Raw genomic sequence first — 72,089 nt, 5'->3', positions numbered from 1 at the left:
TTTTAACTTTTTATGTCTCAATTTAATCCCTTTAAACTTTCTAAAGAAATGAAATTATTTTTCTCTCTTTTTAGTAAAAATATGCATTTATTTCAAAATAAATAAATATGTTAAACTTTGACTAAAAGACAAATAAGAAAGCTCTTCATCCGAAATTATCGTTTATATTCTTTTAGAAGGAATCGTTTTTAACTGAAAACATTCCTAACAAAATGATAATAAAACACAATTGTCAGGGATCGAACCCAGGTCACCCGCATGACAAGCGGAAACACTCACCGCTATACTATAACGAATATTTCCTCATCCGCTGACTGTATGCGTTAAATAATAATATTTCTAAGAAAATTAAAACGAAAAAGCAAATCCAGGTCAGATGCACCCAGTCTTTCGTTTGGAATCAGACGGTTGTGATCACGGACGGCACAGATTTATTCATGGCTATGATACAAAAATTTTGCACCAGCCGGGAATCGAACCCGGGTCTGTACCGTGGCAGGGTACTATTCTACCACTAGACCACTGGTGCTCTTCGCTTAAAGCTTTTGTTTTATTTTATAATGTTAACTAATTTATGTCGTTATTAACTCCCAATGTTTTTTCTTCCTTCTTTTAATTTTATTTCAATCCTGAGCTTTCTCCTATTTTCTATTTTAAAGTTTTTCAACCTCTTAAAAACCACAATTATATATATATATATATATAATTGAGTTAATTAACTACCTCAATTATTTTTTACCTTCCTTACAAATTTAATGCATTTTTAGAAGAAACTAGTTAGATTCACGTACTATAATGTATGTGGATTAAAATTTTTAAATATAATTTTTTACAGTAAATTTTAAATATATTTTTTTATTAACGCTTAAATATTAAATATTTGACGTGAATTTAAAAAATGATGGAAGATAAATAAATGATACAAGGAGAGAGAGATAATTGATAAATATCATAATAGATTATTAAAATATAAGTACATACAGTTGTTAACTAAAATTGTTACTTGATGGTTAATTGTTTTGATATTGTTCCAAGACTTTGATTCTTGAGAAAATTAAAAAATTAAGCAAATATATTTCATCAACCATCTTTTTTTTTTTTAAGAAAATTGTCCATTTTCATAGTTAATACTAAAATTTGGATTAACATTCATTAAAAAAAAAGAGTGATATACTGCATGATTTGCAGAAAATTTAAAATTTAAGAAAAAGAAAAATGTGAATGATGTGAATCATGAAATAGCTATTAAATCTAAGGAAACAGATGTAGGTTTTTTTAATGGCAATAAAAACACTCATGATAAAGAAACTATTGGTCAAAACTAACCACGTTAGTTTGAAAACGTATGGTTATATATAGAGAGAGAGTTCAAAAGTAGTTAAAAGATCAAATAGAAATCAAGAGGGAGACATTCTTTTAAATGTCTACGTATTTTTTTTATCATCTTCTGACTTTTTTAATATCATTATATCTCTAGAAACATTGAGAAAGAAATAGAATATGGTTTATATCCCCTATCTAACACTAAATCATATATATTAATCAAAGAGCTTCATTAAATACTGGATCTTGTCTTATTTTTAGCAATCAAAAGCACTCACAAAATGACCACTGTACAAAAAGTCTTGATCAAAACTATTTATATTTGATAGAGAGACATATTAAGCTAGATACGAACATTATATATAATTTTATACTCTACCTTTTCATCGATTATGTTTGGGGATGAAAATCGTACTGCCACGTGGAGAGTAGAGAGAGGTCCATCTTCGAAGATCTTCCTTGATGGCTGACCTGAGGTCTTCCCTGGTGATCGACCTAAAGGTCTGCCCTAAAGGACGACGTGAAGATCTTCCATTAGGACTGACCTTATCAAGGTCTTGCTTGAAGACCAACCTAAAGGCTGACCTTCCTTGGTGGTCGACCTGAAGATCTTCCCTAAACATGGACATTTTATAATTTACGAAAATTTTCGTGGTGTATGACATTTAATAATTGTTAAGAAAAATAAAAAAATTGAAGTATTTCATGACAATTACCTAGACCATCTTGAGAATCTATGACATACAAAAAGTGTCACAAATGATTTTGAGCGTGTTTCATTTCTGTAGGAAAAACTGCAGCTTTGTGGATGATATTAATTATTTCGGGATTCTCCAATCGCATCGGGTATAGATTTATGATTAATAGTTTCCCTAAATACTTCATGAAACGAGTAGAAAATGGTATTTGGTACAGTGGTTTACTTACCGTGCGTAATTGCACTCTTCCTCTCTTCGATCCCGAGTTTGAGCCCAATGGATTTCAATTATTTTTTCAACCCTCTATTATCATATTTTTACAAAAAAAAAAAAAAAAACTTTTTACAATAATTTAATTATATTTTCTATTTAAAATAAATAATATATATTTATTTAGTATCCACATTTCCTTGCATAAATTTAATTGATCGTGAAAATAAAAATATGATGATAAACATAAAATAATATAAGTTAATTTTAGTTTCACCAAGCATTCCGTAAATAAAATATTTATATTTACATTATAATTAAATTTGTTTTTATTGGAATGAATGGTAGTCAACTTAATCGATTGTTTAGAAATTAACTTGGATTTAAATTGGAACTAGTTAGGTTTGTTGGAGACTATTTATCGACTGTCATGTGTCGACAAAAGAAAGTTATTGTTATTTAATAATATCTTTGATCATGATAATGTGTGCAAGTTTGTTTAGGTCAGAATGTTTTGCCGAGCTAAACTGTTCATTATGCTTTATCGACCGACCTAAAAGGTTAGAGTCGACCTACGTGAAAATGTCTGCAAGAGTGTTGAATAACACATTAATCAAACAACACGCCCTTTTTATGGGCGGTTGGGTGACTGTTAAGCCATTGTCGGGAGTCGTATTCAAGATCATCTCTATAAATAGGGATGACTGCCTCTTGCCTCTTATTACTGTAAAAACATACTTTCTTTTACTATTTTTTTATAACATTTAATTCTCTCAAAATATTGCTGCTCTCAAATATTGAATAATCTTAAAAACATCTCAAAATCATGTCGGTGGCATATTCATCAAGTTATAGAGAATACCTATACCGAATCTAGATCTTGAATCCAAGGTAATTTGTGATGTTATGGTTCCATAATTTATGAGGCTACATAATACTGATTGACAAGCATCAACATATTTTAGATTAGTGTATAGCTAGTTTCATTTTTTTTTTGGTTACTATTGTTTTTTATTGTTCTTATATAATTAGTGTTTTATGTATTTAGAACGTTTTTTTTTAATAATAATAATGTACTGATCCATTACAAGCTCATGCAGATTTTGTTGAAAAAAAATTGTGCCAGGACACCAAACGGTTTTTAATTAATTGTAAATAGTAAATTAATAAATTAATTATGAACAATAATTTGTATGAAATCTAAAAGGTTGGAATATATAACTCTTTGTCTCTCCCTTTCTCATAATATAATTTAAAGATCTTTTTAATAGTTTTAATAACTTTAATAATAATATGAAGTTAAATGAGTATAAACTATGAAGCGTCATTTGTTCAAGTTGATTTTACTTGTTTGATTTTTGAATTAAAGTTTGTTAAAAGTTGAATGATGCTACATAGCTCTTGAGTTAGTGAAGATTAAGATCCTTCACCTGTTGAGTTTGAATTTTTCATCAACGTAATGTATTGTTAGTGATTTGTTCTTTAGTTTGTGATCTTCGCTTGTTGAGTTGGGATACGTACCATGATTCCTAAAAATAATGCTGATTATAGTGCGATTTTTTTGTAATGTTTATTTTTTTTTTGTTGAATGAGTGACTTGTGGGATGATTTTTTTGGTAAGTTGGTTCTATTTTTTTATTTTATTTTATTCTTGCTTGTAGTAGTGATATATGTTAATCTGCTAAAAGTTCTAATAAGAAATGATTTTGTTCCTAGAACTACCAATTTTGTGTAATTGGAAATTTGAGTTTGTTCTGCAACCTGCTTTTGTTATGTTTTCTATAAATTTACCATTAATCATTTATATGCACAGATCAATATTAACTATGGTTGTGGCAATATTAATCTTGTGTCTATTATATTCATATAGGAATGGAGAAAGACTGTTATGGACACTTTTGGCATACCATAAACAGATACCATAAACAGATATGTAGTAACAACTGATACTCCATAGAATGATATGGTAGCTACATACTATACTTTGACCCTTTCACAATTACCATGATAATATGGATAAATGTTTCTTATTAGTTTCATTGTTTAGGTATTGCCAGATGCTCCATGGAGAACCGTCATTCAAGAAGATTGTGATTGTGGCCATTCTTTGGTTGGGTTAGCATGCACTAGGTTATTGATGTACAGTTGAATAGTTTGTTTAAATTGTGTATTAATACTTCGAACTTTCAATATGTGATCTTACTAAATATGAATAATTTATTTATATACTCGGTTCATCTACATTTGAATATAGCTTAATGATACACGAGATTGATGTAAGACTATATACGATTTGTATGTGAAATATGTCATAATGGACAGGTACTAGCAATAGTTGTGGAAAATAACTTTAAAAAACGTGTCATCATCGGTTTTATTGAGTTATATGAAAATTGTCATCAATTTCATAGTTATGACAGTTAAAAAAAGTGTCATAAATGTCGACAAAAAAGATTTAAATTGTCATTGTTAAACTTTTTTTGACAATATCCAAAATTAACTATTGTCATGGTTAAAGGTTTTATGACAGTTGTAAAGGTCAACAAAAAAGATTTAAATTGTCACAAAATAATTTTTTGTGATCTTAAAACATGTCGTCATTACATATACTATGATAGTTATTAGTTATCATTATACAAGTTTTCATGACAATGAATAGAATGTCGTTATTAAATATTTCATGACATTTGTTAAATTGTCATTATATGATTTGTCGTGACACTTAAAAAATGTCGTTAAATTTCTTGACAATTAAAAACTGTCGTGAAAACGTCTGATTCGACTGAGATATGTTTTTTGCTCTATTTCATGACAAATATAAATTGTCGTCAAATATGTTATTTGTGACAGTTTTTAACCGTGATGAATAATTCATTTATGACAAACTATAATAGTCGTTGTAAGTATATTTATGACAAATTTTCAAACTGTCATTTTTCTAGTATATAGTTTTGTCGAACAGTCACTACCTTCGATGCAGTCTTTTATCCTGCGAAATGAGCTCCATATAGAGATGTATTACAAGCTTCCAAGATTACTTTATGCTCTTCTTCCGCCACACACCATTCCATCAGAACGAAGTTTAAATAAGTAAGACTCATCCCACCTAATATCTAACATTATGAAGAAACTTCTTTACCTACTACCAGCTGAATTCATGAGGAATAATACGAATTTTAAAGTTTCAGAAGCTGTCATGCACGCATCACCAAACACAAATGGTCTACCAAGCTCTAAATGTTGACAAAGGTGCTTCAAAACTTTTGCAAAATCTTTTATAAAACGTCTATAAAAACCGCAGTGGCTTAGAAAGCTTCTAATTCCTTTAATATTTGTGAGAGGTGGTAATTTTGAAATAATATCAATTTTAGCACGATCCACCCCAATCCCACTTTTCAAAATCTTGTGATCTAAGACTATTCCCTCTCGTACCATAAAATGACACTTCTCTCGAACAAGATTTGTTTATTCGCATATTTTTAAAATGTTTTCTAAATTCAATAAACATTCATAAAAATATTCTCTAAATATTCGAGAAAATGGCCGTCACGCACCTCTAAAACATCGTTGGTGCATTGCACAGACCGGAGGCATACACTTAAAGGCAAATATCCCACATGGACAAGTGAACATTGTCTTCTCAGAGTCCTCTGGAGCAATAATAATTTGGTCGTATCCCGATATTCGACTAGGAAGATGTAAAAACTCCTTACCTGCAAGATGATCCAACACAGTAAAAGGGTCCTTTAAAATAACTACAAATATTAGCTAGACTTAAAACTAAACAAGCTACCCAAGGCCATACGACTACATCACTTCATCTTCGGGTTTAAGCGTCTCTGATTCTCAATGGAGTTGGTTGCACCTTATTTCGACAAAATCTTGTGCATACAGAACGCGGGGCTTATCCCTCGGATGTCAGCAATAGGGTACGCAATCGCCCTTTAATATCTCGCAAGGATCTTTAATAACGAAATTTCATTTTCAGTAGATAAACAAGAAGAGATAATAACAGGTAAACTTTCATTATTTTCAAGATATACGTATTTTAAGTGAGAAGCTAAAGATGTTTGTCCAAAGAGCCTTTCCATGATGGATGGTTTTAATGTTTTGCATTCTTCTGCCTTTATATCCTCCATCGGTGGATGCAACTTTTCTGCTACTTCTGGACATTCATCTAATAGACAGTTGAGCTCGATCTAGCTCATCCTGAGGAGTTGAAACTTCTTTACTACTCAACCGAGCTTGAGGTTGACCAGTCTCTAACAGACAGTTGACTCGTTCCAGAGAGGAAAGAGCTAAATCCAGCTCATCCTGAGGAGCGTAATTACGATGAAGGTGATTAATTTCATTGGCAATCCTACCAGAGGATACCACCAAGCAGGTAAAAACCATAAGAACATAGCACAAGTTAAAATGTGTGGGATTCCAAGGAGGAAAGAAATAACGACATAGCTGACCCGATGAAGGTCACTAAGGAAGGTGTCAATACTCTGTTGTGGATCAGAATATCCAGAATCCGGCCCAATGGGCAATCCGCCGAGTCCCTACCAGAGACTGAATGCTATCTCCAGGTAAGCTAGCTCATTCGTCAGCAGAGTAAGGCTCGAGAAAAGGAAAGACCGAGACTTGAGATGAAGACCTTGGATGACCATGAAAGGAAGGAGTGGACACCCCCTGAAGATGAGTCGAACATCAAGGAGCGACTGGGGGCATCGAAGATCATGTGGTGGGATGGACGATCATCGTTAGTCAAGTCGGTCACGTCCATATCTGAAGCTCGACTCGGTCCAGCTCCGGAGCTCCAATTATTACGTCGTTGTTCTCTTTTGAACAAAGAGGTAGCACGCATTGACATCCTTACAAAGCACGAAAAAGGAAGAGTAGGGGTCCGGAATAGCCGTCCTCGACTCTCAAAATCAAATTAAACAGTCAACGATCACCTGAAGGTCGACAATGAGATGTCAAACCGAAATCCACCAAGTTTTGCTCCATCACTAAGTTAGGTCCCCACCGATCTGCCGGTAAATGGGAAACATCATTGTAGAAGGCTAAAGCCGCAAGTGTGAGCTCATAATGACGGAAAGCTGGCAATGAAAGAGAAAGCGATGTTAGAAAGCAAAAATTGTAGTCCCGATAGAGCTAGGGAAACTACTCACCTAACTCCCTTCACTCTATCGGGATCGGAAAATGCAGCCTATTGTCATCCCAGACAAGCCAATCACCACTGACGAAGAACCCCTCGTCCTTCCAATTCTTTACAGAGGAAGGACCAAAGATCAAAGGCTGGTTCCGAGAACTAACATAAAAATGGAGATTATTTTCAAGGCTATGCTTCAAATAGTAAAGAGATATGAAGGTAGCCACAGTTAATGAGTGATCGTCGCCCAAGTAAGAGTACAAGATATAGCAACTTATCAAGATAGACCAACCGTTCGGTACAATTTGCGAAGGAGCTAATTGGTTGAAAGCCAGAAAATTTTGTAGAAAAAGAGGGAGAGGTAGGCAAACACAAAACTTAAACATCGCAGCATAAAATACAACCTCTCCAAGTATGGATCCATCGATACTCTCGCCAGGACGTGGAAATCCAAGCTAATAGACTCGGGAATATGATATTTTGCATGAAGGCGATGGAGATCGTTCTCGGTGAAAGTAGAATTGTCAAGCCATGTACGCCGATACAATCCCTACTCAGAAGATGGGGTTGAAGAAAATTCATCACCCGAAGTAGTCCACTCAATATTCAAGCTACTATCCAACGCCATAGAGGTGAGAAGGAAAGGAAAAAGATATAGCATAATTACCTCTGAGTGTAAGGAGCCTGGACATCCACAAAAGATGGAATGAAGGCCTCAACCGCACATGCAAACCGAGCACTGTTCAGTCGCTAGTCTGACCGAGGCTCTTCACAAATCAGGTCAAGGTTAATCGATGACCTGCTCGATCACGAGTATGATCGAGCGCAGCTCGGTCACAAGTCTGATTGAGGTGTGTTTGGTCAAGTGTAAAACCTAAACCTTAACCTATTCGACTATAGGTATGACCGAGCCCTACTCGATTAGTCATGGGTCTGACGGTACCCATCTTTTCAGGTCCGGTTATTTTCCCAGTGGTCTATTGGCTAACGGATCAATCAATCAATCCGTTGAAACCAAAATTGAAACTGTTGGGTGTGTTACCCTAAACACGTAGTTTGTAATTATGTAAAAATAAATTTATATTCAATAAAGTTTTATTCAATAAATTTGTTGTTGAATTCATAGCAATGATGATGGGATGTGAATCCCGGAGCGGAAACGGATCATCATTCATGAATTTTTTAGAAACATAATCAAACAAGTGCAAAAAGGAAAACACAGGGAAAAGAACATTTCTTTACCTTTGAAGAACCATTCTTCAAGTTAATCACCACCCGAACACCACTAAAAGATTCTTCCGTGCTATCCTCTTGCATCTCGAGATCCTGCTTATGGCAGCGTTCGGTTTTGGAACTTGAGGGAGAATCGAGGGAGATTGAGACAGAGAGAAATACTTGGGAGTTCTGTGTTTTTCACACCCTGTTTTGCAAAACTGCAAAACCAAATAACAAAAAGAGTAACGTACCCCACGTCACTTAACTCCCTACTCCCCTGCAATTTTGTAGGGGAGTTAAATATTAATTATATATTTAATTTATATATAAATATTATTAATTAATATATATATATTTATATTTTTAATTAATCATATTAATTAATAAATAATAAATAATTATTAATCTAATTAATAATTAATTAATATATATATACATATATATAAATCAAATAAATAATTAACACTTAATTATTTATTACAAAAATAGAATCATATTCTATAGCATTTTTCTCGTATAACCTATAGTTATAATGTACATCTTAAGCATATTATTTTTAACATATAGTTTTAACATGAATCATATTCATATTAATTTTAATTTATTTGAATCTCATTCAAATAATTTCTCTCATAATATATAGTTTCAATTAGAATTAACTATATATTATAATGTATCACTATACATATAATCCCTTGAGCAATTTGAATATTTCAAAATTTTCTAGAAACTTGATTCTCATTTTACCCGTTATGAGCTAGCAAAGGGACCTAATGGACCTACAGATCAGAAGCTCCAACAATACGAGATTAATCGATCAAACTAATCGATCGAGTTAATCAACATTCGTTAACTACGGGTCACTCCACTAAAGACCCGTAGTTGCACTCTTCTCATTGCATAATGTTTTCATGTCCATGGATATACGACCATTAATGACAAGTCAATCCTTCACGAGTGTTCGCAACCACAGATGAGTCAAATAATCGTTTTACCCCTGTGTTACATCTTGCTCCTTAAATACCACTGCTCCTCTAATGAACAACCCAGTTATGGTCCGACCAATAACCGGAAGTCCCTCTCAGGCCAGTGAAAGGGTGGGGCCTCTGTGACTAACTCAACCAACCCAATTATGGTCCGACCAACCCTGTGTTCATAACGCCCCGCGTTCTCTGACTCGTTTATTTTAAGAGATTTTTTTTAATTAAATCTTATTCCAGAAATTTGGAGATTTAATTTCTCTGTTGGATTTTATTATTGGGTTCTAACCCTAAGTTAACTTATTAGTTTATTTTCCCAAATCCTTTTGAAGTGAGTTTTATTTAAAAAAAAAAGATTAATCCCTAATCTTTTATATGGGCTTAGCCCAGCCTTCTTTGTTTTGATTTAGTTGGGTCCATCTCTCTTTGATAAAAAGAAAATAATAATAATAATTAAATAAAAGTTGTAAAAATAAAACAAAAAGAAAACCCTAAGTTCTATTCTCATCCTTCCCTTCTCCCCCCCCCCCATCTTCTTCTTCAGCTACTTGGCATTTCTGGCGACGTTGAGCAATAGTGCGGCTCCCCCTGCAGCAACTCGCAACGTCCTCGAACAGCAACCGTCAGAGCGGCACGCGTTTTCCCCAGCGGCACGATCTCCACGGCGACCCGAGCTTCAGCCTGGTGTAGAGGCGGTGGTTTGTGACGCCAGCCAGCAGCCTGAGCCTAGTTGCAAACGGCGGTGCAGATTCGGCGCAGCAACAACTCCGACAATTTCCCTTTCATTGTAGGGCGACGCGTTTTGGTTCCAGCGACAGCAACCCACCGCACCACCACCTTTGTTCCCTCCCGTGTCTCCTTGCGACGGTAAGACAGATTGGACCTCAGCCAGCATCGTGGCGGCATAGATCTGTAGCAGATCCACAATGTTTTCCTTGTTTTTGTGGCATTCAGTGTTCACCCACCCTTGTTCAAGGTTGGTTTCGAGTTACCCACACTCAAACGAAGGTTGATTTGAGTTATCCATTCCTTTTTGGCGTAGAACCAGCAAACCCGAGGCTTTTTGAACTCAGTTTTGAAGTGCCGAACTCATTCGACATCGACCCACTCCTAACCCAAGATATTTTAGTGTGAGTTAGTAGGTAACGAATCACTCAAGCTTGGCTTCAATTAATTTAAGGGTTTCTAATGGATTTCTAATGGAAATGTAATCTCGTTTATTTAAGGGAATCCTTCGGCGAGCATAGTAGTGTTATGGTCATTGTTGTAAGAAATCCTTACTCGAGGAGATTGTTTGATGTTTGATTGTGGATCTATGAGTGTCTTTTGAATGATTGTTGCGATTGAGGATACCTTATAAATGTTGTTTATGATATAATTGTTGAGTAAGTAGTCCTTACTTCGGCGAGCATGTTGAATGTTAAGAGAAATGTATTTTTGTGATGCTTGATGACCATGCCTGAATGATAGTTGCATATGTTCGTGTATAAAGCATGCTACATTGTTGTGAGATAATTTAAGCATGGGTCATGGCTTAGAAGCATGTAGGATTCTGATAAGAGTTCCGGGATGTAATGAAGTGAATGGAAGACTAACAAGGTCAGAGGGCTGGCACGTCACTAGTTTGGGTATCTAGGCTCCAAGTGCAAAGGTCGGAGATCGATACCCCAACTTGGTAGAGATGAATGTCGAGGCTCTGGGTACAAAGGTCGGGGGTCGGCAAGTGATTCTAATCGTTGAATTAGTATTGGGTCTTGATGTGGTAGCGGTCAATGACCAATACGTTGAGTAGTCGTCGATACCTTGGGGATAAATGTCAAGGGTCGATGCACAGTTCAAAGCCTTGGGGATAAATGGCAAGGTCAAACGCCAAGCTTCTGTAGATAAGTGTCGAACTTTGGGGATAAATGGCAAGGGCCGATACGATTCGAGGAGTTAGACTTGGAGGACTAACATAATGTGATTGGTTAGCACCGTAGAGAAGTGTCGATGCCTTGACTACACAAGGTCAGGGGTCGGTACGACTCGAAGGAGTAAGTCTTGGAGGAATCAAGAAAGAGAACTAGTGAGTTAAGTTGTGATGATGAGTTTGACATGCATGGTACATTTTTAGTTAAACTTATGCATAAAATGTTTCTTGTAATATGTTTCTTTCATTTAAGGTTCGAGATTAATGATAAGCATGATGTGTTGATTGTTTGATAAGCATGACACATTGTTTCCTTGATAAGCATGATGTTTGTGCGTGACCCTTCGGATAAGGGCTGCTTACTGGGTACCGTGGTTGTACTCATCCCTTTTTTTTTCCCTCACCAGTTTTGCAGGTATCGAGCTAACTCTTAGAATGGTGATGGCGAGGAGGAGACTTGATCGAAAAGACCATTAGCTGCGTTGTTCGCATTTATTTTCTTTTAATTAGGATAGTTGCAATGATTACATCTTGTAGTTGAGTTGTTAGTAGTTGGTCCTGCTTAGTTTTCTAGTTAAAAGGTTGCTTTAAGATTGTCAGTTCATTACTTTTTGAGGTCAATAGTTTTGTTTAGCTTTTCGAACTGCGGGGTTGTAATCTATTAAGAATGATTATTGCCATTCAAGATGTTAATATTTGTATAGTTGATGGTTTATGGATAGTATAGGTTTCTTTGAGAAGTGTGGTTAATGTGAAGTTGGTATTAAATGGATTATCTGTAGATAATTTGGGTTTTTGGTTGACTTTTAAGTGTTGTTTTATTTGTTCAAGCACTCATGAGTGTTGAAATCAGAGTAGGATAGAGAAAGCATGATGGTTTTATCGTTTAGTCTTGTTTGTTGAAGTTAATTCCCTTGCTTAAGTGGACTTTTTAGATAGTTTTAGTAACGGTTCCCATTCGGAAATGTTAAAAATCCTAGGGCGTTACGTTATGTGTATATTTGATATATAGTATGTATGTATGATCCTGCATCATAGTATAAATGTTATAATGTATGGATGCTTGTTTTATTTTCATGATTAATTAATATAAGTATTGTATTAATTAGAAGAAAATAAAGTTGCATTGAGCATGCCATTACTTTAGTTAATATAATTGTTACATTAATGAATACTTGCAATGCATGTTTATAGGTTTAATTTCTTGAATTTTATAAGAGTTATAAAATTTTGGTAGGTAGAAATTAAAATCTATAATAAAGAGTTGCATGCAAATATAGGGTCTGAGTTAATTAATTTTAAAGGGGTTTAAAATTAATTAGACCTTAGGTTATATCTTCTAATATGATTAGGGGGTAGTCTTTTATTTTGTTTTAACTAGGTTTAAAATGAAATAATAAAATACTAAATATAAAATATTGTCTATAAAGGAATTCTATCTAAGGAAGGTTCTGTCTAGGTTGAGGTATTTAACTTGACCGTAAGGGAACACTTCTACCTGGAAACCGACCTAGGGGTTCAATTAGGTCAATATTTTATATGCATGCAATAATGTCATTAGTTTATTAAAACGAACTAAAATATTAATGTACAACTACCAATATAAATAGTTATATTGGGTCGACTAAAAATTCACTTAGTTAATTTCACTTAGCCATAATTTACCTAAGTAAATAACCTAGTCTTAGAATACTAAGTGGGAGCAAAAGAGAATATGTAATATACTACGTATATTTTTGATATACAAGATATATATAACATATTTTTTCCTCTCATGTTAATACTTAATGTTCACAATGTGAGTTCCATACTCGGTCTCGTGTCGCCTTGGGCGTGGCCTCCCTACGGAAGATGTTTGTATTGTTCAATATCGAGGTGAATGAAGATAGTATTCATAATAAGTGAGAGATGGACGTGTGACAACACATCCTACAGTCTCCACCATTAGTTTGCACCATGAGATTTCATACATGACTTGCGTGTCATCTTGGAGCGACCATCCCTACGGAGGGTCCATTGTATGGAATCGAAATCAAGGCAAACTCCATAAATAGATAACGGTTTCATTGGTTTTGCTCCAATATTTTTCTTCCCTATGGCGGGATTATTGGGCAGACCTTGAGGTCTGAAAATGGTGGGTCACACTTACAAGGAGTTGTTAAGCAAGTTGGCAATTTCCTAACCAAATAAACGATAGACTAAAGATTATAGGAATAAGAGTTATTCTAATGTAAAACTTAGTTAAGAACGTCTCAATTAAGTGAAGGAGTAGTTGTCAGCCCTACGATGGCTGTTGCTTTAAATCATTGAAGCGTCATTGCAAAACAATTTTGTTAGGTTACTTAATTACTTTTGTTAAAATTTGATTGGGTTTAAGGACAATGCATGAAACTAATATAGGTTTTCCTTTTTTTATTTTTAGCATGTCTACTTCTATAATTGCACTCTTAGTCGCGGAAAAACTTAACGATGAAAATTACAATGAAAATCGAACCTAAACATTATACTTGTAATAGATGATCTTAGGTTCATCTTGCAAGAGGATTGTCCTCAAGCTCATTCGCCTAATGCCACTGTGGCGGTGCGCAACGTCTATGACCGGTGGATTAAGGCCAATGACAAGGTCAAGGTCTTCATCTTAGCAAGCATATCTGATGTGCTTGCTAAGAAGCACGAGGACGTGGTCAACGCTAAAGAGATCATGGACTCGCTGTAGAGCATGTTTGGACAACTGTCCTTACAGGCTCGACATGAAGCCTTAAGTTCATTTACAACTCCCGCATGAAGGAGGACTCCTTAGTGCGAGAACATGTCCTCAACCTGATGGTCCACTTCAACATGGCAGAGTCGAACGAGGCCGTCATAGATGAGCAGAGTCAGGTCAGCTTCATTCCGGAATCTCTTCCGAAGAGTTTTCTGCCATTCCGCAGCAATGCGGTTATGAATAAGTTGGAGTACACTCTTACCATGCTGTTAAACGAGCTGCAGACCTACTAGTCTCTTATGAAAAATAAGGGACAGGAAGGAGAGGCGACGTTGCCAGCTCAAAAAGGTTCCACCGAGGTTCGATCTCTGGAACCAAGAAAGGCGAGGCCAAGATTGCAGACAATGGAAAATGTTTCCACTGCAACGTAGACGGGCATTGGAAGCGCAATTGCCCGAAATACCTGGCCGAGAAGAAGAAAGCCAACGAAAGAGGGTATGAATACTTCATCTCTTTTATAGATGATTATTCAAGATATGGTTATCTATACCTAATGCAACACAAGCCCGAAGCCCTTGAAAAGTTCAAGGAGTACAAGACCGAAGTTGAAAATCAATTAGGTAAAACCATTAAAACACCTAGATCTGATCGGGGTGGAGGATTCCAGAAATATATGATAAAAGATGGAATCACGTCTCAACTCTCAGCCCCTGGTACACAACAACAGAACGGTGTATTAGAAAGGAGAAACAGAACCCTATTAGACATGGTTCGATCAATGATGAGCTATGCTCAATTGCCTAACTCGTTTTGTGATTACGCAGTGGAAACTGCAGTTTACATTTTGAATGTAGTTCCATTGAAGAGTGTTTCTAAAACACCATTTGAACTTTGGAAGGGTTGTAAAGCTAGTTTACGTCACTTCCGTATTTGGGGAAGTCCGGCACACGTGCTCGTGACTAATAAATAGAAACTAAAGCCTCGTTCAGAAATATGCCTATTCGTAGGTCGATGTTAAAGAGACGAGAGGTGGTCTTTACTTTGATCCTCAAGAAAATAGAGTGTTTGTATCGACAAACGCCACCTTCTTGGAAGAAGACCATGTTGAGATCATAAACCACGAAGTAAGGTAGTGAAAACGAAATTTCTGAAGAGGCTACAAACACGCAACAAAAGTTGTTGATCAAGCTGGCACTTCAACAAAAGTTGTTGATGAAGCCATCACATCACGTCAATCACATCGACCTCAAGAATTGAAGGTGCCTCGATGTTGTGGGATGATTATATCACAACCCGACCGCTACGTGGGTTAAATTGAAACCCAAGTTGTCATACTCGATGACGGCGTCGATAATCCATTAACCTACAAATAGACAATGGAAGATGTGGACAAGGACAAATGCATCAAAGCCATGGACCTGGAAATGAAGTCTATGTACTTCAATCCTGTTTCGGAACTTGTAGACCAATCCGACGAGGTAACATTGAAGGAAATGTACAGACCTACAAGGCAAGGCTTGTGGCGAAAGGCTACACATAAAGGGAAAGGGTGAACTATGAAGAAACCTTCTCCCATGTAGATATGCTCAAGTCCATAAGAATAGTTTTATCCATAGCCACATATTATGACTATGAGATTTGGCAAATGGACATCAAGACTACCTTTCTGAATGGCAATCATGAAGAAAGTATTTATATGTCTCAACCCAAAGGGCTCACAACACAAGGTCAAGGGCAAAAGGTTTGCAAGCTTAAACGGTCCATATGTGGATTGAAACAAGCATCTAGATCTTGGAACATAAGATTTGATACTGCGATCAAATCTTATGGTTTTGACCAAAACATTGATGAGCCTTGTGTATACAAGAAGATTGTCAATAGCCTTCTTAGTATTGTATGTGGATGATATCTTACTCATTGAGAATGATGTAGGATACCTCACTGACATAAAGAAGTGGCTAGCTACTGAGTTCCAAATGAGGATTTGGGAGAAACTCAGTATGTTATTGACATCAAAATTCTAAGGGATAGCAAAAACAAAATGCTAGCCCTATCTCAAGCAACTTATATCAACAAGATGCTAGTTCGATATTCGATGCTGAATTCTAAGAAGGGTTTACTGCCTTTAAGGCATGGAATTCATATGTCTATGGAACAATGTCCTAAGACACCTAAAAAAGTTGAGGATATGAGATGCATACCCTATGCTTCAACAGTGGGCAGCCTGATGTACACTATGCTGTGCACTAGGCTTGACAGTTGCTACGTAGTAGGGATGGTTAGTAGGTATCCATCCAACCCAGGATATGATCACTAGACTATTGTTAAGGGAAGCCTCAAGTATTTTAGGAGAACGAGGGACTACGAGCTCGTGTATGACTCTAAGGATTTGATCTTTACAAGCTACAATGACTCTGACTTCCAAATAGACAAGGATTTAAGGAAATCCATGTCGAGGTCAGTGTTCACTCTTATCGGAGGAGCGGTAGTTTGGCGAAGCATCAAACAATGATGCATTGCAAACTCCACCATGGAGGCTGAGTACGTTGCAGCTTGTGAAGCAGCAAAAGAAACGATTTAGCTTAGGAAGTTCTTGATCAATTTGGAAGTCGTTCCAAACATAAACTTATCCATTACACTTTATTGTGATAACAGTGGTGGTGTGGCAAATTCTAAAGAACCTCGAAGCCAAAATAGAGGCAAACACATAGAAAAGAAGTACCACCTAATACGAGAGATAGTGCAACGAAGGGATGTGATCGTCACAAAGATCACTTCGGAGCACAACATTTCTGATCCTTTTACAAAGGTACTCACGACTAAAGTGTTTGAGGGCCCTCTAGAGAGTCTATGCCCTAGTTTATTGTATTTTCTATTTGCTTTATGATTATGTACAACCCCACTCGAATTTAGTTCAAGTGGGAGTTTGTTGAGTGTGTTGCCCTAAGCTAGTAGTTTGTAATTATGTAAAAACAAATTTATATTTAATAAAGTTTTATTCAATCAATTTGTTGTTGAATTCATAGCAATGCATTGTCCAAATCCAATAAACTAAACATCCAAGGTTATTATCATGTAACCGGGACAGTAGATATACGAGGTATATATTTGATATATCCTTGATATACAAGTGGATAGTGTCGCGAGAATAACCTAAAGGGTTTATAGTATATGGATAAGACTGGGTACCTTATCTTGGCAACACTATGGATACACTTTTTAAATGTTACAGACGACCCGATCCGAGTTGTTCATGTGGAGACATACGAGTGAGAGTATCCTATACAATGACTTTGTATAAGACCAGACTGTGAAATAGCCAATCTTTAGATGTAACGCCATTGACTAATAGATTGCTATTTCATAGGATGACCAGGCAACTCATTCTCAATCTTGAGTGAGTTATGGACTCATGCCCGTGAGGGCTCATCCTTTGATCTGTATGGGTGAGAGTGGCCCAAGTCGCCGACTCAAGATTCCTACCGTTTTTGGGACGAGACCGAGTAGGGAGCTGGAAACATAACTTCACAAGATGAAATTCACTCATCCACGACTTTCGGGGAGTAGATGAGTGTTCTCTTAAATGCTGACTCCGAGACTTGAACAAGGGGCTCCATGATAACTCTCCAAAAGAGAGTTATTTTAGTAAATAATCGGGTTAATTCATGAATTAATGTGAGGATCTTTATTTAAGAAGCATGCTAAAGTGAGGAATTGAGTGTAAAAGTTAATTATCATATGTTAAATCCTCAAGTTGTTGAATTTATGCAAATTCCGGCTTGTTTCCCCTATTTTTGATTTATTTGTGCAGAATATAGAGAAGTTGCTGAGGAGCAGTGGAATCCCAAAATTAGAGGACAAATGTCGGAGCATTGTTGTGTTAGAGCATGTCAATGCGAGCATCACTTGCTGTAGAAATTCCTGAGCAGCGTAGAAACACGTAGGATTTTCACTTATGTCCGTACAACGCGCGTTTTTCTGAGTTTTGCCCTAATTTTCGAGGGTGCTACAACAGCAACAAGATAAGGGTTGTCTCATTATCATTCCTCAAGGGGGAATCGATCCCAAGAGAGAAAATACTCCAAATACAGTGCTGAAGTTGAGGAGAGCCGACCCATTTCAAAGAAGAGCAAACCACGGGAAGGAGCTGCTGCTGGACCTTGCGTGCTGGTGGTCTCCATCTGCGCTTTTCTCTCTTTCTCTAGAATGATTTGTATCTTTTCTTTACCCATTTCGTTTTCCCTTTCCTCCATGAACTAAACCCCATTTTGGGGGAGATTTATATGTTGTAACTATTAAACAACCAATACTCTAGCTGTTTTCTTCCTGCTAGTTAATGGAGTTATGTGTATTTTCCTTCATCTTACTGAACATTTTTGGTCACCTTGTTTAGTATGCTAGCTTCTGTATGACCCGGAAGGGCTTATGGTTAGTTGACTTGCTCTATTTTAGCTTTTTTTTTCTAGTAGGTTCGTGGATACTCAGGAATAGGGTCCCTTAATCATGCTTAAAACTTGTGTTTATTGCTTGGGTATCTAGCAATGTGAGTTGTAGGTATTCATGTTTGGGTGTCTCGGAAGGGAACCATGTTGAGTTGAGCAATAGCATTTGATTACATGCTAAAGTAGAGGTTGGGATTTAGTGAAAGCATAAGGAATCTCCCTCGTTTCCCCATATCTGTTAACCTCTCATTCGCATTCTATGCTAAAGCATTTCTTGACCCCAGCATCTGTTATTACAGTATTTATCTCTTGGATTTCACTTCTTCATTTTTATAGCATTTTACTTGTTATACAACCAGTTATTATCTTTTATTTGCATTTTTGGTATTCTTTAACGCATGCTTAAAGTAACATCCTTAGTCTCTGTAGATTCGACCTCGTTCGTACTACAATCCACGAGTATAATGTACACTTGCACTTGCATTCATCACAGTTGTAGGAATGCAACAAGTTTTTTGGCACCGTTGTCAGAGACTAAGCTATTACTTTAAGCTTTTGTGATTAAGCATACGGTGCTTACAATGCTTTTTCTCTCTTGTGTGATTGATTCTATGAGTCAGCTACCCCTTCCCCCCCCCCCCCCCCCCCGGAAAAATGAAATGAGAAAAAGAATTGGTTCGCAAGTCTTGTGTCCCCTTTATCTGTCTTACCGTTCACTTTGTGAGTAGTCTTAAAGCTGGAGCCTGCATAGCTAAGTCATTAACGTCGATGATGGAGCATTTAAATGTCTGTAGACTTTGTTTTGTTCAACCTTTGGATTAGACTTGACTTTCCATGCCCTAGCATCTCTCTCGTAGTACTAGCCCCAAGTAGCGGTGACCTTATGGAGGATTTTCAATGGCAGTCTATCCAAAGCCCACTTTATCTTTGTAAAGCTAGCCTGGACCTCTTTTAGATCTCCTTCGATTTAATCAATTGTCATCTGTATTCATGTATTTATCCTCTTAGCGAGCACTCTTGTATTTCTTATCATAGTTTCGCTTAAAGTTTGGGGGCGTGCTGAAACATTATATTCTAGTTGTCCTTAGCCACATTGAGGACAATGCAGTCTTCCAAGTTTGGGGGAGTGAGCATTTATTTCTTAAAGCATTTGGTATCTAATTTGTATACAACCATGAATCTTTCTAATCCTGTAATATAGTCCTCATAAAAAAAAAAAACCAAACGTCAAAGGACGGGCTAGTAGTCCGCATCCAGAGTATAAAGAGACTGCAGGATTAGGAAGGGCTAGTAGCCCATGGTTGAAGAAGCCCAAGTTGGTTGTGCAAATCTTAAATGTCTAAGCTAGTGTAAGGAGACTTGAGAAATGAATCGTTAAGGGATGCTAAGCTTGTGAATGGGAAGTAGAAAGAAGTTAGAGTTGGGTGGAAAAGTGTAATACCCCCGAATTTTGATAACTTACACGAAGAACATTACTAAACTTATCTGCTCCATACTTTCTCCCAAGGCATGAAAGGCCTCTAGACGAACCTAAATAATTTAGCTTTTTATTTGCTAATTCAGCCTTTTATTTGCTCTATTTAGACCTGTGAACATCACTTAACAAATGAATGAAGCAACGTGTCCTCCATGGACAAGCGACACGTAACTCTCCTATTTAAGTCTAAACAAAGCTAAATCGAGTAAACGACGATAGACCAACAACCTACTCGATAGAAACATAACCCTGCAAGATGATAACAAATCAACTAAGCAAATAAATCCACCACGCTACCACTGCGCCACTCTGATAATAACACCAAAACAAAATAGTTAATCCATGCTTCAAACTTTTTAAGCTAGCAAATCCAATAGCGTTAAACATACTCCCTAAGCTTCTCAACAGAACCAAAGGCCCTGATTACGCTTGTTTACATCGTAAAAAGAAGGTTTTAGATGCTGTTTTTACTATGTTTTAACTTTGTTTCGGACTTTTTCTCGGTCGTTTGAGTTCCAATTCATGCAAAATTCATATATGATGGTTTGTGGTTGACTTATATTGTATTTATGACATTTTAAGACCATTTGGGAGTGCAAATTAATCAAAAGAAACAAAAAGATGGAAAAACCTTCATTGGAGGTGCCAGGTGCTTGGTAGGCTGCAGAAATCCTGGTTTTCTTCCAACTTTTCCCTTAATGAAACGCGTCTTCCAATGCGTTTTGGTGGTTCCAACCGATGCATGCGTGTAGAAGAAGTGTTCCACTATCAGTTTGAGCATGATTTGGTCAGTCCAAGGAGTTGGAAACGGGTGATCCACCAGCGTTTTAGGACCTACCTAACCAATTCTGCACAGCTATAAATTCCAACAGCTTCTCCACCAAATTCATCAAGCCTTGCTTCCTTCTCTTGATCATTCTTAGTGTTTCTTTGTTGCTTTCTAAGTACTTTTGAGTTGCTTTCATTAGTTGCTTTTAGTTTTTAAATCCCGAGCACTTTACATTCTTTTATTGAGCTTTGTTTTGTTTCCGTTGTTACTTAGTTATTTTCTACCTATTCAAATTTATAAAAATCCAGCACTTAGCTTATCTTTCATTTGCCTTTACTTTATTTTTAGTTAAGAGAATTGTGTTTTTGGAGGAAAGAGCACGTGACACTCCCCCTTGCTTGAAAGAGAAGGGCGAAGCTCTCAATCCCGAGCAAAACTCTCCGTTAGTTAACTTTTGTTTTTCACACATGCATTTCAATTTCAACCATTTTACTTGTTGTATTTTCTTCAATATGTCTTTCTAAATTCCCGTCTCTAGCCCGATTATGGATAGTTAGCCTTTTATTTCTAAAAAGGGTTGCTAAGAAGTAGTGTTTTTTGCTTTCCACTCATTGCTCAACATGTTTTCCCAAAAAGTTAGGATTTAGAGAAGGCCACTGTAAGTCTTAACAAGTCAATACTGAAAAGGTTGCTTATTTGCATTGTTGAGTGGTTAAACCGAGGAGAGGAGCACCTTAGACATAAGGGTTCCGGTTAAGTAGCCTAGACATAGGACCTTAACCCAAGGTTGCGACTATTTCCATCCTAAAACTAAGATATCTCTCATAATAGACATATTAGGGAATGTCTTAGGACTTTGAACTTGCTTAGACATAAGTCAAGTGAAAAGCGTAGTCGTTGGTTCCTAAAGTAAAATGCATATCGTCCTTAGCGTATCCTTGATTCTTTGTTGGCTAACTTGAAGTAATTCGGGCTAGGTTTTACCATTATAAGACCAAATCCCAAATCCAAAACCATTATTTGTGACCACTTCCCATTTTACAAGAATCACTGTAACGTCCCACGTTCTCGGGTATGTTTATTTTAAGATATCATTAGGGCCTTTGAATTTGTTTTGCCCGAAACTGATAATTTTAATTCTTGGATTTTATAATTTTGGAGTTCTAAGTTGGGTAAATTCGAATTTAGTTTATTTCTGTTGGATTAGGACAAATTAAGTTCTCGATCAGTGCAGAAGATTTTTATTTAGGTCTTAATCCATGGTTTGGGACTCTTAATTTTCTATTTATTGGATTATTATTCTTGGCTTTTAGAGTTTAAGTTAATTGTTTTATTTCGGATTATTGTGGGTTTATTTGATTCCCGAAATGAAATTTTGGGCTTATTGTTTTGGGACTTTGTGTTGCTCGTTGGGCCTCATTTGAGATTTGGGAATTGGGCTATAGGTTTCAAAAAAAAAGAAAAAAAAAAGAAAAAAAAAAGAAAACCCTAGACCTATTTTGTTTTCTTTTTGCTTCTTTTTCTTTTTCTTTTCTTTTCTTCTTCTTCCTTCCCCTCCCTTCGTTTTTCTCCAGCTGCCAGCCCCAAATTTCTTCTTCTTTTGCGGTAAACCAGCCGCCCCAGCCTCCTTGCGCAACGTCCCTCCGGCGAGCACGGCACCGGCGACCCTGACAGCAGCGGCGAACGGTGGACCCACGAACGTAGCAACTCACCGGCGATTTCACCCTTCTTGCTTCAGATCCGGCGACCCAATCCGTTGTTCTCCTCGACGGCGGCGCGTTTGGTTAGGCGGAAACCCGTCCCTCGACGACTCCGACGACGACGGCACAGTGTGTTAAGCGGCGGCGTCTTCGCGTTTCCCGGCGTCCCACGGCGGAGTAGCAAGGTGGATGGCAGCGGCGATTTGGGCGATCTCCGGCAACTTCTCAGCAGCCGCGGCCAGCACACGAATCGAAGCCCCGGCGACCCGTTCTTGCAATCCCAATGCCAACAGCGAAGGTTTCCTTGTTCCGGTGACACTTGGTGTTGACTCGTTCTTGTTCAGAGTTGGTTTCGAGTAACCCATACCCAAACGGGACTATATTTGAGTTACCCACTCTGATTCGAACCCAAATCGGCATTACCCATTGATTTCCAGCGTCGAACCAGCAAGCACAAGGCCACTGCAGGTTGTTTTTGGGCGCCTGAACATCTTCGGCGTCGACCCATTTCTAACCCAAGAGGTTTTACTGTGAGTTGGTAGGTAACGACTCACCTAAACTTGGTTTCAATTATGTTTAAATGTTCCTAATTGGCTTCTAACCTCGAGATCGTACTCTTTTCTTTTAGGAAGTGTTCAACAAGCTTAGGAGCTTTAGGACAATTGTTTGTAAGTAGCACGGGGGTGGGTGTGTGTGTTGGTGTTTATTATTTAGTTGTCAATGTACTACTTATGATGTTTGAAAATGGTTCTGATACAATGTTGTGCAGTGTAACTCTTGTTTATGTTGGTTTGTATGTCTGGGTAGTGTTGAATGTCTGTTGGTGATAATAGTAGAAATTTTGTATTGTTGAGCTGCTGAGATCTGTCATGGAATGATGTGTGTTTGCAGAGAATATTCGTTAAAATGAATTTATGGTGGGGATGTTTGCTGTCTGAAATCTGTATGAAGTGTTTGGCATGCCTTATAGTTTTATTATATCTAGCAATGTTTTTTTTTATTACAGATGTTGGATAATGAGTGCTTGGGTAAATTGTGTTGAGTTCCAATTGTGTAAAAAAAAAATTGTTGACTATGTTCTATTTTGACCGGACTCACTATGGCGCTGTTGTTGAGAATTGATATGTTGTGGAGGCATGTTTGGTTTATTGTTTTGCTATTAGAATGATGTTTATGTTGTGGAAGCATGCTGAATTGTGTTGGTGAGTTGAGAGATGCATTGGAATCATACTAGTGGTAGTGTTGTTGATGAGCGTTGAGGGGGTTGGTGTTATTAGGGAATTAGTACTGGAATCTTGGTTGGAGGCTAGAAATGATATGTGGAGTTTTGGAAGTTATGAAGTGAATGGGTGAGTGTCAGGGGCTCAGGTATAAATAGTCGGGGGCTGATACGTCACTAATTGGGTATTGAGGCCTCGGGTATAAATGGTCGGGGGTCGATACGCCAATATTGGATAAAGAGGAGCGTCGAGGCCTCGGGTATAAATGGTCGAGGGTCGATGCGAGGAGTCTTTCGAAAGGAGAACTATTGGGGCCTTGGGTATAAATGGTCAAGGGCCAATAGGTTGTAAGACATCGAGGCCTCGGGTATAAATGGTCGAGGGTCGATGCACAGTTCAAGCCTTGGGGATAAATGGCAAGGTCGAACGCCAAGCCTCTGTAGATGAATGTCGGGCCTTGGGAATAAATGGCAAGGGTCGATACGAGTCGAGGAGTTAGACTTGGAGGACTAACATAGTGTGATAGGTTAGGAGTTGCTTGGAGGCCAAGGACCAGTACGCCAATAGTTGAAAAGGCATCGAGGCCTCGGGTATAAATGGTCGAGGGTCGATGCACTAGTGTCGGGGCTCTGGGTAAAAATGGTCAGGGGCCGACACTGCCAACAGAATGATCTTGGAAAGCTTGAATGGTTGAGATGAACATAGAGTTGTTTGAAGTGCTAGGGTGCCATGTGGACTGTAGTTGATTTGCATATGATCGTGGGTAGCATCGGGTGTTATAGAGCACGTTTATGGTTGAATGTATAATGTCATTGTAGAGCATGTCTATAGTTGTTCGCATACTGTAATGTTAGAGCATGACGATGTATGTTTTTCTTATGGTTTTGAGCATGACGATGTATGTTTTCTTTATGGCTTTTGAGCATGATGTTTGTGTGTGCTTGATGAGGGCTACTTACGAAGTATATTTTATATACTCACCCCCCCCCCTCTCTACAATTGTTGTTTTCAGGTGGAGAGTTCATTGGCGACCATGGCGATGACGTAAAGGAGACATGACAGGAGAGGCAGGAGAGGACCATAGGTTGCGTAGTGTTCATTGCTTAGTTTAGGATTAGGTGGTTTTTGCATGATTGTTTGGTAATAAACTTTTGTTTCAAGTGAATTGAGGGGAAATCCCACCTATTGTTTAAACTTGATTCGGAATAAGTGTTTCTTTTATTTTCTTCCATTCATTGAAAACGTTTAGTTGGAATAATGGATGTTGCCTGGTGGTGTTGTCCCGGGGGACGTTTGGATGATAGTTTATAGAATTGATGTTTTATTTTTTTGTTATAGTTTGATGTATCGAATTGAGTTGGAACTATGTTTCTATAACTTGTTCACAGGGAGTTGTCTATTTCAAATTTAGAAAATAATATTTGACAGGGAAAAATGGATAACGTTACCTAGAATAGTGTAAAATGTTCTGGGGCATTACAATCACTCATTTCAACGTTCACTATTCATTAAAACTTTAGAGTTTGGAAATTATTTAGAAGTCCTTGAAGATCGATACTTGGATACTCCATCTAATTTATATTACTCTGACAGGTGTGCGCTTGCATCTATAGAATTGTTACCACGCTTAGTGCGTGCGTTCAACATAACCTCAGTCAGGCCCAATCTTTACAAAAGTCCAGCCTTAAAAGAAAAGTCATCTAAAACATTCTAATAACTCCCTGAACTTTACACAAATCAATGTTCAAAACAGAAGACATAAACTAAAACAACAAGAACTCATAACAACCTATTTCAGACAAGTTGAAACTAAACGGAAGCTAGCTATAGTCCTTTTTCTCAAGTTTCCTCCGCACCATCATCATGATCGTAACCCGTACCTTCACCTGAAACAATAATTGCAGGGGGGAGGCGGTGAGTATATAAAATACTCTGTAAGTAGCCCTCCCTAACCACACAAACAACATGCTCAGCATACAACATTCATTACAAAATATTAAACTGACATCCATGTATTAATAAATCATAATGCTCATTAGCCCACACATGCAATCAAAGTAATCCCGACCACAAGGCCTGCTAGTAGCCCTCACTAACTATACACAAACAACATGCTCGTAATCACAACAATCATCAAAACATGATAGCTAGTAATCATACAACGATAGGTCATGACGGTCATCAATGCGCACACACAAGCATCCAAGGTATCATTACTCACGTAACTTTGACCACAAAGCCCACTGACCTCTAGCTTCCCAAAACTCCTTCTAGCCCATTACATTATGTTAGTCCTCGAAGTCTAACACTTCGAGTCGTATTGGCCCTTGAACTTTTGTACCCAAGGTCCCGATACTCCTCTACAGAAGCTTGGCATTCGACTTTGACCTTTACTCAAGGCCTTGAACTGTGCATCGACCCTTGACCTTTTATACCCAAGGCCTCGACGTATACTAGGCGTATTGGTTCTTGACCACCACCACGTCAAGACTCAACACTAATCATCAAATAGACTCATCATGCTGACCCCCGACCTTTTGTACTCGGAGCCTCGACAGTCATCTCTACAAAGAGAGGCCTATCGACCCCGACCTTTTGCACTCGGAGCCTCGACACCCAGTAGTGACGTACCAGCCCCGGCCATTTGCCACCGAGGCTATGTATTTCTCCATTCATTTTCGATTTCACGATAAACCACACATTCAACTCTCAGCTTCCTGCTAAGATTCTATCCCGTGACTTCCAGGTCACGCACCACAAGGTCCCCCAGTAATGAAACCATTAGTCTTGTCTACCACTTCAAACAAATCACAATAAACAAAACAACCAGTCTGTCCTATCACTTCAGATAAATCACAACTAATCTCTTCAGGGCATCGACAAGTCATTTACGCTTCTATTCGCAACACCATTTTCAATATGTTTTTCATTCATACAAAGAGAGAAATAAAATTCACAGTTCTCAAACTAGTAAGTACATGTCTCCTAACTCAACAATTGTCATGTCCCAATAATCATAAAGCTAGCCCATACATCCAAATCCAGAACATGTATTCAATCACCCAACATAACTACTTCCAACCATTTTTAATAAAAAACTACCAACTACATCCAACAATCATGACTCAACATATTTACATAATATATAGGAGCACAGCAAGATGCAAAGCCAACAGTATTTAACAGAATTTCTCCAATCATGACCCACAACTATAAATACAAATGACACACGATTCATATTAGAATACAGCAATAAACCATTCAAATAACACATCACAACGCACACACCCACCCCTGGTACTACTTACACGCAACCGCACTCCTAATTCTTGCGTCGATCCCACACCTAAGCATTAAAAACATAAAAACAACAAGTTAATTAAATGTTCCAACATTCGAAATCGTTGGGAAACTTAGATCTAGCTCGAAAAGGCGTAGGTAGCGTAAACCGACCTCGTACAAGGGTGGGTATCACAATCAGGCTTCGTTTGGGAGTGGGTCAACGTCGAGAGTCGTTGGAAAGAAGAAATCAAAGCTGGAATTTGCAGAACAGATCGGAACGATGCTGTTCGTCGCGTCGTTGTACTGCCGCCATGGATCCGAGGTTACCGACGTCCGTGTGTTTCTGTCGCCGGTCATGGGGGAAGAGTCAAGCGCTATAAGATCGTGGGAGATGCTGGAACGCTACTGAAAATGTCGGGTCTGCTCGTGGGTTCGCTCGTGTTGCTAGGCCTGTGGGTCACTCCACCGTGGGATGCCGGAGCCGCGAAGACGCCGTCGTGGAGAGCCTCGCGTTGCCGGAGGAGATGCTGCAAGAAACGAGCGTCGCTGCTACATATTGGGTCGCGCCGGAGGGAACGTCGCAGGGAAGAGCACCGTCGAGACCACTGGAGAATGCTCAAATTGTCGCGCCATTGCTCAAACAAAAAGGAGGCACTTCCGCCATCGAGATGAACAAACCACCGTCGAATGCTTAACGCTGTCGGGACTTCTTGGGTCACGTCGGAATGCTGGTTCACTACCGTCGTTGCTGAGGGGCCATCGCCGACGTGGAGATTATTGGAAAAACAGGGGCGGGGCTGGGCGACTGATTTTGGGGAAGAAGAACAAGAAGAGAGAGGAAGAAAATGAGGTACTTTAGGGTTTGCTTTTCTTTTCTTCTTTTCTTTTTTTTTTTCTTTTCTCTTTTTTATTTTCTTTTTTTTTTTCCTTTTCCAAAACATAGAATAAATCAACTAAAATAATGCTAATGTTCTTATAAATAAGAGAAATTTTCCCAATTTTTTAAAAGAAGGCGCCACTTAACTTATTTTAAAACTAAAAAGCTAAATTCCCAATTTTAAACTCAATTCCTATCTAACGACCCATAATAGAAGGCCCAAAAATATACTTTAGTGATTAAAATAAAACTCACAACAAAACAATGACAACCCAAATAAAATAAAACACAATAAAATAAATTTAACTTGGGGTAAAATTTTAAAACTCGAGATTAAATTGACCTCAGTAACGTGGGGCGTTACAAAAAGTGTCTTCTAGAATGAGAGCAAGGTCAAAGTCGCTTTCCTTTTTATGTTCCAATTGAAGCATTTTAGCAAAGATTATGTAAGCTCTTGTATTTATGATAAAAGTAAAGTGTTGAGGCATAAGTCTGGATGTTGGGTTTGCAAGCTACTAATATATTTCTTAGTGAAAAAGTGTTGTCATGCATGCTTTTGTTTGGGGAAAAGCACGATTTTAAGTTTGGGGGTGTAATAACTCTCCAAAAGAGAGTTATTTTAGTAAATAATTGGGTTAATTTGTGCATTAATGTGAGGATCTTTATTTAAGAAGCATGCTAAAGTGAGGAATTGAGCGGAAAAGTTAATTACCATATGTTAAATCCTCAAGTTGCTGAATTTATGCAAATTCCTGATTGTTTCCCCTATTTTTGATTTATTTGTGCAGAATATGGAGAAGTTGTTGCGGAGCAGTAGAATGCCAGAATTAGAGGAGAAATGTCGGAGCATTGTTGTGTTAGAGCATGTTAATTCTGGAGCATCACTTGCAGCAGAACTTCCTGGGCAGCGCAGGAACACGCGGGACTTTCACTTATGTCCGTACAACGCGCGTTTTACTGAGTTGTGCCCTATATTTTCGAGGGTGCTATAAAAGCAACAAGATAAGGTTGTCTCATTATCATTCCCCAAAGGGGAATCAATCCCAAGAGAGAAAATACTCCAAATACAGTGCTGAAGTAGAGGAGAGCAGACCCATTTCGAGGAAGAGCAAACCACGGGAAGGAGCTGTTGTTGGACATTGTGTGCTGGTGGTCTCCATCTGCGTTTTTCTCTCTTTCTCTAGAATGTATTGTATCTTTTATTTACCCATTTCGTTTTCCCTTTCCCCCATAAACTAAACTCCATTTTTAGGGAGATTTATATGTTGTAAATATTGAACAACCAACACTTTAGCTGTTTTCTTCTTGCTATTTAATGGAGCTGTGTGTATTTTCCTTCATCTTACTGAACATTGTTGGCCACCTTGTTTAGTATGCTAGCTTCTGTATGACCAAGAAGGGCTTATCGTTAGTTGACTTGCTCAATTTGTGTTTAGCTACTTTTTTCTAGTAGATTCGTGGATACTCAGGAATGAGGTCCCCTAATCATGCTTAAAACTTGGGTTTATTGCTTGGGTATCTAGCAACAGGAGTTGTGGGTATTCATGTTTGGATGTCTCGGAAAGGAACCATGTCGAGTTGAGCAATAGCATTCGATTACATGCTAGAGTAGAGGTTGGGATTTAGTGAAAGCATAAGGAATCTCCCTCGTTTCCCCATATTTGTTAACCTCTCATTCGCATTATGTGCGAAAACATTTTCTTTGCCCTAGCATATGTTATTACAATATTTATCTCTTGGATTTTATTTCTGCATTTTTATAGCATTTTACTTAGTTTAGTTATACAACCACTTATTATCTTTTGTTTCCATTTTTTGTATTCTTTAACGCATGCTTAAAGTAACATCCTTAGTCCCTGTGGATTCGACCTCGTTTACTACAATCGACGAGTATAGTGTACACTTGCACTTGCATTCATCACAGTTGTGGGAATGCAACACCCCACCCTCTCACTGGCCCAAGAAGGACTTACGGTTATTGGTTGGACCATAACCGGATTGTTCATTAGAGGAGCAGTGGTATTTAAGGAGTAAGATGTAACTCAGGGATAAAACGGTAATTTGAACCAGCTTGAGTTATGAGCACTCGTGATGGATTGACTTGCCGTTAATGATCGTATATCCGTGAGCGCGAAAAAATTATGCAATGAGAAGAGTGCCGCTGCGAGTCTTTAGTGGAGTGACCCATAGTTAACGAATGTTGATTAACTCAGTTAATAAGTTTGACCGATTAATCTTTTATCGTTGGAGCCTCTGATCTGTAGGTCCATTAGGTCCCCTTGCTAGCTCACAACGGGTCAAAAATTATGAAATAATTTTAAATGTTCAAATTATAGAAGGGAATGTATATAATGTATATTGATACATTATATATAAATGTATATTAATTTTGGATAAAGATTCAAAAATTAATATCATATATTTTGAGAGAAATTATTTGAATGAGATTCAAATAAAAATTAATATGAATAAGATTTATATTAAAACTATAAGTTAAAAATAATGTGCATAAGAGGTACATTACAACTCTAGGTTATATAAGAGAAATGCTTTAGAATATGATTCTATTTTAGTAATAATTAATTAAATGTTAACTATTTATTTGATTAATATATATATTTAATTAATTAATTAATTGTTAATTAGATTAATAATTAATTAATTATATATATTAATTATTATTATTAATTGTTAATATTAATTTAATTAATATAAAATAAAAAAAAAACTCCCCTGCAACAAAAAAAAATGCAGGGAGTGGGAAGTTTTGAAGTATTCTACAAATTCAAGCTCTACTCATATCTAGCATTGCTCTCTTCTTTTCACTCTCTCTCAAAAATAAGTTGAAAGAATTCCCTTTGATTTCATAACCCGGTGCTCCCACAAGCAGTAATCGGTACCCAGAGGATAATAAGGAAGATCAATTGGTGGTGTCAATCGGTGATTACTTGAAGAAAAGTTTTTCAAACGTAAGTAATTTCTTCCCTTGTATTTTCCTTTGGTTTTGTGGTTTTTTTCCCTAAAAATTTAAGAACAAGATCATCGTTTCCACTGCGGGATTTACGTTCCATCAGCAATAAAGATCCTCATTTGAGGCTTCCTCCAACAAAATTACTCTCAAGATAGTGAATCCAACTAATAAAATAATCACAATCTAGAGGGTGAGGGCAATTGTTATGGGCTAAATAAATGAGACTCGGCAAAAGGATAAGAAGACGAACTTGGGCTGAAGATAAAAGGGCCCGACTACACGAGTCGACCGAGCAGAGGACGAGAGACTTAGATCAACTTGGTCGACCAGGGCTCGACGCTAACCACTTCTCGGTGCAGAGCAATTATCGATTGTGGGCCGAGAACTCCTATCAGTTCTCTCCGGCCATTTTACATAGCCAGCCCAAATGGATCATGGATTCGACACCCTGATCGACCAAGAGTGGGGCAAGCCCAGTAGAGAAGATCTCCACAAAAATATGCAGAGAAATCCCTATAAATAAGATAAGAGACCAAACCCTAGAGACATGCTCACAAGACTCTACACTTTATACTATACTACTTCGATCCTAACTTAAGCATCAGAGATCGTGTGGCAAGAGTCACACCAATCTTAGTGCTATGTTGTTTTGCAAGTATCATCGATCCCTTTATTGTAGAAGAGTGGTGCTAATTTGTCAGAATCCCAAAAGGCCAACAATATGAGTACACATCCCAACTAGGTTGGCACTTACTCATTTTTTAATCATGTGCATTTTCTCAAGTAGAATAAATAAATACAATAATATAAATATAATGGAATGAATATTTAAAAACAAAAAATCATTCGGAAGAAATATTGTCTTTAAATTTCAACACTGACGATTTCAACTTTTCCATTTCTTCAATCATTTTGTTTTAATATTTTCTTCTTTGTGCATTCTCTTTTCTGTTAGCCACCAATCTTTTAGACATGTTAATGCTTCAAAGATTAAAGATGATAAGTTGCTTCTGGTGTCTGATATAACTTAACCACCTACACTAAAAGCTTATTCTTCTGCTACGGTCGAAATAGGAATTGTTAGTATATACCGTGCCATAAGAGAGAGCACGAGATAAGTATTTTCATATAATTTCCACAAATCCAAAATATTAAAAGGTTGAAGAGTATCCATAGATATTGTTGGTAAATCTATATAAATTTATAAATCAAGATATGAAAATATTAAATAAGTATCGAAAAATCAAGAGTATCCATAAGATGCACCAATAGTGGTAGTATAATTATTTGCAGTTTTCTTTCAAAAATCATATATCTCATATAATTTAGAATTAAATGAATTTTTAGTATTATTAATTTTATGAATATTATTATCAAACAATAAATCTAAATAAGTTTAAAAAAAGTGATTTTATAACTAGGATAAAAAAAACATTCAAAGCAAAAATGTAATAGGCAAATCATCCAAATATTTATTAAACTTTTCTTTCATTTTTCAATCACAGATTTAAATGAATCTACATTAGAATAATTCTTAAACATAAAATAAATATTAAAGTAAATTTAATATAAATTGACAAATGCTTGAAGAATATACCAAACAAAAATATTTTGTTAAGGTATAAGAAACAATTAAAAAATCTCCAATAACTGAGGCATATCTCCAATCAAAGTTCAGTAAGTTCAATATTAACATGATGAGAACTATTATGCAATTTAATACCATACAAATCTAAAATCTCTTTATATGCAACAACCGCCATTTTCAACATTTCAAATGTTGAATTCCATCTATGAGGTAAATCAATTCAAATATTTCTTCTCTTTTTTAATTGTTGACAACATTTAAAATATAATTCATGTAACTATTAATATTACAAATTAAAGATTTAACTTTGAAATAGAATAAGAAAAAATCGAAAAACTATCATGTACAATTAAATTTAAAATATGGGCACAACAATGAAATATGAAAATTAATGCCTAACGGTAATTAGTAGCTATATAATTATTGTTACGAATATATCTTGTTGTAAGCTTATACTAAGTCATTGTTTGTTAATTCTATTTTTAGACTAGTGTATTATTAGGTTATTTCTATTCTTAGGCATCTATTATTAGCACATTCTTGTATTTTGTCAACTATAAATATAGTCAAAGTACCCTCATAGAATACAGAGGAGTACATTCTTTTCAATTATTACTAACATTATCTAAACATTATCTAAAGTTAGAGATAAAACTCTAATATAGAATTTCCTATTATATAACTAGTACGAAGAGATTCAACCATTTTAAATGAAATAATTTGTTTGCATAATTTTCAATCAGCATCAATATAATGCGAACTCAAACAAAGATAGTCATATTGATGACAAGAAGTCACATATGAGAGGTCAAACAACTTCTTAACTTAAAAATTAGAGAAATAAATTTTTAAAATACCTTTTTTTGCAAAAAAAAAAAATAATAATAATAACAGTTGTTTTTGCAATAAGAAGTTGAAAAATCTTCGTATCGTGAGTTAAATGATTTCTAAATAGCACCACTAAAATCATGGTTATGGATAAAAGAGGAAGCTTCCCTTAATCATGTAATCTACTCATTTAGATCTAGCATATTTCTTATTATAAGAAATATTAATTAAATTGCCTAATTGCATATATTTTGTACTAAAAAAATGCATATATATACATTGTGTTTTTTGACTACAAGATCTGATGTACCTAATAAGATGAATATTATCATCTTTTAAAAAAAAATTACCACAAGTTTTGCACTTTGATCTCAAGATCTATTTTTTTATTATCTAACTTTTTCCTACCTTTTCAAAATACTCCCAAACAGAAAATGTTGATCTCTTACGGTATTTCGTTGAACAACTTCGACAATAAACATACTTACACTTGTAGCATTGCTTCTATATTCTAGAGCTTTGAAATTGACATTGTGAGCATAAACTTGAAATAAAGATTATGGGAAGACAGAGAGATAAGTAAACTAAAGTAAATGCCTTACATACAGAAAATTAAACACATCTGAATGCATTAACAAAACAAAACTCATACATAAAGACGAAAAAAGGCAAGCCAGTGGACTGCAAAAACAGTTAAAAGTTAAACTTATATATACATAAACAACGATCAACAATAATATAAATAACTACTCCTTTTAAGAAGCAAAGTAAATATTAGAGATGAGAGCATCATCATCAGTTTTATTAGTCGCTATTACATCAAAGTGACATCGATAGGTCTAAGTCGATTTTGTGTTTATGAATTGACGAACTTTTGTAATGAGGGATTGAATAAGAGGAGGAGAGCGTCTCACTGGCGTCGGAGGCGGGTGCAACGGCGGAGTTACTTGTGCAGGGAGGAGGATGGTGCAGGGAGAGAGACAATGAAAGTTCAAAATCTTTGCCTTTGCCTTCGTCTTCTTTGCCGTGATTTTGATCAATTACTCTTTCTTCCTCTTGATTGTCATCTTTACGACATTGCATGAACTTTGGCTTTTGATCCTCTTGAGTAGTGAGCTATAAACAAATAATAAGAACTCAGATCGTGAGAAATGATTATAATTTTTCTTTTTAAATATTACATCACAAATGCAATAGTGAAGTTTAGTTGAACCTATGGTCTCTAAAAGATGTAAAAAATGCTTTAGAACACTTAATCTTGCTCAAGTTAGCAATTTTATAGAGGTGGAATTGTATGGACCAATTCTTGATATCTGTTTTATCTTTCAAATCTACTCGTGAGTTTTTAAGTGGTTTAATTTTCTGATTAAACCCTTCACCGTGACAATCAACTGTATATTTTTTTTGTTAAGAAAGAATATAATTGTGGCCCGCTATGATTACTCTCGTGTTGGACTATGGTGCGTTTGACAGTGATTTTGGCATGACTAAAATCACTTTTGTCATTGCTAAAATCACTTTCCTCCAAAATTATTATATTGCGAAGGGGTAAATTTAATTTTGGAAAAATCTACAATCATTTTACAGTGAAGATGCTCACTTGGGTTGACCAATACGAGGACGACTAGCACAAGCCGAAAAACCAGGGCCAATTAGCTCAAGGCAAGCCAACCAACCTCACAAGTGACAAGCATGGGTCTGACAACCCTAAGATAACCATCCTAGGATGCTAAGCAGGGCATGACAACCATCTCGAGTATCAACCTTGGCTAACCAATTCGGGTCAACCACCCAAGGCCAATCAGACCTGGGTGGACCACCCAAGCGTACCAACTCAGGTCGACCACCACGGGTTGACCAATACCTTAAGTCGGCAAGTTTGTGACGAACATCTTGAGCATGACCATATTGGCTTAACCATTCCAAGCCCAGCTGCACTTGGTTGATTAGCCCAACCTAACAAGCATAGGTTGACCAACCCCAACTAACCCATGCTAACCAACACGAGGTGACAAATGGGGACGAGGACCTTGATCAACCAAGCCAAACTGACCAATCCAAGCTGACCACCCAGACCCGAGCAATCTAGGTCGACCAGCCTGAACATGACGACCTAAGGACGACCATCCCAAGCAGACCACCCCAAACTTTATGACCTAAAGATGACCATCCCATGCCAACCAGACCAGGTCACCACCCTGGGCCGACCACTCAGAGCGGTCGAGCATGGGTTGACCAAGCAAAGCCTACCAACCTCGATCGACCACCATGGGTAGACTAAGCTAGGTCGAGAACCTAGAATAACCATCCTACGCTTGGCCATTCTAGGCCCAACCCATCCAGGGTTAAACCATCACAACCCCAACTACTCTCGATCGACCAACCCAAACTAACCAACACAGGTCGACCAACCCGAGCCAACCTTCCATAGACGACTAACCCAAATCAACTAGCACATGTCCCACCACTATGGGACAACCATCCAAGGTCTAACAATCCTAAGACCGACAACCTTAAGTCACAAGTCCTAGTTGACCAATTCGGGCTGACTAACCTAGAACAACCATCCTAGGCCTAATCCCTGGCCGACAAATATGAGCCATCCAACACTGGCCGACCAACAACTCAGGCCAACCAACCTAGGACGACCATCCCGTGCCCAACCACCATGGGATGATCATCTTGAGCCCGACAACCTATGGCCGACGACTTTAAGTCCACCACCCCAAGCCGACCACACCAGGTCTGACCATCCCAGGTCGATAGACTTGGGCCTACCATTCGAGTTGACCAACATGAGCCAATGAACTTAGGCAACCACCACATGATATGGTGGTCATTTTTACAAAAATTGTAGGAAAATTAAGAATGACGGTGGAGATGGGAAGGAAAAAAACAAAATAAATAAAAAAATGAGAATAATACACTTTTGATCCCTGAGGTTTGGAGTAGGCGTGGTTCCTAAAATTTCAAAAGAAACACTTTTTCTCGTGAAGTTTGAAAATTTGTTCCAAATGCTTATTTGAATAGTTTGAGCATTTGTAGTTCTCTCTCTTCCTCTTCTCTCTCATCTCCTCTCTTTCTCCCCCATCTCTAACCAATCTTTTAGTCCTTAAAATTTGGAGCAGTGGTCTATTTCATTTTTGAAATATTATTATTATTTTTTAATCATACTAATGGGAACACGAACAATTTTATAATTTTGCTTTCGAGGAGGTGTTAATTGCGCATAAATTGGTCAAATTTAGGGCCAAGTTTAATAAAATTAAAATATTAAAGTTAATTTTTTTAAAGCAAAAATTTTAAGGTTAAAAAAAGCTTAAAAAAATAAATTTAACCATAAAAAGTCATAATCTAAAACTATTTTCGTATTAGTTTATTTAAACAAAATGAAAAGTACAAGTACACATCACAATTCTTTCTTTTCAAACACTATTGCTATTGAAACTCCATATATATATCTCATGTTGATAAGGAAAAAGTTGAAAGCATTTTTGAACGTTGGTCTAAAAAGGTGGAATGAAAGAGATGGGACATTGACAAAAATACAAAATAGCTTATCACTTCCAACTTTTTAAGATCATGCTATGTTAATATTCTTTCTGCAGCAACGATTTTCTCAAAATCGAACTAAAATAATAATAATAATAAAAGACAAAAAAAATCTTAAAATCTGTGAAGGCAAGCCACAAAACACCGCCAGAAGAAAATCCAAGCATTTAGGTTTACATACTATTTTTGGTGATTTGGTTTTGATTAATTTGTGTATGTAATTTTCAAAAGGTTCATTTTTACTTTTAATTTTTATTTATTTTACTCTTAATTTTTATTCATAATTCATGTACCTGCAAATCACAATTTTGGTTCTTTAGACTATTTTAGTCCCTTCCTTCCTATTTTTATCTCTTGTTTTTTTTCAATCTCACTTTTAGCATGACAATTCACTGGAAAATTTCTTAAAACGTGAATATAAATTTATATTAAAAGTTAGTTTTCATTGTGTATAAAATTTATATTCAAATTTTACAAATAAAGATTAAAATGGTCACTTTCAAATGTTTAGGGACCAAAACAAATATTTTTAAGTATAGAGACTAAAATAAACAAAAGTTAAAAGCACAAATGTCCAAATAGATATTTTAAACGTATAAGAACTAAAATAAAACCAAAGTCGAAAGACCAAAATAAGTATTTAAATTTAATATATACATAATTATGTTTTTAAGAACTTTTTTTAGAGACAATTATATAGATGGTATAAAATAAATATGTATTTTAAAATATAACAGAATGTTTAAAATTTTACAAAAAATAATGATCATATTCAAACTTAAATATAACACAAAACCGTGAGAAAATCAAATTTAGGGTACCTATAGAAGTTCTGGAGTATAAATTTTTGCCTTTGTGAAAATATTTTTCGCTGCCCCATTCATTAAAGTAAATCCTCACCTCTTCAAAAAAATTTAAAATGAAAAAACGAAATAAAAATCTCAATCTCCATTGGATATAAATTCTCACATTGAAAATCATAAAGGGTAGCAACTGCCATTTTGTAAATTCTTCACACAAAAGATAATATGTAAATATGAAAAATTTTCATTCATATATTACTAATATATCATTTTTTTATTACTGATACACCATTTACCTCGTGATAAAGTATATTCATTGATATATGTATCATTTTTTATCATTAATATACCTTTTTTAAATACATATCAATAATATACTTAATATGTAATACGTGAGGTATGAGTTGATACTTTGTTGTAATTATAAAAAAATATATATTCTATTATAAATTTTGTAATTATGGAGGGTACTACTATTATTAGAAAAGCTCCTTTAATAAGTCTTTACGGCATAACTAACCGTTAAGATATCTTATTTATTTGTTTAAGATTAAATCGTGTTGTACTGAAAAAAAATTCTAAGGCATACACATTAATTAATAGAATCGAGAATACTATTTTTAATTATGTTCAAATTTCTGTAAATGCTCCTTAAATCTAAGGACAACATATGTTAATATTTTTTATGCTCGATTTTTTGCCTTTTATAATTAATAGATGTTTTGACAACTAAGTATCGTTCAATATGGCTAAGACATCTACCTTCGACCAAAGGGTGTGATTTGGAATCCCTACCTCCTATATTGTACTTAAATGATAAATTTGTTAACCCTAGGCCCATAAAATTAGCTATAGCAATTAATAAGTGCATTTAATGGTGGTAAATTAATGATTAAGTTAAATTAATGTAATTAGTGATTAGAGTTAATCAATTGGTAAATATGTTATGCCAAAGCGAGCATAGTTCAGCGGTAATGACATATATTTTCTTATTTTCAACTAATTAAGAAGTTATGAGTTCAATGCCCCACTCCCACATGTTGTACTTAAAAATGGTAAATATGTTGTTTTCAAAAATAAAAAATAAAAAAATGGGTAAATATGTTAGTTATTTCTTTAGCATGTAGAATGTAGATTAGTGATTATCGATAATCAATAATTTTTACTTTTATTGTTAATCACTTAATAGGTGTAGGTATATGAATAATTAATAACTTTTAAAAATTACTATACCAATATGTTGGAGGCGAATCCTGGCCTGCCACGTGTCACGATCGAAAAGGTGAGTTGGTTGAACACGCAGACAAACATAGAAATTGACTCTGAGATACTCAGGTCGGAAGATAGGGTAGGACCTACAGTGCCGAGCCGAGGTTAGACGGAGTCCGTAACAATGTCCCTTCCGTACCCGACAACACGCCGCGATTTTAGGGTGTGTCAGAACCCCTGTCGGGCCCAGTTTCTATAAATAGAAACATTTGCCTTAAATGCAAGGTACGCAATCCTAAGTAGACTCGGCAAATTAGCTCGGACTAGAACTAATTTGCTCGTCGGAGTGCTAATTTTGTTTTGCAGGTTTCAAGAAGTGTTCAGGGGAAGGTGCGGGACCGTGGGCCATAGCTCGTCCTGAGCATACCGATCTAAATCGTGTCCGAGCTCATTCAATTCCGGACTCAAACATCTGGCGTCGTCTGTGGGGATCGACATATCTAGAAGTCGGCCTCGCCTTTCGCAATCTGAGCCAATGGCCCAAACCCGCTCCCAACAGTCACGATCTCAAGTTTCGCCTATTCGCTCTCCGATGAGGGATGCTGTCACTTCCCGAGCCCATCCTCGACTCACGTATTCTCAGGTGGCCGGGACTCCCATCATCAAACAACGACCCCAGGCGGGGGTGGTCAAGGAGAATGGAGGTCGGCCGGCCACATCCGATCCAGTAGCAGTCCGGAACTTCCACCTCGCCTCAGATCAGTTCCCGCCACTGCAACCTCAGAGGAACGGGTTGCCGCCCCGTGCACCTCGCCTCCATGGTTGGGGAAACACAGGTGCGCGCTCCGAGGCAGGCGTGGACCCCGTCATGGTAGCCAACGTGATCGCCGAGCTCACGGAAGTTAAGGCGAGGCTCGAGGAGGTCGAGAGAGGCAGCGAGGTGTCCAGCTCTTCCGTCTCCAGGGATCCCATCCGAGGAAAGGGATCGATGCATCCGACCCAAAGAACGGAGTATCGGTTCCGATCTCGTAGGGAGGCCCAAGCTGGAGCACCCTCGCGAAAGCCACAACGGGTGAGGACAGGCAGGACCGTGGGAGCACAGGTGCGCGACCACCCTCGGCAGGACGATCGGGTCGAGGGCCGGCGCCCGAGGATCCGACCAATCCGGACTCCCTTGGCATCTTTCGATAACTCCAACGCCCATCAGGGCCGAGGTGCCGAGACACCGAGGCGACGAGTAGTGGCACCCGAATATCGGGAGTATTTGGTTGACGATGAGGAGGAAAGCCCAGTGGTCGACGTTCAAGAGAGGTCCTCCCACGCTGACCATTCGTTTCGGTCTGAAGTAGACCTCCTCCGGGATCAGTTTCAGAAGGAGATAGAAGATCTTAAGCAGCGGTGTAGGCCTGTAGACCCGCATCGCGTGGCTGAGCAAGAGGAACCGCCTTTCTCCCAAGCGATCCTGGACGCACCTATTCCACCGAGGTTCAAGGCTCCGGTCATGAGTTCTTACGACGAGTCTGGAGATCCGATCTCCTACGTAGAGGTGTTCGAGGGGAAGATGGATTTCCTGGCCGCAAGCGACGCCATGAAGTGCTGAGCATTTCAAATAGCCTTTGAAGGCTCAGCAAGATTGTGGTACCGACAGTTGAAGCCACGATCCATCGACGGTTATCAATAGCTGAGAAGGTTGTTCATCAACCAGTTCTCAGCTCGGCAGTTGATGAAGTTGCCACCCTCTCACCTCGGAATAGTGAAGCAACGGGACAATGAATCCTTGACGGAGTACATCGCTCGGTTCATGGACGAGCATGTCAAAGTGGTAAGTTGCACTGATGACATCGCCATGATGTACTTCACCACGGGACTGAACGACAGGAACCTAATGATAGAGTTCGGAAGTCGACCGCCGGCCTCCCTGAACGAGATGCTCGCTAGAGCTCGCCAGTACATCGACGGCTTGGAATTGTGGAAGGCCAATGGAGCTCGACGGAGCAACCATGGTAAAGATCGAGACCAAAGGTCCCCTCCTCCCAAGAAGCCGCGCAGCGATGGTTGAAGCTCGTCTCGGCAGGCCGACGACAGTAAGAATAGAGGCCGTCGAGACGAGAAAGCCCCTTCAGACCGTCGAGGGCTGAAGTTCGACAAGTTCACTCCGTTGAATGCCTCAATTGCGGAGATCTAAGCGGCGGCCGAAGACACCGACCTGGAGGCGCTTTTCGCAGCCCCAGAAAAGCTCTGCCGACCTCTAGGGAAACGAGACAAGTGGCTCTACTGCCGATTCCACAAGGATCATGGCCACAACACTTCACGCTGTTTCCACTTGAAGGATCAGGTTGAGGATCTGATCCGGAGGGGCTATCTGAAAAAATTCGTCGGCAGGCGTGAAAGGGCGGAGCCAGGGGGATCGGCTCAGGAGGACAAGCAAGGGAAATCGCCCCCGCCAAGACGGAAGGAAGATCGACCTGCCATTATAAATACCATCCATGGGGGTCCAAGTGGGGGACAGTCGGGGCAGAAGAGAAAAGCTCTGGCTCGGGAAGCAGCACACGAAGTCTGTACCTCGTACCCCAAGGAGTCTGTGATGCCGATCTTATTTGACGACCAAGACGGCGAAGGAGTGCACATGCCCCATAATGACGCCCTAGTAATCGCCCCACTCATAGATCACGTGAAGGTGAGAAGAGTTCTTATCGACGGTGGAGCGTCGGCCAACATCTTATCGTTCTCGACCTACACGGCCTTAGGGTGGGAGAAGAAGCACTTAAAGCTCAGCCCGACGCCGTTGGTCGGCTTTGCAGGGGAGTCGGTGAGCGTGGAAGGATGTGTCTCGCTCCCTGTTACCATCGGCGAAGGAGATCAACAAATAACTAAAGTCGCAGAATTTGTTGTGATAGATCGGAGCTCCGCGTGTCGGCCCTTGATTCATGATTTTAGGGCAGTCCCGTCTACTTACCACCAAGTCTTGAAGTATCCCACCTCGGCCAGAGTTGCGACAGTCCGGGGTGAGCAGAAGACATCCGGAGAATGCTACGTCGCTGCGATGAAGGGAACAGCCACTTGTGCGGTGGTCACGAGCGCGCCCAAGCCGTGTGCCGACGAACCAGAGCCGAGCCGTGGCACCCCAGTTGAAGAACTAGAACTTGTCCCTCTGTTGGGGCCAGAAAGACAGGTCAGCATCGGCAGCAGACTGGGGGCCGAGGTGAGAGAGAAGCTTGTCGGTTTTCTAAAAGCAAATGCTGATGTGTTCGCATGGTCTCATGACGACATGTCGGGCATAGACCCAAGTATAATGGTGCATAGACTTAATGTAGATCCTAGCTATAGGCCTGTGAGACAAAAGCGTCGGCCTGTCGACGCCGAACGAAGCAATGTAATTTGTAAAGAAGTCGAGCAATTGCTACGAGCTAAATTCATAAGAGAAGTTCATTACCCCGCGTGGGTATCTAATGTAGTTTTAGTTAAAAAGTCCAACGGCAAGTGGCGCGTCTGTATTGACTTCACGAGCCTCAATAAGGCATGTCCGAAAGACAGTTTTCCCCTGCCTCGGATAGATCAGCTCGTCGACGCAACGGCAGGGCATGAACTCCTCTCCTTCATGGATGCCTACTCCGGGTACAATCAGATTCGGATGCATGTGCCCGACCAAGAGCATACCGCCTTTGTTACCGACCAAGGGTTGTATTGCTACAACGTCATGCCATTCGGTCTGAAGAATGCCGGGGCGACCTACCAGCGGATGGTCAACATGATGTTCGCCAAGCAGATCAGACGCAACATGGAGGTGTATGTAGACGACATGTTGGTGAAAAGTAAGCAGACGAGCTCCCATTTAGCCGACCTAGCAGAGGCCTTCGGCGTGCTTCGAAAGTATCAGATGAAGCTCAACCCGAGCAAGTGTGCCTTCGGGGTCTCGTCGAGGAAGTTCCTCGGGTTCATGGTCCACGAACGCGGAATTGAAGCAAATCCGGACAAGATAAGGGCAGTCCTCGAGATGGAAGCACCGAGGAATGTTAAATAGCTGTAGAGGTTGAATGGCCGACTGGCAGCCTTGAATCGCTTTGTGTCTCGTTCCACGGACAAGTGCCACCATTTCTTCCAAAAACTAAGGAAAAAGGGTCGGTTTGAATGGACCGACGATTGCGAAGTTGCGCTTCGACAGTTGAAGCAATACCTCAGCTCGGCTCCCTTGTTGTCAAAGCCGCTGCCTGGCGATGTACTCTACCTGTACCTAGCAGTGTCAGAGAATGCAGTGAGCTCAGTACTTGTCAGGGAGGCGGAAGGGCGGCAGAGCCCTGTTTACTACATGAGCAAATCACTGATCGAGGCCGAGGCACGTTACCACTGTGTTGAGAAGCTGGCCCTAGCCTTGGTAACCTCGGCGCGACGCCTACGACCATACTTCCAGGCACACAAAATAATCGTCCCGACAAACTTCCCCTTGAGGCAGATTTTCTACAAGCCCGAAACGTTGGGTCGCCTGATGAAGTGGGCACTAGAGCTCAGTGAGCACGACGTCGCCTTCAAGCCGAGAACAGCGTTGAAAGGTCAGGCAGCCGCAGACTTTGTTGCCGAGCTGACCCCACCCAGGCTAGGGGCGATGTCCGTGACCAGTGGACACTCTATGTGGATGGTTCGTCTAATGAGAGAGGTTGTGGCGTAGGCATGCTGCTCCTCAGCCCTGGTGGCCTTCGGTTTGAGTACGCACTCCGGTTTAGCTTCCGAGCTTCCAACAACGAAGCCGAGTATGAGGCGTTGATAAATGGACTAAAGGTCGCCAGAGGGATGGGCGTGAGGCGACTTTTGATTCTCAGCGACTCCCAGCTGATTGTCAATCAGGTTACCGAGGAATACCAAGTAAAGGAAGCTCGTATGGAGAGGTATCTGGCCAAAGCCCGAGGGCTCCTCGCCCAGTTTGAGGACTATGTGATTCGACAGGTGCCGAGGTCCGAAAACTCCAACGCCGACGCACTGGCTCGCCTGGCCTCGGCATACGAGACCGATCTACCAAGAACGGTTCCAGTTGAAATACTTGTTGAATCGTCCATCGACCAGCCTGAGTTAATGGAGATCACGTCAGCTCAGCCTACATGGATGGACCCAATTAAGGACTTCCTGGCCAATGGCTCAGTCCCCGCCGATCCGAGCCAGGCCAGAAAGCTCCGACGCCAAGCTGCCCACTACTTGATGCAAGAAGGCAAGCTTTTCAAAAGGGGATATTCCCTACCATTACTGCGGTGCCTCGATCCAGAAGAGGCGAGGTATTTCATGCGCGAGATTCATGAAGGGGTTTGCGGAAACCATGGAGGAGCTCGGTCCATGGCCGCGAAGGTCGTCCGCCAGGGCTACTACTGGCCGACGATTGAGCGCGACACCAAGGAGTTCGCCAAAACATGGACAAATGTCAACGCTTCGCGAGCATTTTGAGACAACCCCCGGAGATGCTGACGCCGGTCTCAAGCCCTTGGCCTTTCGCTCAGTAGGGGATAGATCTGATCGGCCCACTACCGATGGGGAAGGGGCAGTTGAAATTCGCCGTAGTAGCTGTAGATTACTTCACCAAGTGGGTGGAAACAGAACCTCTTGCGTCCATTACCGAGGCGAAGGTCGTCAACTTTGTATGGAAGAGCATAATATGTCGGTTTGGTATACCGAACGCTATCATTACTGACAATGGAAAGCAGTTTGACGGTGCCCGATTTAATCAATTCTGTCAACAGCTCGACATACGTCACCTCAGCTCGTCGCCTGCCCATCCGCAGTCTAATGGGCAAGTTGAAGCCATCAACAAGATCATCAAGCGTGGTCTGAAGACGAGGCTAGAATCTCTGAAAGGTCGGTGGACAGAAGAGTTACCAGAGGTATTGTGGTCCTACCGAACTACACCCCGCCGATCTACCGGTGAATGGTCTACCGGTGAGACACCATATGGCCTAGCCTTCGGTTCGGAGGCTGTTGTCCCTGCGGAAGTCGGCATGCCAATGCCTCGAGTTGAGAATTTCGACGAGCGAGCCAACAGTAAAGCCCTACTCGTGAATCTTGACCTCCTCGAGGAGAAAAGATCTCACTCCCAGCTTCAACTGGTAGAATATCAGAACCGTATGGCTCGGTACTACAACACCAGAGTAAAGGTCAGAGCGTTCAAGCCTGGCGACCTCGTCCTCAAGAAGGTAATGCAACATGTCGGAGCACTCGAGCCGAACTGGGAAGGCCCGTACAGAGTCTTAAAAATACTCCGACCTGGAGCGTATTTGCTGTCCGACCTAAACGGGAGACAACTCCCTCACCCATGGAATGCCGAGCATTTGCGAGTTTATTATCAGTAAAATGTGTGTAATCCGACGTGTAAAATTTCATTCATTAATGAAAGTTGATCTCCAATGACTTGTGCAAAATTTGACTTTATTCGTTAGCATCGCCCACTACTACCGAGCTACGTCAAATGGGGGCCAAGGAAGACTACGTGGTATGACCTATGCTAAACGACCTACAATAATATAAACGCGCAAAGCAATGGTCAACTCGTAAGAACCAGACTATCCCAAATACGCACCGTCGAGCTGAAATGTTCGGCTCGTAAGCCATTGTATAAGTAAGAAATTACTAAGACTTGAAAAACTCAAACAACGAAACCAAAACCAAATTGAAAATTAAATTAAATTTCTCCAAGTATAGGGACCTCAGAGAGAAAAACTCGAGTTTGGACGAAGTTTGTTTTCATTGAGTTTAAAGTTTGATGAAGAGCCGAAGTATAATTAAGGTTTAATTAAATTTCTTTAAGTATAAGGACCTCAGAGGGAACAACTAAGTTTGGGCGAAGATTGTGTCTCATTGAATTCAAAGTTTGATGAAGAGCCGAGGTATATATGCCTCGGCTCAGTACACTGTTTGAATTTAAAAATAGTAAAGCAGGGGAAGCAACTGAAGAAGGGGACGAGCTATTCTTGCGGAAGGTCGGCAGGGCTGCTAGTTCCAACGTCGGCATCAGCGACCACAGCGGCCTCAGTAGCCCCAGTCTCCTGATTGACATAAGTGGGGCGGTCAACCCAGATAGACTCATACTCCAGCCCGACAGCGGCAATGGCCTCCTTCGGACAAGAGGTGTCGAGCTTGTTGAGGGCATAGAAGAAGCCCCTGTCCGCTAAGTCGCGAGCTAGGCCATCGAATTCAGGGAATTCCTTTATCTTCTTCTCCAAGTAAGCCCAGCTCGCCAGATTTTGCTGAGCTTCATTCCAGCCCTTCTCTGCAGTCTCAACTTGGCCCCGGGCGTTCTTCAGGTCGGTACGAGCTTGGGCTATCAGGGCCTTCGACCTGTCAGCCTCGGCCTCCTTCTCAGCTCGCGCCTGCTCGGCCTCGGCTTGGAGCTCAGCGATCCTACGCTCGTAAGAGGCGTTAGTCTCCTCCTCCTTCAGGTCCCGACCTCCGAGCTCCAGGCTCATCATTGATGCCAAGAGGCAGGCGTGGTAGTGCAGCTGCGGAGACCAGAGGTTAAGATAGGAAGACTAAAGGAAGAGAAGAAAGGCAGAGCGAGAACGAGCTTACCTCGGCAGCAAGAGCTACAGTCTTCCTCACCGCCTCCACCGGGTCCTCTGGCACCCGAACAGCTCGTTCTATTCGACGAGAGCTCGAGGACCTTACTTTCGTCGCAGCCTCGTGGATGCTGAGGCGGGAGAAGGCGAGCTTGAAGGGGAGCGGGAGCTCGTCGCAGTGTTGCCGACCGTGTTGGGACCTTCCTCCGAGTCAACCATGATGGGTGGAGGTGGAGACCTGGAATTGACCTCCTCGGAGGGGAGCGTCTCCCTCGCCCGTTTCTTCCGATGCAGAGGAGTAGCCGACTCTTCGCCCCCGACCACGGTCTGCAAGGGTTGAACTTGGAGGGCCTGGAGCTTGGCCAAGTTGGCCAGCCCAGGAGCTGGGACGTCGGCGCTACTCGTACGACGACGAGCTTGAGGAGGCGCCGGCGGAGCGGTTGAGGCAGGGGCCGTTGCCGTTTTGTACTGCTGAGTGCGAGGAATTTGGATGCCATTCCTGTAAAAAAGACGAGGTTACTTAAGAAACTTCCATTGAACGAGCTGAGGTGCCGATAAGAGGTTACCTTCAGGAGCTTTCCTCTTTTGCGAGCTGCGCTGACAAGGTTTTGGAAGTTTCTTGAGCTCGTCCGGGTGGTCGCAAAGACTGAGCCCGCAAGAGAAAAGGTGAGAATTGGAGACGAGAGCTTCACCCCACAGTGCGTACCTCAACCTCCGCCCTTGAGCTCGTTTGATGATCTCCCAGGACTTGTTGTTAATCCTCGGAACGGGGGACGGCAGAGCTGCAAAATGAGACAACGTCAGGAACAGGGATACTCAAGTTAAGAAAAAAAAAACGACCCCAGCTCGCACCTAAGACATTCACCTACGTCTCCGAACTTTACTGGGACTTGACAGGTCGGCTCACCCCCTCCCTCCCTCCGAAGCCACTCGCCAGAGACGAGGAACCAACACTCCTTCCAATTTTTGTTAGAGAAGGGGTTCCTAATCAGCTGACCTACGTTCCGCCGAGTTGAGAGGTAGTACCGACCCTCTCCCTCGTTGGAGGCTTTAACGGTGTGGGTCGCTAAGAGCTGATCTACAGTGAGTCTGTCCTCGTCCTCATCTCGGAGAACCCACCACAGGACGTAGGCTCCGAGCACAGTAGACCACCCATTAGGCGAGAACTGAGCTGGGGCGAGGTTGACTGCGGTAAGGAACCTTTGTATAAAAGTGTGGAGTGGAAGTCTAACCCCCCTATGGAACATCTGGAGGTAGAAACTGACGAAGCCCGGTCAACCTCGCCCCAGCTCAAACTCGACGTAAGGGTTCCTTGAGGTAGGAGCTAAGGTCGGATCTCCTAAAACGTCGCTCGAACTAGAGGAACTAGAAGACCCAGACGACAAATCCCTAGACGAGCTACTCATCGCCAGACCTGACTAGGAGGACTTAAAAGAACTATCTAAAGAAAGAGGGAGAGAGTACCTGACTTGGAAACGGCCGAGGTACACGAAAACTCAAAAGTGAAAAGTGAAAGACTTTCGCCTTTTATAGGACAGCCCGGAGGCACGAGAGCCGTTTGATCAAGGAGGGATCAACGGACAAGATCCGCCCACGCCAGGCTGTCCCCACGACGACGTTTGGGTTCCCGAAGCAGAAGTTAGGGCTGACGACATCCATGACGTCACACATGCACGCGTGGATTCGACCCGTCCCCAGTTAGCTCGGAGGACTTCGCCGAGCCGACCTCCGCCCCGCCGAAGTGGGGGCCAATATTGGAGACGAATCCTGGCCTGCCACGTGTCACGATCGAAAAGGTGAGTTGGTTGAACACGCAGACAAAACATAGAAATCGACTCTGAGATACTCAGGTCGGAAGATAGGGTAGGACCTATAGTGCCGAGCCGAGGTTAGACGGAGTCCGTAACAATGTCCCTTCCGTACCCGACAACACGCCGCGATTTTAGGGTGTGTCAGAACCCTTGTCGGGCCCAGTTTCTATAAATAGAAACTTTTGTCTTAAATGCAAGGTACGCAATCCTAAGTAGACTCGGCAAGTTAGCTCGGACTAGAACTAACTTGCTCGTCGGAGTGCTAATTTTGTTTTGCAGGTTTCAAGAAGTGTTCAGGGGAAGGTGCGGGACCGTGGGCCATAGCTCGAGCATACCGATCTAAATCGTGTCCGAGCTCATTCAATTCCGAGCTCAAACATAATATTTTCAATTAAAAAAAAAAACTAAGTGTGATATTTTTCAAGTTAAATTCCATTTTCATCCCTCAACTTCTAAGATTTTGTGAAATAGATTGGAACATTTAAAAAAGATGGGTCGAAGAATTTCTAAAATTTCACCATTGTGTCCCATAAAAAAATGTCTAGAAAGTTCACCGACCTCATAAATAATTTTTAAATTGACCTAATGTGGGTGACCTATACCTGAAATCTAAAGACTAATTATTATACATTTTTTAAAGTTAAAAATCCAAAAATTTAATGACTAAACTTGTTATCTAACTTTTTTTTAATAAATTAAATATAATTTAGTTTATTAATGTTAGTTTTTATCTATAAATGACTAAACTTGTTATCTAACTTTTTTAGTTTATTATTAGACACTCTAATTTGAGACTTGTTAACTTTGGTCCTCAAGTTCAAATTTGGTATCTATACTTTCAATAGATCTTAAATCTTAAAATTAGTCCTTATTGTTGGTTTAAAGTGAGTTTTTATCTCACCTAGCAAAACAAAAAATAGAAATAAAAAATCATTCGAGGAATGAACAATGCAAAAATGTTGCCAAAACTACGATAGAGGAAAGACTTGTAACAACGAACACATTTGTTTGATAACCAGTTCATTTTTAGTTTTATGTTTTCAAAATTATGCTTGTTTGGTCACAATTCCTTTAGAAGTTTTCACGTTTCTTAAAAACACATTTAAATTCTTAACTAAACTTAGAAAAATAATAATAATAATAATTTTTTAAACTCCGTTTATTAAAAGAAAAAAAAACAGATGTAAAACAAAAGAAATAATGTTTACCAGTTTAATTTTAAAAAACAAAAAATCGAAAATAAAAATGGTTATAAGTTAACAATAAACTAGCGATGAGATGAAAATATTTTGAAAATCATATGGAAACACATGAGTGAAAGTAGTGTAGGTTTAATTAAAAAAAAAAAGAACAGAAAACAAAAAAATAAAATAGTTATCAAACGGACCTTACATATTTTCTTGCGAAAGTTGGATAAACTAGCAATGGAGACTATTTTGAATGTCTATGGAAAGTACCACCAAATTTGAACATTTGAAAGTATATGAACTAAAACAATACCCACCTCAAATAATATTGACAAAAATGATATTTGATTTTAACCCATTTATAAATATTTTAGAAAGTTGTGCTATCAATTATTTGCTTCTCTTTTTTATTTTTTATTTTAAAAAAAATTGAAGCTATCAAGCAAGACAAAGGTGTAGAAATAATAGTCAACCATCCATCAATTGCCCTTTAAAAAAGCTGTAGAGAGAGAGAGAGAGAGAGAGAGAGAGAGAGAGAGAGAGAGAGAGAGAGGAGAGAGAGAGACCTGAGTAGTATCTTGTGGGGATGGCAGAGAGAAAGATGAGGCCATGGCCTGAAAATTATAATCATAAGCGTACGGATTTGACACTGTCTCATATATTCCTCGGCTGCGGTGCTCCTTCTCGTCTCTCCAACACCTTCTGCCTCTTAAGCCAATATCAAATACCAATGTCAATGTCGATGTCAATGTCAATACCAATTCCGAAACATCACTTACATAATAATAACAAAACAACAAACACTTCAACACAAAAAGCAAACCCCATCTTTTCTTACTTCTCTCTTGTTTGGGTTAGGATTAGGGTTTGTGTTATGTAGTACGAAAGTTAAGATGTCGAGTCTATGTATGTTTAATACGTGGTTAACTTACTTTAACCTTTGAATTTATGTGAACCATTGTAATTTATATATGGATTTATGAAACTCGTCGTTGATTTTATTATTACAAAGTCCAAAATTTTGTAAACTATTCAGTTTGTCCTATAAAAATATTGATTATAGGAAAAAGATCAGTTTGTACCTTTTGAGTTAGGTGAGTGAGTCCATTTTATCATTTTAATAGGTATTGCCAATTTAAGCTCTACGCTTGAGTAAACTGTGTAATTTAATTAAATATCCTCAATTAATTAAGCTTCATTTCATTGGAAGATTTTGTGATTAACTATGAATGTTTGTTCTAGTTGTGGGTTGTGTTCGGATCTTTTTAGTTAGTTGGATTGAGGTAATTTGTTGATAAAATTATTATAATTTTTTTATATACTTAATTTCTTACCAGGTTTATGTATTTTGATTTATTGGTTGGTGCAAGTTTATAGTTTATATTTGATTAAAGTTGTAAGTAGTTTTAAGGTTAAAACCGTGCTACTAACCGTTAGGAGAGAGGCAACCACATTGAATAATTTTTTCAAATCCAATATTCCGTGACTTCTTGTTTCGTAAATTAATTCAAACTCACTAAAATGCTGTGAATATCAAATTTCCCCTTTAATTAAAACTAGTTACCTTTTGGAGGGCCGAGTGCTGCAAACGCCCTCTGATTTTGATTCTCTACAAAGTCCCAAAGAAGAAAAATGCAAGAGTTTCAAATTATTTCCTTCTTCAACAACGCTGCCATCGTCGTCATCTTCAAAACATGGTTTTCTTCTCCCTTCTGCCACACAATAACTTTTTATATTTAATCAAGGGGAAGCAGGAACTAAAACTCTAATTTAAACATATAAACATAATTACATTGTTTCATATATATATATAATACTTAATTAAATGAGGTTTAAATACTATTTTTGTTCTGTACTTTTGACTTTGGTTTAATTTTTGTCTATTTACTATCAAAATGTCTATTTTGATCCATGTACTTTTACATATGGTTCATTTTAGTTCATATAATTTTGAAACGCTCATTTTAGTACACGTAATATCTAAACATGACTATTTTGATTCCTTTCTCTTTTTTTTTTATCTAATTTATTTTGATTAAATTTTTAATATGACACTTCAGTCACTGAATTTTTTGAAATGTAGTCATAAATTAGTGGTAAAGACCAGTTTCCATTGTGTATATAAATTTTGTATTAAAATTTTACAATAATGGACGAAAATGGTTACCCTTTTAAAAGTAGAAGAACAAAAATAGACATTTTGAAAATACATAAACTAGAATGAACAAAAAATAAAAGTGTAAGGACATAAATAGACATTTTGAAAATAAATGGAGGAAGCTGAACCAAAGTCGAAAGTACAAGGATCGAAATTGTATTTAAACCATTAAATAATATTCAGAAATATAAATCACATGGTATTTAAAATTAAAACATGGTTTTAGTTTAATTTGAATAAATTAATTTTACAATGCATGAATTAGTATTTATTATATTTTCATGTATACCAAGAATTTTAAGGTGGATTTAAAGTTGCAACATACATATGTGTATGGGATCAAGAACTTTTCTTTCAAAATCTCCTCTAAAATAATTATTGTTTAACTAAACTTAAGTTGGCGTTTATAAAAAAAAATTTAAATACACACAAATGACCTTGTTTCTTCTTCAAAATATTTTCTTATTCTAAATTCGATCTCTCCCTTCCATACTTTCTTTTTTTTTCAATTAAACTAATTCTAGTGTTGGAAATTTTGTATACTTATGTAGAATAAGGTTTAATATGGTTAAAATAAAAACGTAAAAAAATAATGTACCAGCTGCAGCTTGTCTTCCCAAGTCACCTATCATACTTCTATGCATCTGTAACTCAAAAGAATTAAAAAGTAACGAAGAACAGATCGTATAAGGAATTACAAAATCAAAAAAAAAAAAAAAAAAAAAAAGGGTGGGGAGAAGAGAGAAGACCTGAAGATGGCTCTTAACGTGAGATATGGAGAGACCTTTCACATCCATCAGCTGCAGCACTAGCTTGGGCGTTGCTTCTGCAAATTAAAACCCCAAAAGAAAGAGGGAAAAAAATTATATTATATGAACCAATAATAGAAGGAATTATTAAAAGAGTGAAACGCGGCGTTTTAGGTTTAGGGTACTTTGATGGCCACCGAGTGTCTGAATGGCAAGAAGGAAAGAATGGTGGAGCTGAGGAGTCCATCTTAAACGCGGCGTTTTGGATCTTACGTACTGTCTAACACCGCTGCCACTCATATTCTTCTTTTTCTTCATATGAAATTTTAGCAGAGAAACAGAGAGAGAGATCACGGGAAAGGGAAAGGGAAATGGGGAATTTCTGATAATTCCTGCTTTTCTTGCGTCACTGTCACTGCTGAGAAGTAAGAACATATAACAAACACAATGTATTAAAAGGATGAATCAACTTTGAATCAACTTTTTTCTTTTCATATATATATTTCAGGATGTTATATAACCATTATGTGTATATATATATCACAGGATGTTATATAACCATCATGCGTAGTTCATTATTCTAAAAAGATAAAAGTAAATCAGAAGAATTTAAACGAAATGAGTTTAAATTGTCCAGTGAAAATAGTTGAAGTGGGCGCAAGTTAACCTGAACAGAATATCGAAATATATATATAAATAAATAAAGTGGTTAAAAAGATTCTATTTTTTGTAACTAATTTATTTTTGTTTTTTAAAATTTTTGCATATAAACAATAAGTGAAGTTTTTTTTTTTCTTTTTTTTTTTTTTTTTTTTGCTTTATTATCTACTTTTAAAAAGGGAGTTCTTAAAATCTAAACAAAGTTTTCAAAATTAGAAGACAATTTTGTTTTATTATAGTTGTTGGTGTTTGTTTGTTTGTATTTTTTTTACCTTTTTTTTTTTTTTTTTTTTTTTTTATAATTTGACCAAGGAGATCAATTATGTTTTAAAGGAAAGTGAAAATAATACTAAATAAATTGGGAAGTATCACATTAACATTCACCAACGAAAATGGTGTTGATGTAGAATCCTATACGAGACGATAGATTAGTTTCTGATCCTAAGTGGGAATCCAACAGCCAAGATGATGACATTCGATGTGGTCCTCAACCACATCGCTCCAAAGCTTAAATCTTAAGTTAACTAATACTTAATTCGAGTTGGTGTAGAGTCCAACTTAGTTAATTTGCATAGAAATTGCGTGTCTTTGAGAGGAGTAGATCACTCCACCTTTTACCGTGGAACTTTTTGGGAAACATTGTCCTACCATGCATGCATTCCATACTTGACCCTCAATAGATTTTACGTCGGTGGAATATATGTTTTAAAGTCGATGTCGAGTAGGACTTTCACTGAGTCAGCCAAGTCGCTTTGCCTAACTCATCTCTGTCTTCGACTAGTCCAAGTTGAGGCTCGAACACGTGTTCCCAGACTAATGGTTCAAATACATATATTTAAAAGAAAGAGAGAGAAAAGAATGAAAGGAATAATGAATGGGTCATATCTTTTCATGGGGCTTTAGGTGGGTGATTTTTGCTCTCATGTTATTCTTCGGCCAAATGATTAGCCCTACGCTACGCCAAGTTTGGGAGTTGGCCATTGACCCTCCCCCAGCCCCCCAACCTCATCATAAGCGCCAAATCTTGTCATCAATCACAATAATTCTCTTTCTTTTTATTCTCTGTATTTCCTATCAGGAGGGACATAGAATATCGTTTTGTCTTTACAGGACATATCTCACTAATTTCTATGCTTTTTACCCAACTTTTTTCATGTGGAAACTCTCTCTTCAATAACAAATTAAAGTGTTGTAACCTATACTATGTATACTGTGTTAATTATTATGCATGTTCATGCTTTATGCGTCGGTTTCGGTTTCGGTTTGCTTTTTATTACTTTCTCTAAATATATAATTTAGTTCCTAATGTTTAAGTGATTCTTTTTTTAATTTGAATTCTCATGGTATTTTTTAAGTATTGGTTAGCGTTGTCGCAAAACGTGTTGAAGTTAATTAACAAAGTGATGGTGTTGATGTCAAACGACATTCTGCTAATTGGATCCAAAATGGTTTATGTTTTAATACGTGGCATCTAGTTCATGTTTGCTTATGATCGCTACTTTCCATAGATGTGTTTCTTTACTTTGTTGTTTACCTTTTAGAGTCTAAACTAAATTTTAAAAACTAAAATAAAATAGTTTTTAGAAATTCCTTTTTTTTTTCTCTTTAAATTTGGCCAAGAATATAAATGTGTTTATAAGAATGGTGAAAAACATACCAAAGAAAAAATTGAGAGGAAGTAGAGAGAAATTTTAAAACAGAAAATTAAAAATGAAATGATTATCAAATAACGTCTGACTTATTTGATAGGACTTAACATGTAATAACATGTTTAACTCTTACATTATTTGTCATTATAGAAAGTTGACCCATTAAAATATTGATATAATAATGATGAACATAACTTCATAAAAGTTTCAATTTTACAATTCATATATCAAAATTATTTTAACATTGAATGATTGTAAAAATTAATTGATAAAATTTCAATACATAGCAATGAAATTAAAACTTTTAAAAGGTTAAGAATTGAAATAGTATGAAAAGACTTCAAAGGGTAGGGACTAAATTATACTTTGAAGATATATTTAGCCTTATATGCTATTTTGTTGGGAGCACTTAAACAACCTACAAAGTGGCAAAATAATATAGGTCAGCAAGCTAAATGAATATGTTCTCATCACTTATACCCGACGTGTGACACTTCAGAACCTCGAGGTAGGCTTAGAGCTTGTGAAAAGCTGAATCGAGGCATATGGAACCGTGTGTAAACCGCTCATGAACCGTCATCGGGAATATCATGACAAGAATTGCACAATCGTTGGAAACAACAGGTAAGCGGGACCTACTAGCCTAAACCTATAAATACAGAGATTTGCTCCGTATGCAGGTATGCAACTCTGATTGCTCGTCTCAAAAGTGAATACCTCGAATTATTACTAATTTGCGTGTTAGAGTCTTTTCTCTTCTGTGTGCAGGTTCTACACGTAGTTAAATGACAAGTTTGACTTTTTACTGCAGAAAGCTTACTGTCGAGGCATGCTTGATAGTAAAAAAAGACCCCGTTTCTTTCCTATTTTAGAAAATGTATCTACATTTTGTTAAAGTAGGATAGAAGTTGAACATTTTTGGGTAAATTGCAATATGAGGTGTTTGGAGATAAATAGAGATAAATTGTGGTCAAACTGGACAGAAACTCATGTTTTCTCACTCTGCAGAGAAAAAGCGCCAGACGCATCGTATAACTAAATGGAACGCATGTTTTGATAATTAGAAGCATAGAAGTCATCTCACATTTGGATATTGCCTCGGTCAATTAGACTCAATTTGAGTCAAAACCATTCAGTTTAACAAAATCTCAACATTCTCCTCCAATTTTGATGAGAAGTTCAACCAACCACAAGCCGTATATAAGGAGAGCCTCCCTCGACATCTGAAGCATCCGATTCACTTTTTTTTTTCAGTCTTAGAACATAGATTAATTTCGTTGTAACTTTTTCCCTTTATCGTTTTAATGTTTTTGAACCCTAGTTCTCAGCAATCTTTTATTAAAGTTTGTTCTTGTTTTAATTCAAATTTATTTCATATGTTCTTCATCTATTTCTTTAACTTATTCGAGGAAGTTTTAACTCCCTTCAAGCTTGAAAGAGAAGAAGGTTAATCTAGGGCTCGTTATACTTTGTTATTCTTTAAATTAAATTAACGGAAATTATTTGTCTTACTTCTTCGAGCGTTTTTCTTTCTTTTTCAATTTCTTTGTGGAATGTCTTATAAAAAATTATTTGAATTTAAGAAGGTAGAAAAAACCCACATTGTGCTTGATACTTTTCTAGGTTGGTTCCTAAAATTTTTTTTTTAAGTCATTTCTTATGTTGGCCACTAGGAAATTGGTCTATACACTAAAGCCTAATACTGAAAAGGTTAGGTTAAGTAAAATATTAGGGAACTAATATTCTGTGACTCAGACATAAGCGCATAAATCACTGTCTTAGACATAAGGTCTTCTGATCCATAAAAGCAAATAAGTTGGTAATTAAATTTGAGGACTGTAACCACACATAGACATATAATAGTAGCCTACCATAGGCTTTAAAACAACCAAAAGCGATTCGTGAAAGAGTAGAACTCAGATTTCCAGAAAGTGTCAAGTAGCTGACGCTTTTTCCTCTAGTGTGTTTTTCTCTCCAAACTAAGGCAGGAAGCAAAGAAGTTGTTTTTATAGGATTGTTTGATAATTGCAAACTCAAATCACAACTTTCTCATCCATTTGACTCATAAAACGCAATTGTAGTTTGAAACATTTCATTTCAAGCAAAAGTTCCTAAGGATTCGACCTTAGAATTACTTTGTATTACTTGTGACCATCTACGTTTACACGTGTCTCTTATCTATTGAGCTAGAGAATATCACAACACTCAACAAGTTCAAACGTTCTCATTTAGTGACCATAATTTGGTAGAAACATTTGATGCCGTTTATGGAGATCGACAAAAGTCAATCATCTTAGCCCTACCGAGCATTGGAGGATGATCTTTCCCAGTAATCAAGCAATTCCATGCAATAAAGTATCGTCCCTGTCATCGGGACCTCCAGAAACTCAATTAAATGCCCTTGAAGTGGACGACCTCCCATCCAAGGAGTAAGGAGAGGACAAATCACATGTCCAACTGCGTAGGTGACACAGCCAACCCAAATTGACCAAGAAATGGTGATAAGCTTGTGGGCTGAGATGTCGGAGATGAGAGTGGAGATGGCTTCTATAGTTTGACAAGTGCAGGGGGCTGAGCTGACGAACCAGAGCCTTCAATGTTAGGGGATCTAACTCCAGGCAAATTAAGGTCTGTAGGCCAACCTAAATAACCACTTGAAGGGCACGAGCCTTAGCTTGCCTATGAAAGATTGAACCTCGTCCCAAGGTGTCCAGCTTTGGACAACCTTTAAAATTTACTTCTTAACGTGGATCTGCGAACGAGGTTCAAGTGGGAGGTTTTGAAAAATAAATGATAACATAATTAATGGAACACACTAAAAAATAACAGTTCTGGAACACCAATCCTTTTGCTTTTATCTCAATGTCATTACTGAAGCACACATGTATCATCAACGCTTTCATCATATCACTCCTTCACAGTAACTATTCCAGTATAATTTTAGTCTCTTTAGAAGGGTTGTTAACAACTCTTATATGTCTATGGGCAGCTAAATCCTAAGTGATTAATAGTTGAACCAACCATAAATTTTATGGGTAAGATTTCCTATGTCTAGGGTATTAACTTATGCACTTTATCTCTAAATCTACCTCTCATATTAACTCCATCAGATCTACTTTATATTAACCTTCTTAGTATAAATGTATAGCTAGTTTGTTACTTAATGGGCCAAGTACATGCAATAGAGGAATAATTGGTTCAATAGGGAATAAAGATGTGAAGCAAAACAACTAGCGCTTTGACCTAGTGATACATGGTGTTTCACAAGTTTAACAGCACAATCATTTCTATTTAAAGTAACCGTCTTTTATAAAGTTATTTTAATTTCTCTGTTATATACTTCAGCTAGTCCATTAGATTGAGAGTGATACACAGTAGTAGCTATCCTATGATGAAAATTGTATTTAGTTAAAATTTGCTCACTGGTCTATTTAGAAAGTGTGTATATTCATCACTAATTAGACAACATAGAAAATTGTATCTAGTAAATATGTACTACTATAGAGATCAAGTGATTACTCTTGGCATCTTTCGTTGGAAGGGCTCTTGCCTCAATCCATGTTGAAACATAATCAACTGCCAACAATATGTAACTCTTACCAAAAGAAGGGGGAAAAAGGTCCCATGAAGGTGATGCCTCAAACATAAAAAATCTCCACCTCCAAAGTAGAATTGAGGGGCATCTTACTCTTCTATTATCATTACCTGCGTTGGCAACAATCACAACTTTGTACAAATAGGTATGCATCTCGAAATAGGGAAGTTCAAAAGAATCTGCCCTATAGTATCTTTGTTGCAGTTTTTCTCCCAACAAAGTGTCTTTCATATGGAGACATGTGACAAACCTCAATGATTGCCTTCAGCTCTTCTTTAGTAGAACACGTGCAAATAATGTTATCACAGCCTAATTTGTACGAAAATAGTTCATCCCATCTAAATTGCTTTACTTCATGAAAAAACTTTTTAACGTGATGTTTATTAAAATCATATCGAATGATACTGCTTACTAGGTAATTGGCATAGTCAGCATACCATGGAACGCCAACAATTCCAAGGAGCAATTCGTCAACAAATTTCCCTCTAATTTCAAGTCCATCATGCTGTAAGGTAGATTCTAATCTAGATAGATGATATGCAATAGGATTTTCTGTGCCTTTCCTATCTTTAATTTATAGACTGGATTCTTGTAAAAATAAAATTCACCTTATTAACCTAGGCTTCACTTTTTTTTTTTTTTACAAATAAATATTTGAGAGTAGAGTGGTTGGTGAAAACTATTATTTTGTTCCTATCAAGTAAGATCTGAACTTATCAAACACAAAAACAACAGCTAAGAGTTCCTTCTCTATGGTAGTTTAATTTAGTTGTGTGTCATTTAATATCTTACTATCATAGTAAACTGGGTGCAACACCTTACTTCATCGCTATCCCAACATAGCACCTACTGCATAGTCTCTGGCGTACATTAGTTCGAACATAAAGTTCGAGCCAGGTTCAACTATCACAGGTGCTGTACAAAGTGCATATTTAAGTTTTTCAAAAGCTTTCAAACATTCTATATAAAAGACAAAAGGTCAATCAATTTCCAACAACTTGCAAAGGGGTTTTCAAAAATGTAAGAAATCTTTGATAAAACGGTGGTAGAATAGCATGTGTTCCGAAGAACTTCTTACTCCTTTAACAAATGTGGGTGGGGGAATTTTCCAATTAAATCAGTTTTAGCTTTATCAACTTTCATACCCTCACCCAAAATTTTGTGACAAAACAATTCCTTTTGTACCATGAAATGACACTTTTCCCAATTTAAAACTAGATTGGTTTCCTCGCATCTTTTTTAAAACATTTCTCAAAGAGGACTCACCAAAAATATAGAAATTGTCCATGAAATTTTCTAAGGTTTTTTCTATCACGTCTGAGAATATCGCCACCATGATCTACGAAATATATCTGGGGCATTGCCCAAATGGCATCATACGGGAGGGGAACGTCCCATAGGGTCATCCAAACGTCATTTTTCTCCTGATCTTACGGGGCTATGGTTGTTTGGTTATAACCCGAATAACCATCCAGAAAACACTAGCACTACTTACCTCTAGGGTGATCAAGTATTTGATCGATAAAAGGTACGAAAAATGATCTTTATTCGCTACCTTATTTAACCGGTGGTAGTGCATACAGACTCTCTATCCAATTACCATACGTGTGGGTATTAGTTAATTTTTGTCGTTGGTCACTACCGTCATGTCTCCTTTTTTTTGGCACGCATTGCACTAGGCTTAGTCAACTACTGTTTGATATAGGGTAGATTACTCTAGTGTCAAGCCATTTGATGATCTCTTTTTTTACCACCTCCTTCATTTTTCGGGCTGAGGATCCTTTGATTCTCTATGGATTTTGTGGCTCCTTCCTCCATAATGATCTTGTGCATTCAGAATGCTAGGCTATTTATATGCAACTGTTTTAATATTTCAAACAATGTTTTGAAGTGACTATCTTGATTTCGTTTAGCTAGTTTTTTAGGGAAAGGAGAATGAACTTTATAATTGCGTTCATGGGAAGTAGTGATAGATGCTATTTGCATACTATTACCATTTTCTTTTAAACTGACATGTTATGTTCCCTCTTCTAGTTGGGATACAAGTACATATGTGGACGCATAATTTTCTTCATCTGGAAAAGTAGGATCCTCATAAGTGAATCTTCTGTTGGGTTTTATGACCAAAACTTGTGGTCTGTAAATATAAAACAAATAATTATTTAATAAAGTTGTTATTGATGTTTCTCTTAGAATTGCATTAACCCAAATCCAATAAACTAACATCTGAGGTTATGTCATGTAACTGGAACAGTATATAATAGATATACAGTACATATTTAATATACAGCGTATATATTTGATATACAGTGTATATATAAACAGTATATATTCGATAAACAGGTGGATATTGTTTCAGTATTAACCTAAAGGGTCTATAGTATATGGATAAGGTTGGGTACCTAATCCTGGTAACACTATGGATACGGTCCACTTTGTAACAGTTACAAATGACTTCATCCATGTCATTCATGTGGAGACATGCAAGTGGGGATATCTAATACAATTAATCTTTAGTTGTAACACCGTTAGCTAATAGATAAATATTTCAATAGGATGACCAGGTAGCTCCATCTCAATCCTGAGTGAGTTATGGACTCCTGCCGGTTAGGGCACATCCTTTGATTTGTATGGGTGAGAGTGGTCTGAGTCGCCGACTCAATATTCCTACCATTTTGGAGACGAGATCGAGTAGGGAGTTGGGAACATAACTTCACAAGATGGAATTCACTCCTCCTGACTTTAGGGGAGTAGATGAATGTTCCCTTTAATGCTGACCCCGGGACTTGAACAAGGGGCCCACCCTCTCACTGGCCTAAGAGGTACTTTCTATTATTGGTTGGATCATAATCGGGTTGTTCATTAGAGGAGGAGTGGTATTTAAGGAGCAAGATGTAGCTGATGGGTAAAACGGTAATTTGACCCAAGTAGAGTTACAAGCACTTGTGAATGATTGACTTGCTGTTAATGGTCGTACATCCGTTGACATGAAAATATTCTATAGTGAAAAGAGTGCAGCTGCGGGTTTTTAGTGGAGTGACCTACAGTTAACGAATATTGATTAACTCGTTAATGAGTTTAACTGATTAACCTCGTATAGTTGGAGCTTCTGATCTGTAGGTCCATTAAATCCCCTTGCTAGCTCACAATGGGTAAAACGAGGATCAAGATTTTGAGAGAATTTGAAATGTGCAAATTATATATCAGGGAATATATAGTATATATTATGATACATTATATATATAGTTTATTTTTGAAACTATATGTTATGAGAGAAATATTTGAATAGGATTCAAATAATTAATATGAAATGGGTTCATATTAAAACTATCGGTTATACAAGAGAGATACATTTGAATATGATTCAAATATATAGTTTTAATTAAATAAGGGATATTTAATTAAAAGTTAAATAATTAATTGTTAATAATTTATTTATTTAATTAATAATTATTAAGTAAATTAATTAATTATTAATTAGATTACTAATTAATAATTTAATTAATTAGATTAATTTTAATTGTTAATTGATTTAATTAATTAATTTATTATTAATTAAAAAGAAAAAGAAGAATATATCCTGATGTCGTTGGGATTTATCCTAAATTTAGGAGAATATATCCTATATTCAAAAACATAAGATATCCCAATGGTCTTAGGATTTTCCCTCTCTATAAATATATAACAGTTAGCTGAATCCTAAAGGGATATTGAATGCTAAAAGCCCTTCCTGCATGCCATAAATGACCTACAAATAGGAAGAATCCTAGAACAAAATGAGAGGTAGCTAACCAATTTCTAGGAGAGACGTAATTGACTGCATTAATTTCGGTAGCTACGCCACCCACGAAATTTAAGGAACTTAAAGGAGCATGGGTCATATATTCTGCGGAACGTCGTTCTTGCCAAGGTTGTATGTCTTTTTTCAACCTACTCAAGTTCAAACCATTAGGACCCCTTAGTGGTTCTAACCAGAGAGCACGCATGTAACGCCCCAGAACGTTCCACACGCTTCTAAGTCACGTTAACTACCTACATGTCTAACCTTAACTCCAAACACGAGATAACAACTCCCTGTGAAATAATTATAAAAATAAAGCTTCAACTCCCATCAATTTACCAACAAATCTATCCTATAGAATATCAATCAAACATCATCCGTGGACAACCCCATGAGGCAATTTCATTATTCTAACTAGGCAAACTCAATGAATGGAAGAAAATTAAAATAAACACCTATTCCGAAATAAAGTAGACAACGAGTGGGAACCTCCCAATTATTCAAATAAGAACAAGTAGTTTGTTGACCGAGCCATAAAGTTTTAACCATCTAAACCTAAGCTAAGCAAAAGTAACCACGCAGCCTATGGTCCTCGCCTGTCACGTCTCCTCCGCTTCATCACCATGGTCGCCAACGAATCCTCCCCCTGAAACAATAATTGTAGAGGGGGGTGAGTATATAAAATATACTCCGTAAGTAGCCCTCACCAACACCACACAAGCATCATGCTCAAAACAAAAATCATGAAACATTCCTAGTCATGCTCTTCATCACATTATGCAATCAAACATAGACACGCTCTATAAGATCCAGCGATAACCACAACTATAAACAATTTAACTACCAACCTCGAGTCTCCCTAACATCTCAAGCACTTCTACGCTTATCACAGCTATCCTAGCTTTCCAAAGCTAACTCTTTCGAGTAGAGTCGGCCCCTGACCATTTTTACCCAGAGCCCCGACACTGCTGCATCGACCCTCGACCATTTTTACCCAAGGCCCCGATGACTTCACCATCTATCGGCCCCTGACCATTTTTACCCAAGGCCCCAATAGTTTTCCTTCCAAAAGACTCCTCGCATCGACCCTCGACCATTTATACCCGAGGCCTTGACACTCATCTTTATCCAACATTGGTGTGTCGACCCTCGACCGTTTTTACCCGAGGCCTCGATACTCAATTAGTAACGTATCAGCCCCCGACCATTTATACCCGAGGCCCTGACACACACCCATTCACCTTCCCCAAGAATCCAACGTTCCTTATCATGACCAACTCCACCACAACTCCTAGCCTGCGAACAGGGTCCGAAAATATGCTTCTATTACACCCACAACTCATAAGAGAATAATATGACTCAGACCAGCGCACTCGCATCATAAAGAAATGTTCATATAAACTATACTAGCACGCCCACATCATAAGAAAGCATAATCGCAATAATTCCATTTTAACGAGCATCCCTTGGTAATCACACATCATTCCACAACAATTCTCAGCAGTCTAACAAGGCAAAATTCCACCATTATCTCCGACAAACATACAACAATACACCAAGCATACAGATTAGCACAAACGAGAGTTACCTAGCACAATAGCGTATCAAAATCCATATTAAACAACACAAAACAGCACATTAGAAACCAACTAACACACATTAACGCACGCACACGCCCCTTGTCTACTTACACACAACTGCGCCCCTAAGTTTGCGTCGATCTCACACCTAGGCACTAAAACAGAAAAAAAAACAGCAAGTTATATACGATTAAGCCTTCGAAATCAATTCTAAGAGGGTTCGAATGACTCATTACCGGAAAATCGACTTCGTATAGGTGTGGGTAACTTAGATCTAGCTCGCCAAGGTCTGGGTGGCCTAAATCGGGCTTCGAACGGATGTGGGTAATCGCCAAACACCACAAACACTGCAGTTTTCGTGTTACAGCAGGGGAAAAATGCTCCAAATCCTCTTTCGACGCTGTTGCCAACGGAGAAACACGCTACAAAACGCCAAAGATTGAGGGAGGGACGCTGAGGGTTTGGGCACGGGTCACTGGATCGGGTTTGTGCGGGTTCGCTGCAGAAAAGTGAAGGGGTACGTCGGCCCGCCGTCAAATCCACCGGAAAACGCCGCGCTGCCACTGGGTTCGTGAGCGTGTTGCAGTCGTCGCCGCCGATCCGAGGATATGCCACCGCTGTGCTGGTCGCCGGCGTGGCGGTTAACGAAAAATGGGGGGGGCGCCGCTGTGCTGGTCGCCGGCGTGGAGGTTAACGAAAAAAAGATGGGGGGGCTGGGCGGTTGGAGCAACACGAGAAAGAGGGAGATGAAAAAGTAAACTTAGTTTTTTTTTTTCTTTTTATTAATTTTCTTTTCCTTTGTTTTAAAACTAAACCAACCCAAATAAAAGCCGAACATAACCAAGCCCAAAAGAAAAAAGAAACCCATCCCAACTTAAGATAAAACCAATCACGTGGAACCCAATATATATAAATTTAATTAAAGTTTAATTTAAAATTAAATGAAAATCTCCTGATTCGAGACTAACTAACCTGAGGGACTCGGGGCGTTACAGATATGTGACGCCCGAGAGGAGGGGTACATGAATGAACCGATACCACATCCGAATGAGAGGGATCCTGAGATTATTGAAGAATGGTCAATAAAGGGTTAGAAAGAATTGATAGTCACTACCTATACCAACAAGGTGCACCTTCCTTTTCGGTGGCTCAATCGTAAGAACTCCAAAGTTAAACGTGCTTGGCTTGGAGCAATCTTAGGTTGGGTGACCTCTTAGTTGCTTTACTAGGAAGCATGTGAGTCAGGACAAAGCATGCTGGAAGGACTCGTGTTGGTCTGTAGGGGCAGTCTATGCTCTTCTAAGTGGCTTAGAACTCAACCGAGAGACATAGTAAAGAAGATTAAGTGGTGTTGTTTCATTGAGATCACGCGAAGAAGAATCTTCATAGGTAAAATCAACACTCTTCCTTGTTTTATATTTTTCTGTGCTTTAAATTTGCTCTAGGATTCACATCCTTTAATCTTCTCCTTGTTGTCAGTGCCTAACATGGATCTTTACCTCATCGTTTGGGATTTTTCGTATGTCCTTGCAGTGTATCTTGTGGTATGGACTCTAATTCATCAGGAAGCTACCCCACCTGCATCACTAGATTCCTCATAGCGGCATCATTATTTCATCATGGCCTTTAAACTATTGTAGTTACTGTTGGGTGTGTTGCCCTAAACTCGTAGTTTGTATTTTGTAAAAACATATATCTATTTAATAAAGTTTTATTCAATAAATTTGTTGTTGAATCATAGCTTTGCATTTTCCAAAATCCAATAAACTAAACATCCAAGGTTATTTATAATGTAATCGGGACAATATATATACTTGGTATATAGTTGATATACGGGGTATATATTTGATATACCCCTGATATATGAATGGATAATGTCCCGTGAATAACCTAAAAGGTCTATAGTATATGGATAAGGCTGGGTACCTTATCCTGACAACACTATGGATACGACCCACTCTGTAAAGGTTACAGACGACTCGATCCAGGTCGTTCGTGTGGAGACATGCGAGTGGGGGTATCCTATACAATGAGTTTGTATAAGACCGGACCGCGAAATAGGTAATCTTTAGATGTAACACCGTTAACTAATAGATTGCCATTTCTTATGATGACCAGGCAACTCATTCTCAATCCTGAGTGAGTTATGGACTCCTGCCCGTGAGGGCTCGTTCTTTGATCTGTATGGGTGAGAGTGGCCCGAGTCACCGACTCAACATTCCTACCATTTTGGGGACGAGATCGAGTGGGGAGCTGGGAACATAAATTCACAAGATGGAATTTACTCCTTCCCGACTTTAGGGGAGTAGATGAGTGTTCCCTTAAATGCTGACTCCGGGACTTGAACAAGGGGCCCCACCCTTTCATTGGCCGAGAGGGACTTCCGGTTATTGGTTGGACCATAACCGAGTTGTTCATTAGAGGAGCAGTGGAGTTTAAGGAGTAAGATGTAACTCAGGGGTAAAACGGTAATTTGACCCAACTTGAGTTACGAACACTCGTGAAGGATTGACTCGTCATTAATGGTCATATATCCATGGACACGAAAACATTCTGCAGTGAGAAGAGTGCAACTGCGGGTCTTTAGTGGAATGACCCGTAGTTAACGAATCTAGATTAACTCGGTCAATGAGTTTGACCGATTAATCTTGCATCGTTGGAGCTTCGGATCTGTAGGTCTATTAGGTCCCCTTGCTAGCTCATAACGGGTAAAACGAGGATCAAGTTTTTGGAAGAATTTGAATTGTTCAAATTACTTAAGGGATTATATGTATATTGATACATTATAATATATAGTTAATTATAAATTAAAACTATATATTATGAGAGAAATTATTTGAATGAGATTCAAATAAAATTAATATGAATAAGATTCATATTAAAACTATAGGTTAAAAATAATGTGCATAAGATGTACATTAGAACTATAGGTTATACGAGAGAAATGTTTTAAAATATGATTCTAATTTTATAAATAATTAAGTGTTAATTATTTATGTATATATATATTTATTAATTATTAATTGGATTAATAATTAATTATATAAATTAATTTGATTAATTAATTATATATATATATTAATTATTATATATATATATTTTAACTATTATTATATATATATTAATATTAATATTAATAATATTAATAATATTATTATTAATATTAACTCCCTTGCAAAATTGCAGGGGAGTGGGAGGAGTTGTGACGTGGGGAGTTACCCCACGTCACCCTTCTTCTTCCTCTCCAAGTGTTGGAGAAGCAGAATAAGAAGTGAGATACAGAACAAGAAAAAGAACTCCCATCCAATTTCTCTCAAAAACTCTCTCAATCTCTCTCTCTCTTCGATCAAGGTGCTACCACAAGCACGATCTCGAGACCCAAGAGGATAGCGAGGAAGACGTAGTGGTGGTGTTCGTGGGAAACCGCAGAAGAAAAGTTCTTCAAAGGTAATGGTTTCCCCTGTATTTTCCCTCTTTCAATTTCGATTTTGTATCCCTAAAATCAGCAACCAAAATCTGCTTCCGCTCCAGGAATCACATCCCTTCAGTTACCGCCTGTTGATTAGCATGCGGCATTTTTTGTTGGTTGTTTTGCTGCAGTGGTAAGGTTGGTTGAGTTGGAATCCAAGTGGAGTGTAGTTCTACTTGTACTATTGTGCAGGTGCCTGAGCACTACAACTCGATCCTCCTTGACCACTCCAAGAGAAATTTGGGTGGAGCCAAGATGGTATCTATTTGAATACGAGTTAAAGTTCTGCCTAGCACCTTGACCTACATAATAAATCAAAGCTAGGTTAGATGGCAAGTTCTCATATAAGTGGTTATCACCACAATAAACATAAAATAATTCAGAAATTTGGAAAACATGAGAAATATTAAGGGTTGCAGTAGAAGTAGTGGTAGGCACCTTGTTGTTTTTCTCCATTATTATGGTTTTAACATTTGATTCATGGTTGTTTGCACTTGATGAGTAAAAATGATAAATTAGGACTCAAAATGAACTAAATTTGTACAATTTAACCCTTTAAATCAAGGTTATCAATGAAGGGATTGAATCCTCAACGGAAGCGATTGATCGCTTGTGATTCAACTCAGTTTAGAAGTTATATGTAACCGAATTCAAACAGAACAGTTTTTATTCTAAAATAGAGGTTAATCCTCTAGGAAAGAAATATGACTTACATTCGAGGACCGTGAACAAATCTTCTTCCTCGAGCACAAAATTTAAGTCAACACGAACAAACGTCCACAAACACATGAAGGGACTCCACCACAAAGCAACCTTGCTATCCTCTAGGAATAAGAATCGGGATTGTGGGATTCTCCTTAGAAAACGAAAAGTACAAGAATTTTGGATTGTGAGATTATGAGAGGGAGAGGTCTTCTCTGTAAAGTTTCTACAAAACCAACAACAACAATCACAGAACTCCTCCGATATCTTTTACGAGAGAGGGAAGACAGAGAGACTTCCACTCTCCATCTCACCACTTCCCAACAAAACTGGTCGGAAGTGGTTAATTATTTAATTAATTTAATATATATATATATTTTATAATTTAATAAATAAATTAAATAATTATGAGAGAACTCCTTCATAAATCGATCGATTAAGCTTGGAAACCTTTTCCTCTTGACCAGCTCAATTAACCCTTCGGATTGAGATACTTTTTTCAAGATAGCCATTCAGAAAAGCAGTCTTGACGTCCATTTGCCAAATCTCATAATCATAATATGTGGCAATGGACAAAAGTATCCTTATGGACATGAGTATAGCTACAGGAGATAAGGTTTCCTTATAGTCCACCCCCTCCCTTGTAACCTTTTGCCACAAGCCTCACCTTAAATGTTTGTACCTTTCCTTCGGCGTCTCGTTTTCTCTTGTAGATCCATTTGCACCCTATAGGTTTTACCCCTTCGTGTTGATCTATAAGATCCCAAACGGATTCGAAGTAGATAGACTCCATTTCTAGGTCCACAGCTTTGACCTACTTGTTCTTGTCAACATCTTCCATTGTCTATTTATACATCAATATATCTTCGACGCCATCATCTGGTATAACAACTTAAGCTTCAGTTAAACTCACATAATGATCAGGTTGTGACACAATTATCCCACTACGTCGAGGCACCCTCAATTGTTAAGGTGGATGCAACTGACGTGACATACTTGCTCCATCAACAACTCTTGTTGAAGTACAAGCTTTATCAACAACTCTTGTTGATGTGTTTGTAGCTTCGTCAGAAATCTCATATAGTACTATTTTGCTACGTGGTTTATGATCTCTAATGTGGTCTTATTCCATGAAAGTAGCGTTTGTCGACATAAACACTTTGTTTTCTTGAGGGTCGAAGAAGAGTCCAACTCTCGTCTTTTTGGGGTAACCTACAAATAGGTAAACTTTTGAACGAGGTTCCAGTTTCTTCGGATTAGTCACAAGCATGTGTGCTAGACATCCTCAAATTCTGAAGTAACGTAAACTATTTATACGTCCTCTCCATAATTCAAAGGGTGTTTCAAAAACACTCTTTGATGGAATCCTGTTCAAAATATAAATCGCAGTTTCCACTACGTAACCCCAAAAAGAGTTAGGCAATTGAACATAGCTCATCATTGATCAAACCATGTCCAATAGTGTTCTGTTTCTCCTTTCTGATACACCATTCTATTGAGGTGTACTAGGGGATGAGAGTTAGGACGTGATTCCATGTTCTATCATATAGTCCTAGAATCTTAAGTCCATGTACTCTCCACTTTGATCGATTCGAAGTTTTTTAATCGTTTTACCTAGTAGGTTTTCAACTTCAGCCTTCTACTCCTTAAATAATTCAAGGGCTTCAGACTTATCTTGCATTACGTAAATGTAACCATACCTTGAATAATCATCTATGAACGAGATGAAATATTCATACCCTCCTCTTTCTTTAACATTCATCAGACCACAAATGTCTGAATGTATAAACTCTAAAGGCTCTTTTTCACCGTAACCTTTTTTAGTAAAAGGTCTTTTGGTCATCTTGCCTTCAAAGAAAGACTCACATGGAGGTAAAGAGTCATCTTTTTACTCATTTAGAAGCCTACTCTTAACTAATCTCTCGATCCTATTGAGATTAATGTGACCAATCTTAAGTGCCAAAGATAGACATTTTCTTTTGGAGAAATCTTTTGTCTTTTACTTATAGTCTTAGCATTTTTAAAAAAACTCAATATTTAAAACTGCTTTAGTTATGATTGGTCTTAGCACATGTAAGTTGTTTTTTAACTTGGCAAAATAAATGTTAATACCATTTCTAAAAATGAACACTTCATTTGATGAGAAAGAAACAAAATACAATTGTTCTAGTAGACAAGAAACTAAAACCAATTTCCTCTTAATTTTAGGAATAACATATACATTATCTAATAAACTATGTCATTTCTTGTCTAAAAACAATTTAAGCTCTTCTACTACCATAGCTAAGATGACTTCTCCTGTTCCGACCTTAAGAGTCATCTCTCCGACTTCAAGCTACTTCCAGGAACTAATTCCCTTAAATGAAGAACAAACGTGGTGAGTGGCCTTTGAATCATGTATCCAGGAAGAATCATCATTCTCCACTAAACAAGTTTCTAAAACAAGTAAATCGTATTTACCTTTGTTGGCTTTCTTATTCTCGACCAAATACTTCAAGCAGTTTCTCTTCCAGTATTCGTCGATGTTGTAGTTCAAACACTTTCCTTTGGCTGCAACCTTGGACTTGCCTTTCTTGGTAGCAACAGTAGCAGAGTCAGGCTTTGGTCCTTACCACCAGCCTTCTTCTTTGTGAAAGTTTTACTTCTAGAAGAAGTAGGTGCTTATTTGATTCGAAGGTCGAACTTCGGTGGAATCTTTTGGAGATGGCAACATTTGCCTCCCCTTCTTGTCCCTTATTCTTCATAAGAGATTGGTAGGTCTGCAGCTCGTTTAAGAGCGTGATAAGGGTGTATTCCAACTTATTCATAGTCGCATTGCTACGGAATTGTAGGAAACTCTTCGGAAGAAATTCCAGAATAAAGCTAACTAGACTCTGCTCCTCTATGATGACCCCGTTTGTCTCAGCCACATTGAAGTGGACCATCAGGTTGAAAACATGTTCTCGCACTTATGACTCCTCTTTCATGCGGGAGTTATAGATGAACTGCAAGGCTTCATGTCAAGCTTGTGAGAACGATGGTCCAAACATGCTCTACAGTGAGTCTATGATCTCCTTGGCAATGACCATGTTCTCGTGCTTCTTGACCAGCACATTAGATATGTTAGCCAAGATGTAGACATTGGTCTTATCGTTGGCCTTGATCCACTTGTCATAGGCATTGCACGTAGCTACATTGGTGTTAAGTGTAGGAGCTTGAGGACATTCCTCTTGCAAGACGAACCTAATATCATCTATTACTAGTATAGTGTTTAGGTTCAATTTTCACTTTTTCTAATTTCCTCGTTAAGTTTTTCGGCAGAAAGTAAAGCAATGATGGAAGTAGACATGCTGAAATTCAAAAACAAATCTATATTAGATTCATGCATTACCCTTTTAAACTCAATCAATTTTAGCAAAAAGTAATAAAGCACCCTAACTTTCCTATTATTCTTGCAACAATGCCTCAGAGATTTCAAGCAACAGCTACCATGGGACAGTCAACTACTTCTTCGCTGTATTGAGACTTTCTTAACTAAACATTATACTAGAATCTCTTATTTCTATAATAATTAGTTACCGTTTATTTGATCAAAAAATTGTTAACTAACTTAACAATTTCCCGTAAGTGTGTGTTGGAACTTTCTCTACATTAAAAGATAAGAGACACGTGCAAGCGTATACAGTAATAAGTAATACTTGGGAGTAATTCCCAAGTCGAATCCTCAAGGACTTTTTATTTCAAAATAAATTATTGAAGTGAAATTGTTAAAAAATGCAATTATTTATGAAGAAAATGGTGACAAATGTTGTTATTTGGGGTTGCAAATATCTACCAATTTTATAAAACACAACCTGTCTACTTGAACCTTAGTTTTGATAGAAGATACACACTTTGGGAAAAAACACGAGCCACTTTCTGGCTATAGTTGGAAATATGAGTTCTACTCTTTCACGAACAGCTTTTGGTTACTGAAGAGCCGAGGCTAACATACAATCATATATATATGTGAGATTACAATACTAGAATGTATTTATCAACTGATTTTGATTTATGGGCCAGAGGGCCTATGTCTAGAACCGTGTTTTATGCGCTTATATCTAAGTCACATCCTATATTGGTTTCCTATTATTTTACCTAATCAATCTTCTCAGAGTTGGGCTTTGGTGCATAAACCAGTTTCCCAATGACCAAATGGAAAAAAGACGTAAAGAGAAGTTTTAGAAACTAATCCAACTATACACCAAGAGCTTTTTGGGCAACTTCTCGAGCATGTTGAAATTAAATCATTTTGGCTAAGGCATTCCACAGAGAGGTTGAAAACTAAATTAATGCATAATTAA

General features: G+C 38.2%; 1 protein-coding gene, 1 long non-coding RNA gene and 1 other non-coding gene across 4 annotated transcripts; all 3 read right to left on the bottom strand.

The window, feature by feature from the left end:
* Window positions 1-458: 458 nt before the first annotated feature.
* TRNAG-GCC (transfer RNA glycine (anticodon GCC)) lies at window positions 459-529 on the bottom strand. Its single transcript has one exon. It is a non-coding gene; the product is annotated as a tRNA-Gly (tRNA).
* A 24,811-nt stretch (window positions 530-25,340) lies between these two features.
* On the bottom strand, window positions 25,341-27,990 carry LOC111025361 (uncharacterized). Its single transcript, XR_002603514.2, has 3 exons — window positions 27,241-27,990; window positions 27,096-27,133; window positions 25,341-25,673 (listed from the first exon to the last, which is right to left on the bottom strand). It is a non-coding gene; the product is annotated as an uncharacterized LOC111025361 (long non-coding RNA).
* A 6,008-nt stretch (window positions 27,991-33,998) lies between these two features.
* On the bottom strand, window positions 33,999-52,813 carry LOC148209112 (uncharacterized). Of its 2 annotated transcripts, XR_015793388.1 has the most exons (7): window positions 52,517-52,813; window positions 52,332-52,408; window positions 52,181-52,226; window positions 50,989-51,136; window positions 49,991-50,132; window positions 46,993-47,208; window positions 46,810-46,925 (listed from the first exon to the last, which is right to left on the bottom strand). XR_015793388.1 is itself a non-coding variant. In XM_088128353.1 (6 exons), exons 1-6 carry the CDS (start codon window positions 52,764-52,766, stop codon window positions 34,153-34,155), a joined length of 960 nt encoding a protein of 319 aa, XP_087984479.1. In that variant the 5' UTR covers window positions 52,767-52,813; the 3' UTR covers window positions 33,999-34,152. The 2 variants fall into 2 exon arrangements, 1 of the variants encoding a protein (XP_087984479.1); XM_088128353.1 differs by lacking the exons at window positions 46,810-46,925; window positions 46,993-47,208 and adding an exon at window positions 33,999-34,449.
* Window positions 52,814-72,089: the final 19,276 nt, after the last annotated feature.

This window comes from Momordica charantia (genome assembly GCF_013281855.1).
Source record: "Momordica charantia cultivar OHB3-1 chromosome 9 unlocalized genomic scaffold, Mcharantia_2.0 BLBB01000009.1, whole genome shotgun sequence".
NCBI classification, from domain to species: domain Eukaryota; kingdom Viridiplantae; phylum Streptophyta; class Magnoliopsida; order Cucurbitales; family Cucurbitaceae; genus Momordica; species Momordica charantia.
This window is presented reverse-complemented; position numbering and strand designations above follow the sequence as displayed.

Bases quoted from the DNA above. Each gene is read 5' to 3' on its own strand.
- LOC148209112 (XM_088128353.1), bottom strand. From the start codon at position 52,766: ATGTTCTTACTTCTCAGCAGTGACAGTGACGCAAGAAAAGCAGGAATT. The intron at 52,409-52,516 runs GTACCCTAAACC...TTTAATTTGCAG, and splicing joins GACACTCGGTGGCCATCAAA to AAGCAACGCCCAAGCTAGTG. The intron at 51,137-52,180 runs GTACATTATTTT...ATTGTGTGGCAG, and splicing joins GGGAAGACAAGCTGCAGCTG to AAGGGAGAAGAAAACCATGT.